The 70611-nt window shown below is 58.0% G+C and overlaps 2 protein-coding genes across 5 annotated transcripts in view; one reads left to right on the top strand and one right to left on the bottom strand.

Annotated features, from left to right (window-relative positions):
• Positions 1-21291, top strand: part of LOC144951930 (epidermal growth factor receptor kinase substrate 8-like) — a 61971-nt gene extending 40680 nt beyond the window's left edge. For 3 of the 4 annotated variants that reach the window (XM_078882291.1, XM_078882289.1, XM_078882288.1), the window contains 14 exons: positions 1567-1694; positions 2021-2100; positions 2620-2740; positions 3126-3214; positions 3723-3797; positions 4187-4335; positions 4613-4811; positions 6424-6518; positions 10146-10272; positions 10548-10712; positions 14398-14566; positions 14932-15085; positions 16307-16439; positions 17268-21291. In XM_078882291.1, coding sequence (XP_078738417.1) covers positions 1567-1694; positions 2021-2100; positions 2620-2740; positions 3126-3214; positions 3723-3797; positions 4187-4335; positions 4613-4811; positions 6424-6518; positions 10146-10272; positions 10548-10712; positions 14398-14566; positions 14932-15085; positions 16307-16439; positions 17268-17366 — 1783 coding nt within the window. In that variant the 3' untranslated portion in view covers positions 17367-21291. The remainder of the gene's footprint in view (positions 1-1566; positions 1695-2020; positions 2101-2619; positions 2741-3125; positions 3215-3722; positions 3798-4186; positions 4336-4612; positions 4812-6423; positions 6519-10145; positions 10273-10547; positions 10713-14397; positions 14567-14931; positions 15086-16306; positions 16440-17267) is intronic. The other variant, XM_078882290.1, reaches the window with a different exon arrangement.
• Positions 21292-39810: 18519 nt separating this feature from the next.
• LOC144951955 (lysosomal proton-coupled steroid conjugate and bile acid symporter SLC46A3-like) lies at positions 39811-68459 on the bottom strand. The gene is made up of 8 exons (XM_078882326.1): positions 68435-68459; positions 50588-50840; positions 48454-48747; positions 46931-47020; positions 45871-46474; positions 44500-44583; positions 43176-43332; positions 39811-42240 (listed from the first exon to the last, which is right to left on the bottom strand). The coding sequence occupies exons 2-8, from the start codon at positions 50810-50812 to the stop codon at positions 42147-42149; spliced, it is 1548 nt and encodes a 515-aa protein (XP_078738452.1). The 5' UTR covers positions 50813-50840; positions 68435-68459; the 3' UTR covers positions 39811-42146.
• Between the last annotated feature and the right edge of the window lie 2152 nt (positions 68460-70611).

The following is a 70611-nucleotide window of genomic DNA, read 5'->3' as shown; positions in this document are numbered from 1 at the left end:
ATACTTGTAGGTTGGAAATAGGAGGTAGTGATGGGTGGGTCACGTGGTGTGCAGGGCGGAGGTAGTGATGGGTGGGACACGTGGTGTGCAGGGCAGAGGAGGTAGTGATGGGTGGGACATGTGGTGTGCAGGGCAGAGGAGATAGTGATGGGAGGGACACGTGGTGAGCAGGGCGGAGGAGGTAGTGATGGGAGGGACACGTGGTGTGCAGGGCGGAGGAGGTAGTGATGGGTGGGTCACGTGGTGTGCAGGGGGGAGGAGGTAGTGATGGGTGGGACACGTGGTGTGCAGGGTGGAGAAAGTAGTGATGGGTGGGTCACGTGGTGTGGGGGGAGGAGGTAGTGATGGGTGGGACACGTGGTGTGCAGGATGTCATGTGTGCCACTGTGGCTTTACCCCAACCTTGCGGCGCGCCCGGTCCCGCGGCGTGTCCGCCGGTGATGTCGCGGCCATCCCACCGCCGCCACGGCGTTCGGGGTCTTTCTCTCTCCCCCTCCGCCCCTCCGACTCTGGCCGAGCGTCAGCGTCGATCGCGGAGATCCACCGCCCCCTGGTGGCTCCCCGAGCCGGGACACTCTGGAAGGAATCTTTTACCTTTGGCTCGACTCTTTTTACCTGAATACCACCCTGGTCCGGGCCCCCACTGAGCTATGTGATGTCGTTCCTGTTTGCGGAAGCAACCTGTCTGTCGCAAATGATAGCGCGACGGAAGTGGCGGCTCGTCGTCGTCGTCTGGATATTTATGGCAGCGGCCAAATCACTCTACAGGCGTGGTGACGTCCATTATTAAATGTGGAGGGGGGAGGAAAGCGGAGGACCCGGAGAAAAATCCACGCGACCACGGGGAGAGAGAGAGAGAGACACCGCGAAAAAATACAACGGGGTCAGTAACATCTCATAGCCACCGCGATGATGATGATGGGAGAGAGATGCAAACTTAAATTATACAGCAGCAGGCATCGTCAAGAAGTCGGGATCGAACCCACGACCTCCTGTACACCAGGCAAGGTAGTTAACATCTCCTAGCCACCGCGGTGATGATGATGAAAGAGAGCGAGACACAAGCTCCAAATATACAGCAGCAGCAGCAGGCGTCGTCAGGGTTGGGATCGAACCCACGACCTCCTGCACACCAAGCTGCAGCAGAAGCAGCAAGAGCTTTTTATCTGCCAGTCTCACTCAATCATTTTAATTTGCAAATGCGGCCGGGCTTGGCGCTGGCCAGCACCCACCCAGCTCCTTCCCTCGTGTGCCACCGTGCCGGCCTTCGTAGGCGCCGCCACTCGCTACTGACGGGCTTACATGGGGGGGTCTTTGTGTGTGGTGTGGTGTGTGGTGTGTGTGTGTGTGGTGTGTGTGTGGTGTGGTGTGTGTGGGGTGTGTGGGTGTGGTGTGTGGTGTGTGTGGGTGTGGTGTGTGGGGTGTGTGGGTGTGGTGTGTGGTGTGTGTGGGTGTGGTGTGTGGTGTGTGTGGGTGTGGTGTGGTGTGTGTGTGTGTGGTGTGTGTGTGTGGTGTGTGTGTGGTGTGTGTGTGTGCTGCGTGGTGGCGGTGGTGGCGGTGGTGCAGGTTCAACCAGGAGCGCATGAGGATGAGTCCGTCGCCGGCGCCGGGAGCGGCGAGCATCTACTCGGAGAGCCACTCGCCAGCTTCCAACCGCAGCCGCACGCCCAACGACTCGAGCACACTGGACAGAGGTACGGCGGAGGCCTCGCGCGTGCCGCTCGCGTGTTACACGCATGTCACACGCGTGTTACACGCGTGTCATTCACACGAGACTCGCACGGCGCTCTTGCCGCCGCGTGGAGACGTTCACAATCATCAGGCGCGAGTAGTTAGTGGGCGTGCGTAATCTGTGTGTGTGTGTGTCTCTGTGTGCGTGTCTCTCTGTGTGTGCGTGTCTCTGTGTGTGTCTCTGCGCGTGTCTCTGTGTGCGTGTCTCTGTGTGTGCGTGTCTGTGTGTGCGTGTCTCTGTGTGTCTCTGTGTGTGCGTGTCTGTGTGCGTCACCGTGTCGCTGCTCAGATTCGGACCGCTTCAGCGTCTACTCGCAGGATGCTGATGAGACTCCGGAGATGATGGCCAAGAGGGTGGACAGAGACGTGGTGAGGCCCCAGTACACGCACACCACACACACACCACACACCACACACACACACACACCACACACACACCACACACACACCACACACACCACACACACACACCGCACACAACCCTACCACACACACACCACACACACGCACACCACACACACACCACACACCACGCACCACACACTCACCACACACACACACCACACACACTCACCACACACACTCACCACACCACACACACACCACACACACACACCACACACACACACCACACAACACGCACACACCACATCACACACACGCACAACCCTACCACACACACACTCACCACACCACGCACACACCACACACCACACACCACACACCACACACACACCACACACCACACACCACACACCACACACACACCACACACCACACACACACCACACGCACCACACACACACTCACCACACCACGCACTCCACTCACCCTCCCCACGTGGTCAACCCCCCCTCCCCCTCCCCCATCTCCACCGAACGTTCGCAGCAAATCCTGAACCACCTGCTGGACGACATTGAGCTGTTCGTGGCGCGCCTGCAGAAGTCTGCGGAGGCCTACGGGGAGCTGAGCAAGCGCAAGAAGGAGAAGAAGGGGAAGCGGAAGGGCGGTGAGCAACGGGCGCGGTGCCGGGCGACGCGGCGTGTGACGGAGCTCCGTGCCGTGTGACGGAGCTCCCTGCCGTGTGACGGAGCTCCGTGCCGTGTGACGGAGCTCCGTGCCGTGTGACGGAGCTCCGTGCCGTGTGACGGCGCTCTGTGCTGTGTGACGTGGCGTGTGACGGCGCTCTGTGCTGTGTGACGCGGCATGTGACGGAGCTCCGTGCTGTGTGACGGAGCTCCGTGCCGTGTGACGGAGCTCCGTGCCACTCTGCTACCCATGTGACGGAGCTCTGTGCTGTGTGACGTGGCGTGACGGAGCTCCGTGCCGTGTGACGGAGCTCTGTGCGGTGTGACGCGGCGTGTGACGGAGCTCTGTGCTGTGCCCTGCCCCAGAGGGAGTGCTCACGCTGCGCTCCAAGCCACCACCTCCAGGAGAGTTCCGGGAAATCCTGCAGAAGTTCAAATACTGCTTCAATCTCCTGGTGCGTGCACTCCCCCACTCAGCTACCCACTCAGCTACCCACTCAGCTACCCACTCAGCTACCCACTCAGCTACCCACTCAGCTACCCACTCAGCTACCCACTCAGCTACCCACTCAGCTACCCACTCAGCTACCCACTCAGCTACCCACACTCATCCACCCAGCTACCCACTCTCACCCACTCAGCTACCCACCCAGCTACCCACACTCACCCACCCAGCTACCCACTCTCACCCACTCAGCTACCCACACTCACCCACTCAGCTACCCACTCTCACCCACTCAGCTACCCACACTCACCCACTCAGCTACCCACTTTCACCCACCCAGCTACCCACACTCCCCCACTCAGCTACCCACTCACCCACTCAGCTACCCACACTCACCCACTCAGCTACCCACACTCACCCACTCAGCTACCCACACTCTCACCCACTCAGCTACCCACCCAGCTACCCACACGTAGCTGAGTGCGCTGACTGGATGTGCCTCGTTTCGCTTTGTGCAGGCGCGGCTCAAAGGCCACATCCAGAACCCCGACTCCATTGAGCTCGTCCACTTCCTGTTCACGCCCCTCGAGATGGTGGGTGGACGCCTGCTCCGTTGGGGGCGGCGGGGGGGGTGCGAGTCTGAGTGTGTGGGTGAGTGTGAGGTGAGTGAGTGTGAGTGCGAGTCTGAGTGTGTGGGTGAGTGTGAGGTGAGTGAGTGTGCGTGCGAGGTGAGAGTGTGCGAGGTGAGTGAGAGTGTGCGAGCGAGGTGAGTGCGAGGTGAGTGAGTGTGCGTGCGAGTAATGAGTACCCGGTGCGGTGCGTAAACCTCGTCGCTGGGGAGACTAAGGCGGCCGGGCGTGGTGCTGGCCACCCACCCCCTCGTGCACCTTGCCGGCCTTCGTAGGCGCCGCTCGCGAAACAGCACTTGCCCCGACAGTCTGTTGAGGCTACACGGGGGATCTTTGTCTGTGCCCGTTCCCAGGTGGTGCAGAGCACGGGTGGGCCCGACCTGGCGCGCCTCATCACGAGCCCGCTGCTGACGCGCGACTGCATCGACATGCTGCACGGCTGCCTCGCCGCCAAGGAGAGGGAGCTGTGGAAGTCGTGCGGGGACGCGTGGAACAAGTCCAAGTGGGTCGCTCGCCCTCACTCACGCACGCACGCACTCGCTCACACGCTCAAGCACGCTCGCGCGCACACACTCGCTCGCACAAGCACACGCACCTGCTCGCACGCACGCACACGCACGCACGCAACGCGCGCGCATGCACACGCGCAGCCACGGGTGATTTATACCCCTGGACAGACGAGCGAATCGCCACGTAGCGCTCTCTGCCCGCGTGCCCTCCGCGTGCCGCACGTCTCACCGGTTGCCCCGTGCCCCCCCCCCCTCCTCCCCCCCCCCCAGGGCGGAGTGGCCCAGGGACCAGCACGTGCCGCCCTACGTGCCGCGCTTCCGCAGCGGCTGGGAGCCGCCGCTGCTGGACGTGCCGGTGCGCGAGCGCGAGCGGGAGCGCGCCCGCGAGCACGTGGCGGAGCTCGCCGACGGCAGGGGGGGGGCGCCCCCCGCCCACCACTACAACGAGCCCCCCTGGATGCACAGCGAGGTCGGTCGCTCGGGGGTTCCATCCCCGCACCGGGGCGAGTGGGGGGGGGGGGGGTGCCTGGTGTGTGTGTAGAGGTGGGTGTGTGTAGAGGTGTGTGTGTGTAGAGGTGTGTGTGCGCGCGTGTGCGTGTGCGCGTGTGTGTGCGTGCGGAGTCCGTCCCGTGTGTTCATTCGGCCCTGTTCTACAGTGTGGGGAGTGTTCGTCGTAGAGTTAGTCTGAGTGAATGATTGATTGTCAGTCTGCGTGAGTGTTGGTGCGAGTGACTGAGTGTTAGTGCGAGTGACTGAGTGTTAGTGCGAGTGACTGAGTGTCAGTCTGCGTGAGTGTTGGTGCGAGTGACTGAGTGTCAGTCTGAGTGAGTGTTGGTGCGAGTGAGTGTTAGTCTGAGTGTTAGTGCGAGCGAGGTGTCAGTGAGCGAGTAGAATTTGCGCGTTCATCTCTCCCCGATGACGATGAGCTCATCTCCCGCGTGTGAACAAACCCATTCATCGGTGGTTACCGTCGCTGGCAATAACACCAAATAGATTCCATTTGTAAAGTTCGCCTTTAGGCCCTAAAGCAGGCTGCCTCAGTTTAAACACCAATGCCCATATATTATAATGATTACTACGGGAGCAGTGTTTGTGTGTGTGCATGTTCACCACAAGTACTGACTGTGTGGTGGTTAATGCAGTCACTTGATTCCTTGCTAAACGTTCCCGTTTCGTGTTTGAACACCTGAACACAACTCCTCTTGTTTCCAGAAAGCGTGAACACATTATTATTTTAGTGTCAATTCTTTCTTAATATTTCTCTACCCACGTGACTTTACCGAAAGAACCAAAGAGTATGGATCCCTGCAGTCGCGAAAACTTCAAATCTCGATATTTTGATCCTGCCAATAAAAGGTCCCATTTGTGATCTGCACGTGGGGCCGGATTGGCCTCCGGATCCGAGCCGGTGGTAGCCCAGCGCGGGGGGGAGGGGGGAGGGGGGGACCGGCTTCACCGCGGTAAATAAAACGGCGCATCTTCTCTAGTTGGGTTGGCGCCACGGCGCCCGCCCCTGAGACTCAGAGCACTTTAGGTAATTGCCTGCGCCCGCTCGCGTAGCGCGGAGCCCCGGGAAGGCGGGAGCCGTCCTGTTTCCCGCAAGCGCCGCGCACCGCCGCGGAGAAGTGCGGCGCATCCACCGGGGAGCTCCAGAGTCTGCCAAAACGATCGCCGTTAATTCTGACAAAGAGCTTTGGCGGAATGGAGGAGACGAGCATGATTGAGGATGATTGATGATGATTGAGGATGATGAGGGGAGGAGGGAATTCCAAGGAGTGTAGCAGAGAGAGACGTGGTTGTGACCTGCAGCATAGTGAGTGGGTGGTGGCTGAGTGGGTGGTGGCTTGATGGGTGGCTGAGTGGGTTGGTGGGTGGCTGAGTGGGTTGGTGGGTGGCCTGAGTGGGTTGGTGGGTGGCTGAGTGGGTTGGTGGGTGGCTGAGTGGGTGGGTGGCTGAGTGGGTTGGTGGGTGGCTGAGTGGGTGGGTGGGTGGCTGAGTGGGTGGGTGGGTGGCTGAGTGGGTGGGTGGCTGAGTGGGTGGGTGGCTGGGTGGCTGAGTGTCGTTGTACCTCTGCCCCGCAGCCCGACGGTGCGGCCCACCTCCCCACCAACAACGGCTACGTCGCCTTCGGACAGCCGGACCCCTACCATCACGGCCTGCTCCCTCCCGGCGACCGGTGACCCACGACCCCTCCCTCCCCCTCCTCCCCCCCAGTCTCCCACCCCCCCCCCCACGTCTCTCTCACCCCCCACCCCCACGTCTCTCTCACCACCCCCCCCCCACGTCTCTCTCACCACCACCCCCCCCACGTCTCTCTCACCACCACCCCCCCCCACGTCTCTCTCACCACCCCCCCCCCCCACGTCTCTCTCACCACCCCCCCCGCACGTCTCTCTCACCACCCCCCCCCCACGTCTCTCTCACCACCCCCCCCCCACGTCTCTCTCACCACCCCCCCCCCACGTCTCTCTCACCACCCCCCCCCCACGTCTCTCTCACCACCCCCCCCCCCACGTCTCTCTCACCACCCCCCCCCCCCACGTCTCTCTCACCACCACCCCCCCCACGTCTCTCTCACCACCCCCCCCCCCCCCACGTCTCTCTCACCACCCCCCCCCCCACGTCTCTCTCACCACCCCCCCACGTCTCTCTCACCACCACCCCCCCCCACGTCTCTCTCACCACCCCCCCCCCACGTCTCTCCTCACCACCCCCCCCCCCCCCACGTCTCTCTCACCACCCCCCCCCACGTCTCTCTCACCACCACCCCCCCACGTCTCTCTCACCACCACCCCCCCCCACGTCTCTCTCACCACCCCCCCCCACGTCTCTCTCACCACCCCCCCCCCACGTCTCTCTCACCACCACCCCCCCCACGTCTCTCTCACCACCCCCCCCCACGTCTCTCTTACCACCCCCCCCCCCCCCACGTCTCTCTCACCACCCCCCCCCCCACGTCTCTCTCACCACCCCCCCCCCCACGTCTCTCTCACCACCACCCCCCCCCACGTCTCTCTCACCACCCCCCCCCCCCCCCACGTCTCTCTCACCACCCCCCCCCACGTCTCTCTCACCACCCCCCCCCACGTCTCTCTCACCACCCCCCCCCCCACGTCTCTCTCACCACCCCCCCCCCCCACGTCTCTCTCACCACCCCCCCCCCAACGTCTCTCTCACCACCCCCCCCCCAACGTCTCTCTCACCACCCCCCCCCACGTCTCTCTCACCACCCCCCCCCACGTCCCTCTCACCAACCCCCCCCCACGTCCCTCTCACCACCCCCCCCCCCCACGTCTCTCTCACCACCCCCCCCCCCACGTCTCTCTCACCACCCCCCCCCCCCACGTCTCTCTCACCACCCCCCCCCCCACGTCTCTCTCACCACCCCCCCCGCACGTCTCTCTCACCACCCCCCCCCACGTCTCTCTCACCACCCCCCCCCACGTCTCTCTCACCACCCCCCCCCCACGTCTCTCTCACCACCCCCCCCCACGTCTCTCTCACCACCCCCCCCCCCCCACGTCTCTCTCACCACCCCCCCCGCACGTCTCTCACCACCCCCCCCCCCACGTCTCTCTCACCACCCCCCCCCCCCCCACGTCTCTCTCACCACCCCCCCCCCCACGTCTCTCTCACCACCACCCCCCCCCACGTCTCTCTCACCACCACCCCCCCCCACGTCTCTCTCACCACCCCCCCCCCACGTCTCTCTCACCACCCCCCCCCACGTCTCTCTCACCACCCCCCCCCACGTCTCTCTCACCACCACCCCCCCACGTCTCTCTCACCACCCCCCCCCCCACGTCTCTCTCACACCCCCCCCCACGTCTCTCTCACCACCCCCCCCCCACGTCTCTCTCACCACCCCCCCCACGTCTCTCTCACCACCCCCCCCCCCACGTCTCTCTCACACCCCCCCCCCACGTCTCTCTCACCACCCCCCCCCCCCACGTCTCTCTCACCACCCCCCCCCAACGTCTCTCTCACCACCCCCCCCCCCACCCGTCTCTCTCACCACCCCCCCCCAACGTCTCTCTCACCACCCCCCCCCACGTCTCTCTCACCACCCCCCCCCCCACGTCTCTCTCACCACCCCCCCCGCACGTCCTCTCACCACCCCCCCCCCCACGTCTCTCTCACCACCCCCCCCCCCCACGTCTCTCTCACCACCCCCCCCCCCCACGTCTCTCTCACCACCACCCCCCCCACGTCTCTCTCACCACCACCCCCCCCACGTCTCTCTCACCACCACCCCCCCCCCCCACGTCTCTCTCCACCCACCCCCCCCACGTCTCTCTCACCACCCCCCCCACGTCTCTCTCACCACCACCCCCCCCACGTCTCTCTCACCACCACCCCCCCCACGTCTCTCTCACCACCCCCCCCCCCACGTCTCTCTCACCACCCCCCCCCACGTCTCTCTCACCACCCCCCCCCCCCCACGTCTCTCTCACCACCCCCCCCCACGTCTCTCTCACCACCCCCCCCCCCACGTCTCTCTCACCACCCCCCCCCCCACGTCTCTCTCACCACCCCCCCCCCCACGTCTCTCTCACCACCCCCCCCCACGTCTCTCTCACCACCCCCCCCCACGTCTCTCTCACCACCCCCCCCCACGTCTCTCTCACCACCCTCCCCCCCCCACGTCTCTCTCACCACCCCCCCCCCACGTCTCTCTCACCACCCCCCCCCCACGTCTCTCTCACCACCCCCCCCCCACGTCTCTCTCACCCCCCCCCGCCCGTCTCTCTCACCCCCCCCCCCCCACGTCTCTCTCACCACCCCCCCCCCACGTCTCTCTCACCACCCCCCCCCACGTCTCTCTCACCACCCCCCCCCCACGTCTCTCTCACCACCCCCCCCCACGTCTCTCTCACCACCCCCCCCCCACGTCTCTCTCACCACCCCCCCCCACGTCTCTCTCACCACCCCCCCCACGTCTCTCTCACCACCCCCCCCCACGTCTCTCTCACCACCCCCCCCCCCACGTCTCTCTCACCACCCCCCCCCACGTCTCTCTCACCACCCCCCCCCACGTCTCTCTCACCACCCCCCCCGCACGTCTCTCTCACCACCCCCCCCCCACGTCTCTCTCACCACCCCCCCCGCCCGTCTCTCTCACCACCCCCCCCCCACGTCTCTCTCACCACCCCCCCCCACGTCTCTCTCACCACCCCCCCCGCCCGTCTCTCTCACCACCCCCCCCCCACGTCTCTCTCACCACCCCCCCCCACGTCTCTCTCACCACCCCCCCCACGTCTCTCTCACCACCCCCCCCCACGTCTCTCTCACCACCCCCCCCCCCCACGTCTCTCTCACCACCACCCCCCCCCACGTCTCTCTCACCACCCCCCCCGCACGTCTCTCTCACCACCTCCCCCGCCCGTCTCTCTCACCACCCCCCCCCACGTCTCTCTCACCACCCCCCCCCACGTCTCTCTCACCACCCCCCCCACGTCTCTCTCACCACCCCCCCCCCACGTCTCTCTCACCACCACCCCCCCCCCACGTCTCTCTCACCACCACCCCCCCACGTCTCTCTCACCACCCCCCCCCCCCCACGTCTCTCTCACCACCACCCCCCCCACGTCTCTCTCACCACCCCCCCCCCCCACGTCTCTCTCACCACCACCCCCCCCACGTCTCTCTCACCACCCCCCCCCCCACGTCTCTCTCACCACCCCCCCCACGTCTCTCTCACCACCACCCCCCCCACGTCTCTCTCACCACCACCCCCCCACGTCTCTCACCACCCCCCCTCCCAGTCTCTCTCTAACCACCCCCCCCCCCCCGTCGCCTGCAGGGGCTTTGACGGCTCTGCCGCCCCCCCGCCGCGCTCCCCGCTGGGCCCCCAGACGGCCATCGTGCGCTACGACTTCATGGCGAGGAACAGCAACGAGCTGGCGGTGCGCAAGGACGACCTCGTGGAGGTGAAGCGGCGACGACGCGCGACACGGGGGGGGGGGGAGCACTCGGATTGCTAATCCGAGTGCCCGTCGCGAGTGAGTCCGTGAGCAGAGTTCGCGTGTTTCTGCCGCAGTTTCTGCTTCTGCTGCTGCAGCAGCAGTAGCTGCAGCTGTAGCTTGGTGCTGACCGCTCCATGCCAACGACGGCACCGACCGCCCCAGCGGCGCTCACTCCCCATGTCCCGCTCGGCTCGCGTTCTCCGGGCAAGTCCGTCGGTTTAACCGCCCCCCTCCCGCAGGTGATTGAGAACAGCAAGCAGTGGTGGAAGGTGCGCAGCGTGACGGGGCACGAGGGCTACGTGCCCAACAACATCCTGGACCTGCTCAAGGGCGGCGGCGATGCCGGCGGCATCGGCGGCGGCGGCGGCCTGCACGACGAGCCGCTGTACAGCCGGGCCCTGCAGGTGAACCTTGCGCCGTGCTCGCCTCGGGGGGGGGGGGGGGGGGGTTCTCATCAGTGAGCCCTCACGGTTCGCTAACCTCGGGCTCATCAGTGAGCCTACGGCTTACCTACTCGGGGCCTCATCAGTGAGCCTACGGCTTACCTACTCGGGGCCTCATCAGCGAGCCTACGGCTTACCGACTCGGGGCCTCATCAGTGAGCCTACGGCTTACCTACTCGGGGCCTCATCAGTGAGCCTACGGCTTACCGACTCGGGGCCTCATCAGTGAGCCTACGGCTTACCTACTCGGGGCCTCATCAGCGAGCCTACGGCTTACCGACTCGGGGCCTCATCAGTGAGCCTACGGCTTACCTACTCGGGGCCTCATCAGTGAGCCTACGGCTTACCTACTCGGGGCCTCATCAGCGAGCCCCCAAGGCTCACTAACCTCAGGGTCTCACAGTTGACCTACTCGCGGTCTCACGAGTGATAGGAATGTGGAATTTCCATTCACCACGCGTGGTAACGTGTCCCCTCTCCTGTCGCGTGGTAACGTGTCCCGTCACGTGGTAACGTGGTAATGTCTTCCGTCGCGTGTTAACGTGGTAACGTCTTCTGTCGCGTGGTAACGTGTCCCGTCACGTGGTAACGTGGTAATGTCTTCCGTCGCGTGGTAACGTGTCCCCTCTCCTGTCGCGACGCGTGGTAACGTGTCACGTGGTAACGTCTCCCGTCGCGTAACGTGTCCCATCTCCCGTCACGTGGTAACGTGTCCCGTCACCACGCGTGGTTAATGTCTCCCGTTGCGACGTGTCCCGTCACGTGGTAACGTGGTAACCTCTCCCGTTGCGACGTGTGGTAACGTGTCCCGTCTCCCGTCGCTAGCTCTATATGCCCAAGGAGGAGTTGCAGCGCTACAAGGTAACGTCGTCGTCGCCGCGTTGTTAACCGCGGCGCTTGCTGTGGTTTGTTTTGAACACTGACGTCCGAGCCACAGTATAAATGTTTTCGAGTACATGTGTCAACGTGTATCAGTGTTACACTCTTGCTGTGTTTGTCCCACCCCCCGGTGTGACACAGCAACGACGCGGCCACAGCGATGTGCGTCGTAGGAAAGCCCTCCGCCGCCCGACCGTCGCGAGCGGTGGGGTGGGGGGGGGGTAAGAAGAGCTTGGCGGCTTTTCGTATTTGCCGTGAGCTCTCGCTGAAGAGATTATCATTCTGAACGAAACATTTTTAATACCTATATAACCTGCGAAGAAGCCTCGAGGCACGATTTTGTTGTTGGCGGCGGTCGGATGGGGTGCCGGGCGCCAATGCGACGGGCCCCTCCGGGAGAGTGGGAATGTGAATCTCTTCATATCGTTGTACAGCTGTATTATTCATGATGGCAGAGCTTACGCAAGCACCAATGTGGCCTGGTCGTTGCTGTACGTGGCCTAACCACCCTAGATCAATTGTGCATCTTGAAATCGGCTACAAAAGCCTACGTAATACTACTACTTCCTAGTTACTACTTGCTACTAACCATTACTACTTGTTACTATTACTACTTACTAATTACTAAATACTGCGACTACTACTACTTGCTACTAACCATTACTACTTACTGCTATTACTACTTGCTACTAACCATTACGACTTGCCACGAGTGTGTGCCGTGTTGTTGCAGTTTCATTCGTGTGCACGTTGAGAGGTCTCCGGTTTAACCGTTACCGGTGGCTCCGTCTTTCCCCTCTTGAGTCTACAACGGGATGTCGCTGAGAGTGGCCTCACTGTGGCTATGAGACGTTAACTACCTCGCCCGGTACGCAGGAGGTCGTGGGTTCGATCCCGGCCCTAGCGACGCCTGCCGCTGTACATTTGGAGTCTGGGTGTCTCTCTCCCCGTGGTCACTGCGTGGATTTGTCTCCGGGTCCTCCGGGTTTTTCCCTCCACGTCTAGAAACATGCGTCGAGAGTATTTTGGCTGCTGCTGTACATTCCCACGTGATGACGATGAAGAGCCGCCACTTGGTTGAGCTGTCGGTTGTGGCCAGGTGGCTTTTGACAAACGAGCCACACAGTCTCTCTCTCTCACGAGGCAGGGGCCCACGGAGCTGAGTGCGATATTGGGTGAGCGAGTGGGTGGGTGGGTGGGCTAGTGGTTGGGTGGGTGGACTAGTGGTTGGGTGGGTGGGCTAGTGGTTGGGTGGGTGGGCTAGTGGTTGGGTGGGTGGGTGGGCTAGTGGTTGGGTGGGTGGGTGGGCTAGTGGTTGGGTGGGTGGGTGGGCTAGTGGTTGGGTGGGTGGGTGGGCTAGTGGTTGGGTGGGTGGGTGGGCTAGTGGTTGGGTGGGTGGGTGGGCTAGTGGTTGGGTGGGTGGGTGGGCTAGTGGTTGGGTGGGTGGGTGGGCTAGTGGGTGGGTGGGTGGGTGGGCTAGTGGGTGGGTGGGTGGGTGGGCTAGTGGGTGGGTGGGTGGGTGGGCTAGTGGGTGGGTGGGCTAGTGGGTGGGTTAGTGGGTGGGTGGGCTAGTGGTTGAGTGGGTGGGTGGGCTAGTGGGTGGGTGGGTTAGTGGGTGGGTTAGTGGGTGGGCTAGTGGTTGGGTGGGTGGGTGGGCGTGCGTCCGTGACCTGCGGTGTGTGTGGTGGTAGCTCGGCCTGGCAGGGACCGCCCGCTAAAGCGTACCGAGTAAGCTCCGTCCTTTTCCAGCCACGCAACGCTGGCGGAGCGCCGTGGGGTGCAGCGTTCAGGGAGCAGCCCCTGCAATTGCTTCCCCGTTGGCACTGCTGGTTTAAGGGGGAGGGCCCACTGCGCAAGGGGCGAGCGGACTCTTGAATTTGCCGTGCGCGTGCTGTGTGCATGTGCGTTTGAACTTCTTCCGCACCGTACGTAGCCAACCGCGCTAATCGGAGGTGCGTTGTAACGCAACGCCTCGTGGTGTGCGTCCGCTCTGTCCATTTCCCCCCCCCCGTGTGATTTTGCCGGAGCCAGCGGTTGGTGGGAGAACTGTCGGAGGTAAAACTTTGCCGAGTTTGTCATCTTGCTCGAGATTGCCGTGGCGACCGCTCGCGTTGGGGGAGAAGGGGGGGCGGTGTTTGCCGTGCGTGCTGTGAGTCTCACCTGGGGAGGGGGTGGAGCTGGTGATGGCTGGCGACCCTTGCCGCTGAATCTGCCCCAGTGGATCATGGCCTTGAGAGTGGCCACAGCGGCTTGCACAGCTCCCTGGTCGTGTTGTGTTCTTGTGTTGGTTTGTTGGTTTGTGTTGTTGTGTTGGTTTGTGTTGTTGTGTTGTTGTGTTGTTGTATTGGTTTGTGTTGTTGTGTTGGTTTGTGTTGTTGTGTTGTTGCATGGTGTGTTGTGTTTATTTGCCTGGGCAGTCCGTGGGCCACCCACGGGCCATAGTCGAGATGATTCCCGCTGCCTTGCTGCTCGCGAGAGTGTGTGAGGGAGTGTGAGCGTGGTACATGGTGCGTGTGAGTGTGTGTGTGCGCTTGTGCGGTCGCTCAAATGCAACGCGACGTTGTGTTTGCGTGTCAGGCGCGTTACGCTGACCCTAACCGGTCTCGCGCTCGTGTGCGTGCCTGGACGTTTGCATGGTGTGTCGCGTGTGCGTGCGTGTGCGCCCGTGTGTATGTGTGTGTGCGTGCGTGTGCGTGCGTGTGCGCCCGTGTGTATGTGTGTGTGCGTGTGTATGTGCGTGCCCGTGTGTATGTGCGTGCGTGTATAGAAACAGCGCACGGACAGTAGCAGCCACTACCCGGGCCCAGCGTCCCCAGGCCTCCCGTTGCCGCCCAACGGCCTCCAGCGGCAGGGCAGCGTGGACTCGGCGAACGCCGCGGGACCCGAACCGCCACGCGGCAACAACAACAACCAGCGAGACCCGGCCTCGCAGCATGGCGAGTGTGGGGTGGGGGGGCGGCGGTTGTGGCACTACTGCAGCGGTGGTGGTGGTGTTGGCACGGTGGTGGTGGTGGTGGTGTTGGCACGGCGGTGCTGGTGGTGTTGGCACGGTGGTGGTGTTGTTGGCACGGCGGTGGTACAGCGGTTGGTGGTGGTGTTGGCACGGCGGTGGCGGTGGTGGTGGTGGCACAGGCGTCCGCCAGTCACCCACTAAATTAAAAACGAGATCCCTCATTACCCGGGAAGTGGTCGGGACTAAGCAGCCAACTCCCAGTTGACGCCACTCACTTTGCGATGGCGCCCACGTCGTTACCACCGCACGGTCGTGAGAAGTCCGCCCGCTGCGTCTGTGCGTGCGCAGTGCAAGAAGAGCTGCTGAAGCGGCTGACCGGGCAGAACGTGAACAAGCGAAACTTCATGATCCCGCGCAGCAAGGGCACCGCCGTGGTGCTGAGCTTCGACTCGTCGCCAGACGACGTCAAGTCGTGGCTCGTGGCCAAGGGATTCAACAACCTGTGAGTCTCGATTTAAAGCTGCTTTCGTGACTGCAGGGATTCATCTTCTTGGTTCTTTCGGTCAAGTCACGTAGAAGGGAAATAATAAAATAATAAAAATTCAACATAATAAAACATTCTCACGACGTTTCGGCCACAACGCAAGCAGCCGTCCTCAGGTGAAGAACAAACAGGTCTGTCGGAAAGACAGCGTCTGAATGACGCAGTCTTTCCGACAGACCTGTTCTTCACACACACACACACATTGTTTTATTATTTCCCTTCTACGTGACTTTACCGAAAGAACCAAGAAGATGAATCCCTGTGAGTCGTCGCGGGCGGCTGCGGCGCGCTGCGGGAGATGTTCGGCGGGCGCCCATCTCGTGCCCCCTCGTCCGCCCGGCTGTTTCACCGCCGGTTTGAACGTTGGGGGCGCGGCGGCGCTGGTGGCAGCGGTTCGACTGCGGTTGCGATATCGGCCGGGGCGGCTGGGCTTGACGGGATCGTCGGTCTAATAAATTAAGTAGAATAGTCGACTTGTAAATGCAGCCGCCGCATGGGCAGCCAGTCGCTCTCGGAGAGAGAGAGGAGATGGCTCAGAGAGAGAGGGAGGCGCGAAAGAAGTTCAGCACACACACACGCACACACTTGCGTGTGTTCGGGGTCTCATGGGCAGTTTGTTTGTGTTGAGCCCCAAGCTGCTGAAATGTGTGCACTCGTACAACGCCGCGCAGCTGATGGGATGTGTAGAGATAATTTATGTTTGGAGGGAAGGAGCCATATTCCTGCTCCTTCGTCTTGATAATTGGTTTTTTACCCTTTTATCTGGCAACAAAACTGACACCTTTTTTACGAGGAGTCATGTTTGCATAGACCACAATACCTGCAGTCATAATGCAAACAAAAAACACAACTCTGATAATGTGCACTGTCCTTGAAGTTGATTGGTCCACACCCGAGACAGCTTTCCTTAGAGCCTAGTCTCACATAGGTTGGACCAGATGACGCCAAAAGGCTTGCTTGCGTACTCATGTACCCTCTCTCTCTCGTGTACGCTCTCTCTCCCTCTCTCGTGTACTCTCCCGCGTACTTTCTCCCGTGTACTTTCTCCCGCGTACTTTCTCCCGTGTACTTTCTCCCGTGTACTCTCTCTCTCGTGTACTCTTTCTCCCGTGTACTCGCCGCACGACGGGGCCGCTGTAACGTGGCTGTGGCTGTGGTGTTGTTGTTGTTGTTGTTCAGGACCGTGGACAGCCTGGGGGTTCTGACCGGGGCTCAGATCTTCTCCCTCAACAAGGAGGAGCTGAAGGCCGTTTGTCCGGACGAGGGGGCCAGGGTCTACAGCCAGATCACTGTGCAGAAGAGCGCCCTCGAGGTACGCACGCACACACACACAGATAAAGATCCCCCCCACCCACCCCTCTGTAGCCTTCACAGGCTCTAGGGGCAAGTGCTGTTTATGAGCCGCAGCAGCGATGAAGGCTACCGGCACCGTGGCACGCGAGGGGGGGGGGGTGGGTGGCCAGCAACCACGCCCAGCCGCCTTTGTCTCCCCAGATGCTTGCTACACACCACACACAGTACACATCTGAGGCTGAGTCGACCTAGGGGTGGCGGTAGTGTGTAGCTAACCGCTACAAAGACAAAGATCCTCCACATAGCCTTCACAGACTATTGGGGCAAGTGCTGTTAGCGAGCACCTACGAAGGCCGGCACGGCACACGAGGGGGTTGGTGGCCAGCACCACGCCCGACCGCCTTTGTCTCCCCCAGTGGCGATGTTTACACACCGCACCAGGTACTCATTTGAGGCCGAGTCGACCTAGGGGAGGCCCAGGACCGGTTCAAATAATCGTCACCGGTGTTGGCCGTGAGCGGGAATCGAACTCGGGTCGCCGGGTTCATAGCGCAGCGCGCTAACCACTAGACCGCCGGTCCCCACATAGACACACACACACACACAAATATACACACAAATATACACACAGGCACACACATACACACATAGGCACACACAGGCACACAGACACACGAGCCTCTGAGAAAGCTTCACCCCACCCCCGTTGCTTTGTACCATCGGTGACGATTGCTGCGATTCTGCCCGTTCAGCCCGGGGGTGGCCTCGCAGAGTCTCGACGACTCCCCTTGACGACCACGCCTGACGCTGTGCCCCCCACTGCTCCCCACTGCCCCCCACCCCTCAGAGCGCACGTGGAACATCGGAGCTGGAGGAGATCATGAAGAAACGGAAAGAGAAGATCAGCTCGGTGGACAAGAACGGCAGCGAAAACGTCACCGCCTAGCCCCCCGCTCCCCTCGCTCGCCAAAGGCCCATCAACACCCCCACCCCTGCCCCCCACAGCCCCCCACTTACTGCCACTTTAACAGCCGTTGCCCAGCTTATTCTAACGTTCGACACATCCGGCCATTTTATTCCCGTCGTCCCAGAGCGAGAGAGGGGGTGACGCTAGTTTAGGGTCACGGTCGGCCATCGCCTCCGTAGCGCTGCAACAGCGTTGGGGGGAGGGGGGGGGTTCTTTTTGTGAGCCGGTGGGCGTCAGCGACTCCTCGCCCAACTCCGTGCGGTCACGGACACGTGGACACGGAGCGGTCTGGCGCCGGGCGTTTACTCTGCATTAGCTGAGCGGGGTTTACTCTGCATTAGCGGAGCGGAGCGGGGTTTACTCTGCATTAGCTGAGCGGGGTTTACTCTGCATTAGCTGAGCGGAGCGGGGTTTACTCTGCATTAGCTGAGCGGGGTTTACTCTGCATTAGCGGAGCGGAGCGGGGTTTACTCTGCATTAGCTGAGCGGGGTTTACTCTGCATTAGCTGAGCGGAGCGGGGTTTACTCTGCATTAGCGGAGCGGAGCGGGGTTTACTCTGCATTAGCTGAGCGGAGCGGGGTTTACTCTGCATTAGCTGAGCGGAGCGGGGTTTACTCTGCATTAGCTGAGCGGGGTTTACTCTGCATTAGCTGAGCGGAGCGGGGTTTACTCTGCATTAGCTGAGCTGGGTTTACTCTGCTTTGCCCTCAAGGTAGACGCTTGGCCGCTAAATGTACGTCCACATTGAACTTCTTCCGCATAACAACAACCACAAGAAGTAGTTCTGAAGTAATTAGTTTTCAACCGAGATGATTTTAAAAGTGCATAGCTGCTCCAGCGGCATAGTTCCGAATATGGTTCGTGAGGATTGCTGTGCGGAGGTTAACTCGGTCATTGGGGGGTTAACTCGGTCGCCGCCGGCGCGCCGTTAACCGGGACGCGGAGGGGTTCTTGACGCCACGCGTTGTTGTCAGATCGTTACCCTGGAGGCCCAAACCCACCCCACCCCACCCCAAAGCAATATCTATTATCAAAATGTATACGCGTAAAAGAATAACCAGACCAAACCTAAAATAACACGACCGTCACCGGTACGGCATTGTAATTGGTTTGTCCCTGTATCGTGGCGATTCTTACGGCTTGGAGCTATTCCATATATGCCGTGGCCGACTGCCAGCGGCGAGGACACACACAGACACACACAGACAGACACAGACACGTGGACACACACTGCAGCCCGCATCGCGAGCCGCGTGTTGTACAAGTTGCGCCGTGCGTCGAACTTCTCCGGCGTACCGTGCGCGGCGAGGGCGGCGTGCTCGGCGGAGGTGCGGGCGGTGGGGGGGGAATGAAGATAAACTGAACGCGACACAAAGCAGAGAGGGGGGGAAATCCGTGACCAAACGACGCAGTTTAACGAGGCTCCATCTTTGTTTTAAGTCGGTGGTGGTGAATGAGAGAGAGAGAGGGGGCATTACGAGCGCGTACCCACGGAGCGCGTACATTTTAGAATCAACGTGCGTTCATATATAGAGTATTTGGCTGCTATACATTTCCATGTGATGATAAGCCACTTCGGTGAGAGAGAAGCACTCGTACTCCAAATATATAGCAGCAGGCATCGTCAGGGTCGTGATCGAACCCACGACCTCCTGTATACCAGGCGAGGGAGTTAACATCTCCTGGCTACCATCTAGCCGGGCCCGTGCCTTAGGCCTGTCCCCTGTAACGTCAGAGCTGATGGGAGGTAGAAGCAGCAGCAGCAGCATTAGCGCGCCTCCGATTAGCGCGGTTGGCTACGTATGGTGCGAAAGAAGTTTGTGTGTGCGTGGACCGCACGGTCAGTGTCCTGTGATGACGAAGTTCATCGCAGCGACCGAGGCGTCCCAAATCGGCTCCTGCTGCCACCCGGCGCGCACACACAGATGCCACTTCCTTGACTGTCTAAATTAAACTTTACTCGAAAAGCATTTTTTTTTTATATATTACCAGGTAAAGGTCCCACTGAGCTACGTAGCGCTTAGAAGCTACCTGGCGAGCACAAATGATAGCTCAACGAAGTGGCTCATCGTCATCATCGTCGTCGTGTGTAATTTTATAGCAGCAGCCACAACACTCCAAATATGTGACGTCGATTCTGAATGTGGAGGGAAAAACCGGAGGACCCGGAGAAAAATCCACGCGACCACTGGGAGAAGAGAGAGACACGAAGATTCCAAATATACAGCAGCAGCAGCAGGCGTCAGGGTGGAGATCGAACCCACGACCTCCTGCATACCAGGCGAGGTAGTTAACATCTCATAGCCACCGTGGAACTCGGGGCAGGTGGCCACCCCTCGTTGCACACCTGTGGTGCTGCGTGGGAGGATGTTGGTGATGTTTGTGGTGGTGCACAAGGCCGCTGTGAGCTGCCGCCACGGGAGGAGAGTCGAGTTCCACAGATCTCCCTCGACCCGCACGATCGCCGGAAAACGTATCCACGGGTCCAGGAAGGGTTTGGGATCCCACTGCTTTAGAGATTTGCATAGTCTAGAGACACAATTGTACGCACGCGTGTCTGTGTGTGTCTGTGTGTATACTGGAGGAGCGGTGGTGCAGCGGTTAGCGCTACGAACCCGGCGGCCCGAGTTCGATTCCCGCTCACGGCCAACAACCAGGGGACGAATATCTGAACCTGTTCCGGGCCTCCCCTAGGTCGACTCAGCCTCCGAGTGCCTGGTGCGGTGTGTAGTAAACATCGCCACTGGGGGAGACAAAGGCGGCCGGGCGTGGTGCTGGCCACCCACCCCCCTCGTGTGCCGTGCCGGCCTCCATAGGTGGTGCTTGCTAACAGCACTTGCCCCAACAGTCCGTTAAGGCTATACGGGGGTAGGGGGGGCAGGAATCTTTGTCTCTACTTTTATATATACTGTATATAATAATTTGGGAGGTGAGTTTACCCATTGTCGCAGCGTTTGGGGCTTAAGATCATTTCCGTAATTCTAATAAGCGTCCGTGGGAGTCAGCGCTCCGCACGGATAATCGTTTGCATTTTCGCGACGGATATATACATACATATACACACATACATACATATACACACATATACATACATATACACACATATACACACATATACACACATACAAACATATCCATATATACATAGGCAACTCGATTGACAAATCACCGCTTTGCTTTCCGTATATTAAACAAAAAATGTTTTAAGTATTTTTTTTCACACATTCCATCAGCTCTTCCAGAGAAGTGGCTCGTTTCGACAGCATCGGCTATGACTCGGTCAATCTCTGGAGCGGTTTCGGCATGCACAGTCTCATCAGCAGTAGCAGCAATAGCGTCAGGCTCGCATAAAACCCATGCCAGCGAACTGCCCAGACGTTGCTAGCGAGGGATCGCACATCCCCTGTAAGATACGATGCCGAGTTCGACGATAAAAACCAGACAGTATGTAACGCAATAATCAGTCGTGTCCGTTGTAGAGAATATTAATGAAATCGGCAGACGATTTGCCTCTTGTCCCCATTCCCTCTGGACGGGGAGGTGTGTCACCTGCCCTGCTATTGTCTGCCGTGGGGGCCACGTACGATGCATCCACACACACACGCACACCTAAGAGACAATTAGGCGTGAGACTCGTATAGTTCAAGCATTGACTGTGGATGCGCTGATATTAAAGGTCTCCGTCGAGGCCTGCGCGTCTGCCAGTGTTGTTAGCCGCCTCCACTCGGCAGCAAGTCCTGGAGACGCCGACTACGACACACACACACTCACGTGTTTTTAAGACGTTAAGCTATTTTACGTGAACACGATTCCACGATAAGCAGCACACGTGATGTGACTCCCTGTATATAATGATGATGATGATTCTCGAGGTAGACACGTATCGCGTGGCTGGTCACAAGTGTCGTGGACCAGCAATAATAAAACGCACGGATGCACGTTCACAGCGTCACGCCGCCATGTGCCGATGCCTCCACTTCTTTATCCCCCTCCCCTCCCCCACCTCCGATTAGCACGGTTCGGCTACGTACGGTGCGAAGGAAGTTCAACATACAACAAACCTGCTAACCCCTTATCAGTGTCCCCTTACCTGATTAGACAAATTCAGACCGTGTTGGTCACCCCGTGCCCCCTTGTACATCTCAACGTTCATCCCACAATGTCCCATCACAAGGGAGAAACACCATTTGTGTTGCCCGCATTGAAACGGCTGTATGCCATATGAGCCTGAAAACTCAATTTCCCTGCACTAGAATACGGGGTAAACCGTGTGGGTTGACAGCCGTGCATACATTGATGATGGTGGTGGTGATCTGCATGGTGAGGACGTGGGGGATGGTGGTGATGTTGATGTCGATGATCACGGTTGACATTTGTAAGCCGCGTGCCACCCATGGATCCCAATGTCGCCCAGCAGGGGAATGAGACGGAGCCAGCGGCGGCAAGTGGCCAAGACTCGGGGGGGGGGGGGGGTAACGGAGCGTCCTTTAGGGACGCGCTTTAGCCGGTTTAGGTTGATACCCGCAACCCTCCCGAGCACCACCCGCTATCCACGTTGTGGTGGGGCCCCTACGGGCCGTGTGCAGAATGTAACCAAAACCACTGCCGGCATATTCCAAATGTTTCGGGTCTATTTAGAGGTCAATCCTCTACACAAACATTACATTGTCAAAGGGCAAGAGGCTAGCGACTTCCCCGGAGGAGTGCACGGATCACAAGCCACTATAGCAACCCACAATGATCATCGCAACAACACACAACAACCACCAACACCGTCACACCACGAACGCTGGTGGAGGAAACAGAAACCTCAGTGGATCAGTCCCCTTTCCCCTCGAGCCGGATCAGTAGCGGAATAAAATCCCACCAGCCTCAGTCTCCATCTCTAGCACAACAGCCGCCCTGAACAAGCCGAGGAGCAGAATGACCCCCCCCCCCACCCCCTCCCTTGATTGCCTGTGACGGGGCCTTTGATTGAGTCACCCCCTGGGGCCCTTCCCCCACGTGATGCTCACGGCGTGCCCACGAGGCAATCCCACCCCACGCACCTGCAGCCGCCCTCGCGCACAGCCACCCGCGCGAGTCTCTCGCTTCTCCCCTATCAAATAAACACCCTGCCCCCCCCCTGCCCCCCCTGCCCCCCCTGCCCCCCCAACCCCCCCCCCCCCGCCCCCCAAAGCCATCACTCCGACTGCCGCAGGGGGGAGACCACTTGTACGAGAGGCGAGTTTTCAGGGCGAGTTGTAAATGGCTCTACAGACTCTGAATTATAACAAGAGGTTCGACCCATTCTGGCAATAAAACAGCTGCGTTCAGATGTTACAACGCGAAAGAGAATCCTTTTTCAAGGAATCCTGTCCGCATTAACCACACACACACAATCACGCTCTGATCATTAATATTATGCCATTGTCTTTGAAACTGATTGATTGGTCGCCACCATTGTTGTCTCGAGGCCAAGGCGTCCCGTGGTGTTGGAGCTGCGCGATCGCACATATAGACTCACACAGAGACCCACAGACTCACACAAAGACCCATAGACTCGCAGAGAGACCCACAGACTCGCACAGAGACCCACAGACTCACACAGAGACCCATAGACTCACACAGAGACCCACAGACTCACACAGAGACCCACAGACTCGCAGAGAGACCCATAGACTCGCAGAGAGACCCATAGACTCACACAGAGACCCACAGACTCACACAGAGACCCACAGACTCACACAGAGACCCATAGACTCGCAGAGAGACCCACAGACTCACACAGAGACCCATAGACTCGCAGAGAGACCCACAGACTCACACAGAGACCCATAGACTCGCAGAGAGACCCATAGACTCGCACAGAGACCCACAGACTCACACAGAGACCCATAGACTCACACAGAGACCCACAGACTCACACAGAGACCCACAGACTCGCAGAGAGACCCATAGACTCACACAGAGACCCATAGACCCACAGAGACGCAAAGACTCACACAGAGACCCATAGACTCACACAGAGACCCAGAGACTCATAGACTCACACAGAGACCCATAGACCCACAGAGACCCATAGACTCACACAGAGAACCATAGACTCACGAAGACACCCATAGAGGTAAAGTTAGCTAACAGCAGAGGGCGCTGTACCACCACTTGTCCCGTATGTGTCCCATATCGCATCGCACACCTCCTGTGGAACCACCACCACCAACCACCACCACCAACCACCATCAACCACCACCACCACCATCGACCACCACCACCAACCACCACCACCAACCACCATCGACCACCACCACCATCAACCACCAAGCACCACCAATGAATGAAAGACACAGCCAGGGCAGTGCGGCTGTGGCCATGCAACCCACAGCGCCTCAGAGATACACAGAGACTCATAGAGATACACACAGAGACCCACTGAGACACCACTATACCCACAGAGACTCATAGAGATACACACAGAGATACAAACAGAGACCCACTGAGACACCACTATGTACATAGAGACTCATCGAGATGCATTACAGACACAATCCACAGCAGTGAGCGTGGCCGTGCCACCCAGGCTGGGACTGCATAGTGAACACGACACAAACTCGCTCTCCCCTCTCTCTTTGTTTTACGATCAGAGGAAACAAGAAGATGCTCGGTGTAGTCGGCACTTTGCTTCGTTCATCATTTAGTTTTTTTATGCTTCGCTTTATGTAACCCCCCCCCCCTTTTTTTTAAATGAAATATTTCACAAAATATTTCTCGTTCTGCTCTCCTTACCAGTCCCTCCAGAAAAACGCGGAGTTTTTTGGTGATTGTTGCGGGCAAAAATCGTTGATTATGCGGCACGTTTTCTAAAAAAATGCGATGGAATATGCGGGATATTTATGCAATTTTATGCGATTAAATTGCGGGAACTTGCAAAAATTGCGGGAACTTGCAAAAACTGCGGTTTGATGAAAAAGAGAAAAAAAAGTGATTCCCCCAACACCCTATTCACTAGGCTACTACTTTAATGTAAAGAGTCATTTCTTATTACTTCCTATGATAAGCAAGCATACTACATCACAGAAAGTGCTGGGAATATTTAAGTTCTCATCTTGTTTTATTTCAGACCTTAACAAACAGATGGCTCAAACTTACAAAACATTGAGTCGAACAAGTTCTGTAGCTTTACAAAATGAATATGCTACAACTTCTGTAAAAATGAATAAATAAAATATTAAAAAATAAAATGTGTGCTTCCTGTTTTACAGAGGTAGCTATGCAAAATAATTTGCCCCCACTGTCATGTAACACACTGGAGAACTGCTTTGCGCGGTCTTTTGCGCTTATGTTTGTTGGCAAATGAGAAAGATTTGCGGGCTTCATCATGGTTTCATTGGCATCGCGGGGTTTGCAGCTTTTCAATGATGTCGCGTAATGAGTGACGTCACTTCATAACGTTCCCATGGCAACAGGGGAAATGGCTGCGCTTGTGTGAAGTAAACGCAACATTTTTCAACTTTCTGCTAAGATATATGTGACTTTTTGCAACGAAAATGCGGGGATTATGAAATCATGCAAGCCCGCATATTTTGCGCGCGGAAATCTGCAATTTATGCGGCGAAAGTGCGGCGTATATGAAAAAACGCGCCCCCCGCATAAATATGCGGACTTTGGCTGATTTTGCGTGAAATCTTGCGATCGCATAATCGCGTTTTTCTGGAGAGACTGCCTTACCCCTCCACTCTCTCTCTACCCCCTCTCTGCCCCCCTGTCTCTCTACCCCCTCTCTCCCTACTCCATGTCGCTCTCTCTCGTTCTCTCAATTTTTTTTAACTACAAGTGCTGCATCTGCACGCAGCCCTTCTCGCAGTCCAACAGCATCCGACGGGTAGCTCACAACTGCACGCAGAGCTCCCCGTCATCTGCCACCGAGCACACGGCCTCCTCCATCGCCCACCGCTCCCTGAAGGCCGGCACGGCGTGGGTCAGTGTAGCGAGCAGAGTGCACAAAGCGGCATGGGGAGATATTGGAATGGCAGGAGGGGGGGACGCACGGACTGCGGAATCAATAGATCTGGTTTAGACTCAGCCAGCAGCAGCGGCTATATCGCGGCTGGGGGTGGCAGCCAGAGGTCGCAACCAGGTACCCGATACCCGTACCCTACCCGATACCCGGCTACCCGTACCCGGGCGGGTACGTGTACCCGTTTGCGACCCTGGTGCGGCCGGGTACGGGTAAGGAATCAAACCCCGTTTGCGACCTCTGGTGGCAGCTATCCCACACGCCCCGCTGCTGCGGCGAGGCGCGGATTCTATTTATAGGATCGCGCCGCCGAGGCCCCCACGTGATCTCTGGAAATCCCCTTTTGTCGCTATCGGAAAATCCGAGGCAGCTTCATTGAGGGTGTCGGAAACACACAACAGTAATCATTATTAATTAATGAGATAATGCAGTGCACGTTCAAGGAGTGAAACGTGGGTGGGTGAGTGCACTGGTGAGTTGGTGAGGACGTTTTTTTCGTTGTGAGAGAGTGCGTCAGTGAGCGAACGTGTGAGAGAGAGGGTGAGTGTCGCTATGATTGGGGTGAGTAAAAGTTTGGTGAGTGGGGGGTGAGTCAGTGGAGTGAGTGGTGTCCTCAAGTGACTGAGGGTTGGTGAGTTGAGGGTTATGAGGGCAGGAGGTGAGTGTCGGAGTGGGTGAGTGACTCTGTGAGTGAGTCATAGCGTGGGTGAGTAGGTGGGTGAGTGGGTGAGTAGGTGGGTGAGTAGGTGGGTGAGTTGGTGGAGTGAGTGGTGTGCTGAAACTGAGGGTGGGTGAGTGGGTGAGTTGCGCGTTATGAGAGAGGGGAGGTAAGTATTGGAGTGGGTGAGTGGCACTTTGAGTGAGTTTAAGAGTGGGTGAGTAGGTCGGTGTGATGTGGTACAGGAGGATGTGGAGCTGAGTGGACTTGCCAATGACTGGTACCAGCGGTGTCAAGATCGGCCTCTGTGGAGGAGGCTCGTGAAGGACGCTACTGGGCAGTTGGAGGCAGTCGCCCTCCAACAACAACGGAGGGCGGAGGAGCGACGCTCACAACAACGAGCGGAGCGCCGGGTGGATAAAACACAGCAAGTTGGCACAATAGGGGGCATCGGTGGTGCATCGGCCACTCATCTTAATCAGGCAACTCGTGGCACCTGGGTCTCCCCCGTGACCTACCAGCGGGCGTTCGAAACTTCACGTGGCCTCAACGTGCACCTAGCCTGGCACAAGCGCCGTGGTGACGTCACCGCAACTTTGTGACGAATGGCGGTTTTCATTGGTGAGCGGTGGCGCAACAGTTAGCGCGATGCACTACGAACCCAGCAATGCAAGTTTGATTCCAGCTCACGGCCAACATCAGGTGACGAACATCCTGAACCGGTAATGGGCCTCACCTAGACCGACTCAGCCTCAAATGAAAAAAACTACCTGGTGCGGTGTAGTAAACATCGCCACTGGGGAGACAAAGGCGGCCGGGCGTGGTGCTGGCCACCCACCCACTCGTGTGTCACAGTGCCTGCCTTCGTAGGTGCTGCTACTCGCTAACAGCACTTGCCCCTACAGTCTGTTGAGGCTACACGGGGGATCTTTGTCTTTGTGTGATATTGAGATAAACGCTCTGAGAAGCGTGGAATCTGATGGAGGGGCCACGTGGTCTCTGGAAAGCCCCTTTTGTCGACGGGAGGCAAATTAGAAATCTGCCGCAGCTCCAAAACTCGGGGTGATTGTTAGCAGAGGGAAATCTGCGGCGGCCCCAAAACTCGGGGTCAATGTTAGCACAGGGAAATCTGCGGCAGCTCCAAAACTCGGGGTCAGTTAGCAGAGGGAAATCTGTGGCAACTCCAAAACCCGGGGTCAATGTTATCAGGGAAATATGCGGCAACTCCAAAACCCGGGGTCAATGTTATCAGAGAGAAATCTGCGGCAGCTCCAAAACCCGGGGTCAGTGTTATCAGAGGTAAATCTGCGGCACACTTTCATTCGGGACATAAATTAAGGGCACAACGCGGGTGAGTGAGTGTACGTTGGTGGGTGAGCGGGTGATTGTGTGGGTGAATTTGGGTGAGTATGGATGAGAGGGGATCAGTGGTACCAGAGGAGGCTCGTGAAGGACGCAGCTGCTACTGGGCAGTTGGAGGCAGTCGCCCTCCAACAACAACGAAGGGCAGAGGAGCGACGCTCACAACAACGAGCGGAGCGCCGGGCGGATAAAATACAGCGAGTTGGCACAATAGGGGTCACAGCTGGTGCATCGGCCCACCATCTCAGTAAGTCAACCCGTGGCACCTGCTGGGTTTGTCCCGTGACCTCGTGTCAACGAGCCTTCGACACTTCACGTGGCCTCAACGTGCACCTAGCCTGGCACAAGCGCCGTGACGGCACCGTCACTTCGTGGCGAATGGCGCTGGGTATTGGTGTTGGAGCATCGGTGAGCGAGTGAGTGGCCGAGATAGAATAAAGTGTACGAGTGACTTTTGAGTTGGTGAGTGTGTCATGCGATGGGTGAGTGGGTTGGTTGGTGAGCAGGTGAGTGGGGTGGGCACTTGGTGAGTGGGTGTGGTGCGTGTGGGGTGGGTGAGTGGGGTGCGTGTGGGGTGTGTGTGGGGTGGGCACTTGGTGAGTGGAATGGTGAGCGGGGTGGTGGGTCCATAGTGCATGCACCTCGCATTCCCACAATTCTCTGCGCGACTTTATTGTCCTCAGAGTGGTGACGCGCGATGTTGAAAGCCACGGACAGCACACACAGAGAGATGACAACACCGGTGACGATTATCTAAACCGGTCCCGGGCTTCCCCTAGGTCGACTGAGCCTCAAATGAGTACCTGGTGCGGTGTGTAAACATCGCCACTGGAGAGACAAAGGCGGCCGGGCGTAGCGCTAATCCCACCCACCCAGCCGTGTGCCGTGCCGGCCTTCATAGTGCTGCACCTCGCGAACAGCACTTGCCCCGATAGCCTGCCGAGGCTACACGGGGGATCTTTGCTGGCGGAGGCTGCCGCTGGGATGTTGGAGGCAGAGCCACGCTCACAACAACGAGCGGAGCGCCGGGCGGATAAAACGCAACTCGTTGGCACAGTAGGCGGTACAGGTGGTGCATCGGCCACTCATCTCAGTCAGTCGACCCATGGCACCTGCTGGGGTCTGTCCCGTGACCTATTGCTAGCAGTGGAGCATTTGCACACTTCACCTGGCCTCAAGATGCACCTAGCCTGGCACAAGCGCCATGTGTGTGTGACGGCTGTAGTTGTTGCTGTTGGGGAGTAAACCCAAATTGTGTTGTGGGTTCACTCTCCAACACACAACCGGTTAGTACTGAACCAGTAACCGATTGGCACGTTCTCTTCACGTCTCAGCCCTTACTAATTGGCTGTGTCGGGTGGTGTCGGGTTTAACGACACAATTATAATTACGCGACCTGACCCAACAATACCTCTATGATGGTATAGATGGTGGCAGGACCTACATGAACTGTACACATGGCAGTCAACCCACGTGGTTTAGCCCGCGTTCTGGTGCAGGGAAACTGAGTTTGCAGGTCCAGACGGCGCACAGACATTTCAATGCGGCACAACAACAAAGTTCGTCTGCGTGTGTCTCTCGCTCGTGATGGGGCTTTGTGGGATGAACGTTGACATGTATGAGGGGCACGAGCTGACCAATAAGGTCTGAATTGGTCTGTAATAAGGTACTGATAAGGGATTGACAGGTTTATAGTGGTGAGTGTACTAGTGGTGAGTGTACTAGTGGTGAGTGTAGTGGTGAGTGTAGTAGTGGTGAGTGTACTAGTGGTGAGTGTAGTGGTGAGTGTACTAGTGGTGAGTGTAGTGGTGGTGAGTGTGCTAGTGGTGAGTGTGCTAGTGGTGAGTGTGCTAGTGGTGAGTGTAGTGGTGGTGAGTGTGCTAGTGGTGAGTGTACTAGTGGTGAGTGTGCTAGTGGTGAGTGTACTAGTGGTGAGTGTAGTAGTGGTGAGTGTACTAGTGGTGAGTGTACTAGTGGTGAGTGTGCTAGTGGTGAGTGTAGTGGTGAGTGTGCTAGTGGTGAGTGTACTAGTGGTGAGTGTAGTGGTGAGTGTACTAGTGGTGAGTGTACTAGTGGTGAGTGTAGTGGTGAGTGTGCTAGTGGTGAGTGTACTAGTGGTGAGTGTAGTGGTGAGTGTGCTAGTGGTGAGTGTAGTGGTGAGTGTACTAGTGGTGAGTGTACTAGTGGTGAGTGTAGTGGTGAGTGTACTAGTGGTGAGTGTACTAGTGGTGAGTGTGCTAGTGGTGAGTGTACTAGTGGTGAGTGTGCTAGTGGTGAGTGTGCTAGTGGTGAGTGTAGTAGTGGTGAGTGTAGTGGTGGTGAGTGTACTAGTGGTGAGTGTACTAGTGGTGAGTGTACTAGTGGTGAGTGTAGTGGTGAGTGTACTAGTGGTGAGTGTACTAGTGGTGAGTGTACTAGTGGTGAGTGTAGTGGTGAGTGTACTAGTGGTGAGTGTACTAGTGGTGAGTGTACTAGTGGTGGTGAGTGTACTAGTGGTGAGTGTCTATTTGTGTCTCTCGCTTGTGATGGGGCTGTAGGATGAACGGTGAGATTTCTCAGGGTGCGCTGTGGCCAGCCAGGTCTGAATTGCTCCGCAACAAGCTAGGGCATCGATAAGGGATCGACATCTGTGTGTGTGTCTGTGTGTCTGTGTGTGTGTGTCTGTGTGTGTGTCTGTGTGTGTGTGTCTGTGTGTGTGTCTGTGTGTGTGTGTGTGTGTCTGTGTGTGTGTGTCTGTGTGTGTGTGTGTCTGTGTGTGTGTACGCGTGTTGACCTTCTTTCGCACCGTACACAGCCAACCGCGCTGATCGGAGGTGCGGGGGAAAGACAACAGCAAACTAAACACAACAACAACAGCAGCAGTCAGGAAGAAGCGAGTTTGTCAATCTGGATGATGACGATGATGATGATGTGAACGTGCACAGTTAGGCCTCGGCAAGGTAATTTACCCTGAGCAGAGCAGCCAGCACTTGCACCTCCTGGCGGTCCCCACAGCGCCCCGGCTCCCGCACGATGCCGTGACGCAGTCACTGTGAGTCTGTCCATGGTGGGCGGTGGGGCAGGCGACTCATCCCGACTCGAGCTGTGCACTACGATGACGCACCACCACCACGTGGTGTACACGACATGCACCACCACCACCACCACGTGGTGTACACGCGATGCACCACCACCACGTGGTGTACACACGATGCACCACCACCACGTGGTGTACACACGATGCACCACCACCACGTGGTGTACACACGACGCACCACCACCACGTGGTGTAAACACGATGCACCACCACCACGTGGTGTACACGATCCACCACCACCACGTGGTGTACACGATCCACCATCACCACGTGGTGTTAACACGATGCACCACCACCACGTGGTGTTAACACGATGCACCACGTGGTGTACACGATCCACCATCACCACGTGGTGTTAACACGATCCACCACCACCACGTGGTGTACACGATCCACCATCACCACGTGGTGTTAACACGATGCACCACGTGGTGTACACACGATGCACCACCACCACGTGGTGTACACACGATCCACCACCACCACGTGGTGTTAACACGACGCACCACGTGGTGCGTGCGAACGTTCAGGGTCTCGGCGCCATCGTCGTCCTCGCTGCGTGTCGACACAGCGGTGTGTGGCACCAGCGACGTCGCACCGATTGCTACCCCAGTCGCGGAGTGAACTACACCCCTGGCACACAAAATACATGTCCCACCAATAACACATTTAATTGCCTCGCCCAGTCTTTCTATTATTTGTGACCCCGAGCGCCAGGTCGCTCCTGACAGAAGAGCCACACATCCCAGTGGGCCATGACACCTGGTGGAATACAGACGCGTTGTGCGTCTCGTCTCACGTTTGCCCTCAGCAGAGGTTCCTCATTCAGCAGAGACAGTCCTTTAGCCAACCTCGCAGAGAACTCGCGAGATACAAATCACATTGGCTATGACAATGGGGTGACTTGTTAACCTCGCCTGTACATTGCACACCATGTCACGTGTGTGTCTATTGTGTGTGTCTGTTGTGTTCGTCTATTGCGTTCGTCTATTGTGTTTGTCTATTGTGTTCGTCTATTGTGTTTTGTGTTTGTCTATTGTGTTTGTCTACTGTGTGTGTCTATTGTGTTTGTCTATTGTTTGTCTATTGTGTTTGTCTATTGTGTTTGTCTACTATTGTGTTTGTGTTTTGTGTTCGTCGTTGTAATGTTCTGAGCCCGTGTCCCTACCGTAACAAAGAGCTTCACGGCTCATCGGATTCCTCCAGGACAAATACATTTGATAATTCTGATACGAAGACACGACGCCGTCGGTACTTGAAACCCGGTGCTTCCGCGGGGGTTTGATGGCACTGCCTGCCCCACTGTGCCACCCACTCCTCCACCCTACCACCTGATTTGGAACGCAATGCCGCCAAACCGGTTTGAATATTTGCCAGGGCACCGCGATCACAATAACACAGACGCCGCTTTGCTCGCCACAAGTCAGGGCACCCCGAGCGAGAACTCGAAACCCTCGTGCGAGTCAGCCGTGGGTGAGCATTAGAGCCCAACACGATATACCTAGTAACCTCCACTCACATCTACTACACTGACCACTAGTACACTCACCACTAGTACACTCACCACTAGTACACTCACCACCACTAGTACACTCACCACCACTACACTCACCACTACACTCACCACTAGCACTCACCACCACTACACTCACCACTACACTCACCACTAGTACACTCACCACTAGTACACTCACCACCACTAGTACACTCACCACCACTACACTCACCACTACACTCACCACTACACTCACCACCACTACACTCACCACTACACTCACCACTAGTACACTCACCACTACACTCACCACTAGTACACTCACCACTAGTACACTCATCACTAGTACACTCACCACTAGTACACTCACCACCACTACACTCACCACTAGTACACTCACCACCACTAGTACACTCACCACCACTACACTCACCACCAGTACACTCACCACCACTAGTACACTCACCACTACACTCACCACTAGTACACTCACCACTACATTCACCACCACTACACTCACCACTAGTACACTCACCACCACTACACTCACCACCAGTACACTCACCACCACTAGTACACTCACCACTACACTCACCACTAGTACACTCACCACTACACTCACCACCACTACACTCACCACTAGTACACTCACCACCACTACACTCACCACCAGTACACTCACCACCACTAGTACACTCACCACTACACTCACCACTAGTACACTCACCACTACACTCACCACCACTACACTCACCACTAGTACACTCACCACCACTAGTACACTCACCACCACTACACTCACCACCAGTACACTCACCACCACTAGTACACTCACCACTACACTCACCACTAGTACACTCACCACTACACTCACCACCACTACACTCACCACCAGTACACTCACCACCAGTACACTCACCACTACACTCACCACTACTACACTCACCACCAGTACACTCACCACCAGTACACTCACCACTACTACACTCACCACTACTACACTCACCACTAGTACACTCACCACCAGTACACTCACCACCACTACACTCACCACTAGTACACTCAACACCACTACACTCACCACCACTACACTCACCACTAGTACACTCACCAGTACACTCACCACCACTACGCTCATCACCAGTACACTCACCACCCGTACACTCAACACCAGTACACTCACCACCAGTACACTCACCACCAGTACACTCACCACTACGCTCACCACTATATACCTGTCAACCCCTTATCAGTGCCCTACCTTGTTACAGACTCATTTAGACCTTACTGGTCACCCCGTGCCCTTTATAAATCTCAACGTTCACCCTACAAAGCCCCATCACGAGGGAGAAACACAAACATTTGTTTTACTCAATTCCCCTGCACAAGAATAGGGGCAAGCCGCATGGCTTCACAGCGATGAGCTGCGTCGCAGCGCGGGCAGCAATCAGCAGTTGTTCGGCTGCCTCGGCGTGGCCTCGTCGTCGTCGTCACCACACGGGGCATTGGGATGCTGCTGGATCCTTCTAGACGCTACCCACGCGGCTCGCTCTGTGGCTGGGCCTGCGTGGCTGGGCCTGCGTGGCTGGGCCTGCGTGGCTGGGCCTGCGTGGCTGGGCCTGCGTGGCTGGGCCTGCGTGGCTGGGCCTGCGTGGCTGGGCCTGCGTGGCTGGGCCTGCGTGGCTGGGCCTGCGTGGCTGGGCCTGCGTGGCTGGGCCTGCGTGGCTGGGCCTGCGTGGCTGGGCCTGCGTGGCTGGGCCTGCGTGGCTGGGCCTGCGTGGCTGGGCCTGCGTGGCTGGGCCTGCGTGGCTGGGCCTGCGTGGCTGGGCCTGCGTGGCTGGGCCTGCGTGGCTGGGCCTGCGTGGCTGGGCCTGCGTGGCTGGGCCTGCGTGGCTGGGCCTGCGTGGCTGGGCCTGCGTGGCTGGGCCTGCGTGGCTGGGCCTGCGTGGCTGGGCCTGCGTGGCTGGGCCTGCGTGGCTGGGCCTGCGTGGCTGGGCCTGCGTGGCTGGGCCTGCGTGGCCACCTCGCGGCGTCACCGCGGACTGCGCTCCAACCGCTGTATTTTGTTCGATTCTAAGGCGACGCTTCCAGCTCGTGGTGCCCTTCGCGAACGCAACTTACAACAGCGCAGCGTCACAACTTGATTCAAATTCGGAGTAAATTGGGGAAAGCGGAAAGACGGAGCGTGGTGGTTGGTAGTGGTGGTGGTGGTGGTTGGTGGTGGTGGTGGTTGGTGGTGATCGTGGTTGGTGGTGGTTGGTGGTGGTGGTGAAGCCTTCAATAGCTGTATGGGAGGAATTTCCATCTGGTACAGATACAATGGGAGGCTGATCGATGCCCGGGTGTGGTCAAAAGATGGCTCCCTATTGCTCAACCACGTAATATATGCCGATGATCTGGTGATAGCTGCTCACTCAGAGTAGGAGTTGGAGGCGCTGCTGCTGAACCGGTAGCTTTCCACTAAGAGGTGGGGCCTTGCCATCAGCCCCACCAAAACTAAGCACCTTCCTGGGTATTTTGTACCATCGGACACTCCACCCCCACAACTCCAAATTGGTGATAGGGCAGTTGTGGAGAGAGTGGAGAGTTTCCCATACCTGGGCAGTGTGCTCATGACCGGCTCCGGTTTTAGAGCAGAGGTCTCACTCCGAATTGTCGAGCGGCAATATCTTTTCATCGGTTGCGTAACGCTGTGTGGAAGCTACCTGGTCTGTCGCGCCGCACGAAGCTTCAGGTCTTCTCAGCCACGGTCATTCCCTCCCTTCTCTACGCTTGCGAAACGTGGACCCCCCTAATGGAGCATCTTCGCTGTTAGAAATATTTAGGCTGGCCTGCCTACGATCCATCCTGGGTTTAACCAGGTTGGATTGTGTGAGGAGCTCACAAATCCTTGAAAGATCTGGGCAAAGTCCCATTGGTGAGCTCCTCCGGCAGACAAGGCTGCGTTGGCTGGACTATGTAGCCCGCAGGAGGAGGTGGTGGAGGAAGTGGAGGAGGAGGTGGGGGAGGAGGTGGAGGAGGTGGAGGAGGAGGTGGTGGAGGAGGTGGAGGAGGAGGTGGAGGAGGAGGTGGGGGAGGAGGAGGTGGAGGAGGAGGTGGTGGAGGAGGTGGAGGAGGAGGTGGAGGAGGAGGTGGGGGAGGAGGAGGTGGTGGAGGAGGTGGAGGAGGAGGTGGAGGAGGAGGTGGTGGAGGAGGTGGAGGAGGAGGTGGAGGAGGAGGTGGGGGAGGAGGAGGTGGAGGAGGAGGTGGTGGAGGAGGTGGAGGAGGAGGTGGAGGAGGAGGTGGGGGAGGAGGAGGTGGTGGAGGAGGTGGAGGAGGAGGTGGAGGAGGAGGTGGTGGAGGAGGTGGAGGAGGAGGTGGAGGAGGAGGTGGGGGAGGAGGAGGTGGAGGAGGAGGTGGTGGAGGAGGTGGAGGAGGAGGTGGAGGAGGAGGTGGGGGAGGAGGAGGTGGTGGAGGAGGTGGAGGAGGAGGTGGAGGAGGAGGTGGAGGAGGAGGTGGGGGAGGAGGAGGTGGAGGAGGAGGAGGTGGAGGAGGAGGTGGAGGAGGAGGTGGGGGAGGAGGAGGTGGAGGAGGAGGTGGGGGAGGAGGTGGAGGAGGAGGAGGTGGAGGAGGAGGTGGTGGAGGAGGTGGAGGAGGAGGTGGAGGAGGAGGTGGGGGAGGAGGAGGAGGTGGAGGAGGAGGTGGAGGAGGAGGTGGGGGAGGAGGAGGTGGAGGAGGAGGTGGGGGAGGAGGAGGTGGAGGAGGAGGTGGAGGAGGAGGTGGAGGAGGAGGTGGAGGAGGAGGAGGTGGAGGAGGAGGTGGAGGAGGAGGTGGGGGAGGAGGAGGTGGAGGAGGAGGTGGGGGAGGAGGAGGTGGGGGAGGAGGTGGAGGAGGAGGTGGAGGAGGAGGTGGAGGAGGAGGTGGGGGAGGAGGAGGTGGAGGTGGGGGAGGAGGTGGTGGAGGAGGTGGAGGAGGAGGTGGAGGAGGAGGTGGGGGAGGAGGAGGTGGAGGAGGAGGTGGAGGAGGAGGTGGAGGAGGAGGTGGTGGAGGAGGTGGAGGAGGTGGAGGAGGAGGTGGGGGAGGAGGAGGTGGGGGAGGAGGTGGAGGAGGAGGTGGAGGAGGAGGTGGAGGAGGAGGAGGTGGAGGAGGAGGTGGAGGAGGAGGTGGGGGAGGAGGTGGTGGAGGAGGAGGTGGAGGAGGAGGTGGAGGAGGTGGGGGAGGAGGAGGTGGGGGAGGAGGTGGAAGTGGAGGAGGAGGTGGTGGAGGAGGTGGAGGAGGAGGTGGAGGAGGAGGTGGGGGAGGAGGAGGTGGGGGAGGAGGTGGAGGAGGAGGTGGAGGAGGAGGTGGAGGAGGAGGTGGGGGAGGAGGTGGGGGAGGAGGAGGTGGAGGAGGAGGTGGAGGAGGAGGTGGTGGAGGAGGAGGTGGAGGAGGAGGTGGGGGAGGAGGAGGTGGAGGAGGAGGTGGTGGAGGAGGAGGTGGAGGAGGAGGTGGAGGAGGTGGAGGAGGAGGTGGAGGAGGTGGAGGTGGGGGAGGTGGTGGGGGAGGAGGTGGTGGAGGAGGAGGTGGAGGAGGAGGTGGTGAAGGAGGAGGTGGAGGAGGAGGTGGAGGAGGAGGTGGAGGAGGAGGTGGGGGAGGAGGAGGTGGAGGAGGAGGTGGAGGAGGAGGTGGTGGAGGAGGAGGTGGAGGAGGAGGTGGAGGAGGAGGTGGAGGAGGAGGTAGGGGAGGAGGAGGTGGAGGAGGAGGTGGTGGAGGAGGAGGTGGAGGAGGAGGTGGAGGAGGAGGTGGGAGAGGAGGAGGTGGAGGAGGAGGAGGTGGAGGAGGAGGTGGTGGAGGAGGAGGTGGAGGAGGAGGTGGAGGAGGAGGTGGGGGAGGAGGAGGTGGAGGAGGAGGTGGAGGAGGAGGTGGTGGAGGAGGAGGTGGAGGAGGAGGTGGAGGAGGAGGTGGAGGAGGAGGTGGAGGAGGTGGAGGTGGGGGAGGTGGTGGGGGAGGAGGTGGTGGAGGAGGAGGTGGAGGAGGAGGTGGAGGAGGAGGTGGTGAAGGAGGAGGTGGAGGAGGAGGTGGAGGAGGAGGTGGAGGAGGAGGTGGGGGAGGAGGAGGTGGAGGAGGAGGTGGAGGAGGAGGTGGTGGAGGATGAGGTGGAGGAGAAGGTGGAGGAGGAGGTGGAGGAGGAGGTGGAGGAGGAGGTAGGGGAGGAGGAGGTGGAGGAGGAGGTGGTGGAGGAGGAGGTGGAGGAGGAGGTGGAGGAGGTGGGGGAGGAGGAGGTGGAGGAGGAGGTGGAGGAGGAGGTGGTGGAGGAGGAGGTGGAGGAGGAGGTGGAGGAGGAGGTGGAGGAGGTGGAGGTGGGGGAGGTGGTGGGGGAGGAGGTGGTGGAGGAGGAGGTGGAGGAGGAGGTGGAGGAGAAGGTGGTGAAGGAGGAGGTGGAGGAGGAGGTGGAGGAGGAGGTGGGGGAGGAGGAGGTGGAGGAGGAGGTGGAGGAGGAGGTGGTGGAGGATGAGGTGGAGGAGGAGGTGGAGGAGGAGGTGGAGGAGGAGGTAGGGGAGGAGGAGGTGGAGGAGGAGGAGGTGGAGGAGGAGGTGGTGGAGGAGGAGGTGGAGGAGGAGGTGGAGGATGAGGAGATGGGGGAGGAGGTGGAGAAGGTGGAGGAGGAGGTGGAGGTGGGGGAGGTGGAGGTGGAGGAGGAGGTGGAGGTGGGGGAGGTGGAGGTGGAGGAAGAGGAGGTGGAGGAGGAGGTGGAGGTGGGGGAGGTGGAGGAAGAGGAGGTGGAGGTGGGGGAGGAAGAGGAGGTGGAGGAGGTGGGGGAGGTGGTGGGGGAGGTGGTGGGGGAGGTGGAGGGGGAGGAGGAGGTGGAGGAGGTGGAGGAGGAACGAGCAGAGAGAGGCAGCGCGGCTGCTTCGTCACTCAACCTCCTCACCACTCCGACTCTGTCACGTGACCTCCTCCCAGCCGAGCGCCTTGAGCCCCCCCCCACACGCCTCGAGTGCCGTGAGCCCCCCCCCCACACGCCACCGCACCCTCGCCCCGACATTCCCTGAAGGCCCTGACTCAGTGTGTGTGCGGTGTCTTCGTTTAATACCCTTCGTGGGCAATCATTAACGTCCATCCGCTACGCCAGGTGAACTCAATCAACACCCCGTCACAACGACCTCGCCTCGGGCCCACGACAACCTTGACGATTGAACCTCGGACCTTTACGAGCAAACCGAACGCGATCAAACCACCCCCTGCTCCCCCCCCCACTCAAACCTCGTTCGCCGATTTGTTTTGTGGGGTGCAGCAGCTCGCGAGAAGACCGCTCGCTCGCTGTCTCCCGCACTCAACATCGCTTCATAGTGGTGGTGGGCGGTGGTGGGGGGTGAAGAGGAAAACATCTTCGGCATCAACTCTCGAAGAATCTCTTCATCTCTCCACAGCCAACGCAGCAGCCGCAGCAGCAGCAGCAGCCCGCAGTCGTCACAATGAAGAGGTGGGACCACCCCGGCTCGGAATGATGGACGGGGGGTGGTGGTGTGCCCGATGTTGACCCGTGAGACACGCCATCGTTGGGCACTCCGCCTTGGTCACTGCGAGCGTGGTGGCTACGTCCAAAAAAAATATGAATCGTAAAAAATAAGTTGTGCTGGAATCCCCCGTAAATAAACAAAATCTAGGGATTCATCTTCTTGGTTCTTTCGGTAAAGTCACGTAGAAGGGAAATAATAAAATAATAAAAATATAAAACAATAAAAATTCTCACGACTTTTTTCAAAATTTCTTGCTGTGAATTTCACACCTGATGACGATTGCTTGTGTTGCAGTCGAAACGTCGTGAGAATGTGTATTTATTTTATTATTTCCCTTCTACGTGACTTTACCGAAAGAACCAAGAAGATGAATCCCTGCAGTCACGAAAGCTTTAAAGCAAAAATCTACGGAGTCGAAGAGACGTTGGCGTTCCGATGTCTCCCAAGCCTCGCGGCATGTCCGTCCTTCTCGCTGCGCTGATGGAACTCCCACGGCCAACCCAACACCACGTGGGTAGCCGCAGCATCCCCGACGACGTCATCCACATTCAAGCTCACACCCAGTCCAGGCTCACAGCTGGTTCAGTCTCTCACCTGGTTCAGTCTCTCACCTGTCCAGACTATCACCTGTTCAGTCTCTTACCTGGTTCAGGATCTCACCTGGTTGAGTCTCTTACCTGTTTCAGGATCTCACCTGGTTCAGACTCTCACCGGTTCAGACTCTCACCTGGTTCAGACTCTCACCTGGTTCAGTCTCTCACCTGGTTCAGTCTCTCACCTGGTTCAGTCTCTCACCTGTTCAGATTCTCACCTGGTTCAGACTCTCACCTAGTTCAGGCCCTCACCTGGTTCAGTCTCTCACTTGGTTCAGACTCTCACCTGGTTCAGTCTCTTACCTGGTTCAGTCTCTCACCTGGTCCAGACTCTCACCTGGTTCAGCCTCTCACCTGGTTCAGTCTCTCACCTGGTTCAGACTCTCACCTGGTTCAGTCCCTCACCTGGTTCAGACTCTCACCTGGTTCAGTCTCTCTCTCTCTCACCTGGTTCAGTCTCTCACCTGTTCAGTCTCTCACCTGGCTCAGACTCTCACCTGGTTCAGACTCTCACCTGGTTCAGTCTCTCACCTGGTTCAGACTCTCACCTGGTTCAGACTCTCACCTGGTTCAGACTCTCACCTGGTTCCTAGCTTCACGCCTCCGAGTTTTCGATGGAAAATTGCATCAAATTTGCGAAATATAAATCATTATTTTTTTTGATAATTTTATGAGCGTTTGAGTTTATTTTTACGATCGTGTGTCTATGCAGAACACAGATGCTGAAGAATAATGAGACTAACAGTAATGTATATTTCCCAAGACATATTTATTCATTTCTTTTTTTTAAAGCGCTCAAGGTCAAAAGGTCATCACCACCATCATCACCACCATCACCAAACACAAATATCTCCCCGTACAGCCTTAAGAGACTGTTGGGGCAAGTGTAGTTAAGCGAGCACCTATGAAGGCCGACACTGTGGCACACAAGGGGGTGGGTGGCCAGCGCCACGCCTCTGTCTTCCCAGTGGCGATGTTTACACATCGCACCAGGTACCCATTCGAGGGCTGAGTCGACCTAGGGGAGGCCCAGGACCGGTTCAGATAATCGTCACCGGTGTTGGTGGCCGTGAGCGGGAAACGGAACCGGGTTGGCGGGTTTGTGGCGCAGCGTAGCGCTAACCGCTGCACCACCGCTCCCCACCACCGCCACTACCACCGACTTCACCATCAGCCATTTTGTTTTTGTGACGTCCAAACTGTTCAGCGAGCGGTCGTGCAACCAGTTGGCTCGCCGGTATTGCGCAACTCAATCTCCCGTGCAACTGCTTTGTCCACATCCGAGCGGGCGGTGGTTACGCCGCATGAAGAATCAAAATGGCGTCTGCGGATCGAAGCCTCCAGTCACAGTGGCCCAAAGTGCGTCGCTCCAAAGCGCCGCCGCAAATCGTCGGTCGAAAATTTTGACGCCTGAAAAGTCGCGTATCCGCTCAGGTGTGGATCCGACTGTAGCAAGAGATGATTTAAAAGAAGATTGACAAGCGCGGCAACACAACCCAGTTGATACGAACCGCGTGGCAATGCAAGACTCGTGGAAGCTATCTACAACAACGATTGCGTTTAGAGTCTCTATTTTGATAACGTTTTACAAATATATACAAAGACAAACACCCCCCCCCACCACCTCGTATAGCCTTCAAGCGCTGTTAGCGAGTAGCAGCAGCACCGCTACTGTGGCACACGAGGGGGTTGGGTGGCCAGCACCACCCCCGGCCGCCTTTGTCTCCCCAGTGACGATGTTTACTACACCACACCAAGTAGATCAAACCGAGCAGAGGCCCAGGACCGGTTCAGTTCAATGTCACTGTTGTTGGTCGTAAGCGGGAATCGAACTCAGGTGCCTGGGTTAGTAGAACAGCACGTTAACCAACTGCGCCACCGCTCCCCATCTATATACAAAGACAAAAGTCCCCCGTGAAAGCATGATTTTTGGGCAAGTGCTATTTACACGTACGTACAGACTCACACGCGATTCAACATCGAAGTTTGGGTCGGGCCACGTTCAAGGCTCGTGCGGGGGGGTTTGTCGGGGTCTTTGGCCAATTTTTTTTCGTCGTCACGAAGCCTTCCACCACCCGACGTGGCCATAGGCGTTGTGCCAGCTCGCCGGCATGCTGGGTAGCAGCTCTCGGAACCAAATGACAGCGGCAATTAAACGCGACCTGCAGCATTGGATGCACGACCCGAGCGTGCGTTAATCGGTTGCGACACATTGTAGCACCACGCCCGACCGCCTTTGTCTCCCCAGTGGCGATGTTTACAGCCACTCCTTTGAGGCCGAGTCCACCTATCCGAATGAAACTAAAACTTGCGAGAACGTTTGACGCGGGTCGCGGGCTCAGCGTGGCGGTACTGAAGCGGGTCGCGGGGTCAGGGGTCAGACAGTGACGGGGTCGCGGGGTCACCAAGATGACCGCCACCCCCAGCCACGGGCTATCCACTGCTCGATGAATCTAAACCATAAACGATGTTTTTTTATTTTATTTTACCAGGTAAAGGCTCCACTGAGCTGCAGAGCACTCTTTCAGAAGCGACCTGGTCATCACAAATGACAGCCCAACGAAGAAGTGGCTTATCATCATCATCATCACGTAGCACTTTTACAGCGGCAGCCAACAACTTTAAACGCGTGACGTCGGCTCTAAATGTGGATGGGAAAAACTGGAAGACCCGGAGACAATTCCACGCGACCACGGGGAGAGAGAGAGAGACGCGCATACTTCACATCTACAGCAGCAGGTGTCAGGGTGGGGCTCGAACCCACGACCTCCTGCAGACCAGGCGAGGGAGTCAACATCTCCCAGCCGCCGCGGGTCAAAAAATCCCGACAGCCCTTGGGGTGTAACAGCTGAGACTCACAGAACCAGACTACAGCTCCACGGGGTTGAGCGTGAATGACCGAGGCTCACGTAGCCAGACCGATGCCCGTTCAAGTTCATTCCCGTTCAGTGTTCACGACTCGGGGTCAGGTGGCCACCTGGGGTCACATCCCGGGATGAGGACGACTCTGGAGGGGAGGAGCCAAATATCTGGTGGGGGGGGGCGGTGGGCGGAGCCATGGAGCTCGTGGGCGGAGCCAGGTAGGAGGAGGAGGCGGGGCTACTGGATGCTGCCGTAGGCTGGGCTCGCGTCTCCGTTGTCGGTGGGGACTCGCGTGTAGTGGGGCTGGGGGTCCCTCGTGCAGCGCACCACCCTGGGGAGAGGGACACGGGGGGGGGGTAGTGGGAGACACGGGGGGGGGGTAGTGGGGGACACGGGGAGATAGCGGGAGACACGGGGGGGGGTAGTGGGAGACGCGGGGAGATTGTGGGGGACACGGGGGGGGGTGGGGAGATTGTGGGAGGCACGGGGAGATAGCGGGAGACACGGGGGGGGGGGGTAGTGGGAGACACGGGGGGGGGTAGTGGGAGACACGGGGGGGGGGTAGTGGGAGACACGGGGGGGGGGGGGGGGTAGTGGGAGACACGGGGAGAGAGTGGGAGACACGGGGAGGGGGTGGGGAGATTGTGGGAGGCACGGGGAGATAGCGGGAGACACGGGGGGGGGGGGTAGTGGGAGACGCGGGGAGATTGTGGGGGACACGGGGGGGGGGGCACGGAGACATAATTTGGAGACAGGGATTGTCATGGAGAGACGTAGATTGGGGAGACGTGGGGGTATAGTGGGAGACACAGAGAGACACAGGGATACACGGGGAGACACGGGGAGACACAGGGAGACACGGGGAGACACAGGGAGACACGGGGAGAGACAACAAATTATTGCCAAGTTTAATTAAGATTTAAACATCTTCACGAGAATTATAATAAAATCCCGTTACACAAAGACTCATGGAGGGGGGGTTGGAGGGAGGGGGGGGGCGGAGGGAGGGGGGGGGTGGAGGGAGGGGGGGGTGGAGGGAGGGGGGGGTGGAGGGAGGGGGGGGTGGGGGGAGGGGGGGGGTGGAGGGAGGGGGGGGTGGAGGGAGGGGGGGGGTGGAGGGAGGGGGGGGGTGGAGGGAGGGGGGGGTGGAGGGAGGGGGGGGGTGGAGGGAGGGGGGGGGTGGAGGGAGGGGGGGGGTGGAGGGAGGGGGGGTGGAGGGAGGGGGGGGTGGAGGGAGGGGGGGGGTGGAGGGAGGGGGGGGCTCACCCTACGAGCGCCATGGGGATGAGCATGAAGGCTGCGGCGAGCAGGAAGCTGAAGCCGGGGAACCAGGCGACGGTGGCCGTGTAGACGCTGTTGAAGATGAGCGTGGAGACCAGGGCGCTCACCATCTCCACGCACGCCACGGCCGCGAACACCGCCCCTGCAACAGCAGCAGCAGCAGCACAGCACACAAAGATCTCCCCGTGTCGCCTTGCACAGCCTGTCGGGCAGTGCCGGATTATCATCGTAGTAAAAGTAGCTAATACATGTGTAGCAGCTACACATGTAGCAGCTACACATGTATTAGCTACTACATGTGTAGCAGCTACACATGTAGCTACTACATGTGTAGCAGCTACACATGTACTTACTACATGTGTAGCAGCTACACATGTATTAGCTACTACATATGTAGCAGCTACACATGTATTAGCTACTACATGTGTAGCAGCTACACATGTATTAGCTACTACATGTGTAACAGCTACACATGTATTAGCTACTACATGTGTAGCAGCTACACATGTAGCTACTACATGTGTAGCAACTACACATGTATTAGCTACTACATATGTAGCAGCTACACATGTATTAGCTACTACATGTGTAGCAGCTACACATGTATTAGCTACTACATATGTAGCAGCTACACATGTATTAGCTACTACATGTGTAGCAGCTACACATGTAGCTACTACATGTGTAGCAACTACACATGTATTAGCTACTACATATGTAGCAGCTACACATGTATTAGCTACTACATGTGTAGCAGCTACACATGTATTAGCTACTACATGTGTAGCAGCTACACATGTAGCTACTACATGTGTAGCAGCTACACATGTATTAGCTACTACACATGTAGCAGCTACACATGTATTAGCTACTACATGTGTAGCAGCTACACATGTAGCTACTACATGTGTAGCAGCTACACATGTACTTACTACATGTGTAGCAGCTACACATGTATTAGCTACTACATATGTAGCAGCTACACATGTATTAGCTACTACAGTTGCTTGTCGTCGACCTGATTTATTACATGAATGCACGCACACGGGCAACACACGCACACACACACACACGCACGCACACACGCACACGTGCACACACACACACTGGTGCACACGCGCACACACACGCACACACACACGCACGCACACACGCACGCACACACACAGGTGCACACACGCACACACACACGCACACACACACACGCACGCACACACACACATACACACGCGCGCACACACACACACAGGTGCACACGCGCACACACGCGAGCTGGGTTCCCATTCATCACCGGGTGTGGGGCTCTCACCTTGCTCGCTGGGCTGCACGGCCTTGGACAGCATGGAGCGGATGACGGGTGCCGGCATGACGGTGAACATGAGAGGGATGTTCGCTACGGGGGGGGACAGACGGAGGGATGGAGGGGGGTGGTTAGCGGGAGGGGGGAGGGACCTTCCGGTCGCCAGAGTCGGCAGCGGAAAGATTCACGCGCCCTGCGTGAATCACGCTCCCCTCGCTATCACGCAGAACGCGAACACCCTCGTTATACCGCGGACCCACGGACTACTCACACAGAGACCCGTAGACTCACACAGAGACCCGTGGACTCACACAGAGACCCGTGGACTCACACAGAGACCCGTAGACTCACACGGATACCCGCAGCCACACAGAGACCCGTAGACTCACGCAGAGACCCGTAGACTCACGCAGAGACCCGTAGACTCACACAGAGACCCGTAGACTCACACGGATACCCGCAGCCACACAGAGACCCGTAGACTCACGCAGAGACCCGTAGACTCACACAGAGACCCGTAGACTCACACAGAGACCCGTGGACTCACACAGAGACCCGTAGACTCACACGGATACCCGCAGCCACACAGAGACCCGTAGACTCACGCAGAGACCCGTAGACTCACACAGAGACCCGTAGACTCACACAGAGACCCGTAGACTCACACAGAGACCCGTGGACTCACACGGATACCCGCAGCCACACAGAGACCCGTAGACTCACACAGAGACCCGTAGACTCACACAGAGACCCGTAGACTCACACAGAAAACCGTAGACTCACACAGAGACCCATAGACTCACACAGAGACCCATAGACTCACACAGAGACCCACAGACTCACACAGAGACCCGTAGACTCACACAGAGACCCGTAGACTCACACAGAGACCCGTAGACTCACACAGACCCGTAGACTCACACAGAGACCCGTAGACTCATACGGAGACCCATAGACTCACACAGAGACCCATAGACTCACACAGAGACCCATAGACTCACACAGAGACCCATAGACTCACACAGAGACCCGTCGACTCACACAGAGACACGTAGACTCACACAGAGACCCGTAGACTCACACAGAGACCCGTAGACTCATACAGAGACCCATAGACTCACACAGAGACCCATAGACTCATACAGAGACCCGTCGACTCACACAGAGACCCGTAGACTCATACAGAGACCCATAGACTCACACAGAGACCCATAGACTCACACAGAGACCCGTCGACTCACACAGAGACACGTAGACTCACACAGAGACCCGTAGACTCACACAGAGACCCGTAGACTCATACAGAGACCCGTAGACTCACACAGAGACCCGTAGACTCACACAGAGACCCATAGACTAACACAGAGACCCGCGCCTCACCGAGGAACATGGCGAGCGAGGTCCTGGCGAACGCCGTGGTGACCATGCCGGCGGCGAACGACGCCATCCCCGCCAGGGCGATGGCGCCGTCGGGCACGCGGCAGCGCGACGCCAGCGTCACGCCGATGAACGAGGTGACGTAGACGCAGCAGAAGAACGCCTGCCCGTAGCCCACCATGACGGCGCCCCAGCAGAGCGGCGGGCCCTGCTGGTAGAGGGTGAGGAGGCCCGAGCCGCCGAAGAACGCCAGCGCCACCGTGGCGAAGGTGCCCAGCAGCAGCAGCAGGCGGCGGCGCCTCGCCGGGTCGCCGCCGGCGCGGACCAGCAGCACGAAGCCCCGCACGGTCTCGCGCGCGTAGTCGCCCACGGTCTTGCGGCGCCCCTCCTGCTGCTGCTGCTGCCCCTGCTGCTGCTGCCCCTGCTGCACCTGCTGCCCCTGCTGGTGGCGGTCGCTGGGAGCGTGCTGGGGATCGGCGAGGAGCGGCGGTCCCCCGCCGGCGCCCACGGTCTCGTGCAGAAAGAAGGCGGCGTAGAAGAAGCACACCACGTCGGCGCCCACCTCGAAGTAGAACGGCGCCAGGAGGCCATTGATGCCCTTGGCCACCTGCGGGGGTTGAGGGGAGGGGTGAGGGTCGATCACGTGTCGACGCGGAGGTTCGCACAGAGACGACCCCCCAGGAGGACTCGGGCAGAGACCCCCACGCGGACTTGGCCATAGAGGCCAGCTCGGGGAGCGTACGCACGTGCGTGTGTGCGTGTGTGCGTGTGTGTGTGTGTGCGTGCGTGCGTGTGTGTGTGTGTGCGTGTGTGTGTGTGTGCGCGCATGTGTGTGTGTGTGCGTGCGTGTGTGTGTGTGCGCGTGTGTGTGCGCGTGTGAGTGTGTGTGCGCGTGTGTGTGTGTGTGTGCGCGTGTGTGCGAGTGTGTGTGTGTGTGTGTGCGCGTGTGTGTGTGTGCGTGTGTGTGTGCGTGTGTGCGCATGTGTGTGTGCGTGTGTGTGCGTGTGTGTGCGTGCGTGTGTGTGCGTGTGTGTGTGTGTGGCGGCACCGGGCCCTGCGTTACCCTCATGAAGTGTCCCGACGCGAAGGAGGCGCCGATCCCCACGGCTCCCAGCGCCATCTCCAGCAGCGCCACGCGCCAGTTGCGGTTCATCTACGAGAGGTGGTTCAGGATTTGTTAGCGGCGCAACCCGGCGAGCGGTGTCCTCGTCCCGAGCCCTGGGGGCACCCCCAGCAGGAGCCGTCCCTGCTGCCGGCAGAGGGGGAGCCGCAGCTTTTCATTGCAGCGTCACGCCCCCCCCCCCCGCCCCCCCCCCCTCCGTTGCGTAGTTTGAAACCCATCCAATAGCGGTTATGCAACCTCATTTGACTGAAGACTCGCACACACTCGTAGAGGGCTGTACAGGGACTCCTCTAATTATAAACATTCGACTAACAAACTTTCAGAGATAGAAACAAACCCGGGTCTAGTTGCCTGTTTGGACCGAGAGTCGTAAATTCAATCGTCGCGCAATAGATGGCGGTGGTGACATCTACATCTGCAAAAGGTGAAGAACCAGTGGCATCTAGATCTACAAGACATGGAGAACCAGTGGCATCTACATCTACAGAACGTGAAGAACCAGTGGCATCTACATCTACAGAACGTGAAGAACCAGTGGCATCTAGATCTACAGAACATGGAGAACCAGTGGCATCTACATCTACAGAACGTGAAGAACCAGTGGCATCTACATCTACAGAACGTGAAGAACCAGTGGCATCTACATCTGCAGAACGTGAAGAACCAGTGGCATCTAGATCTGCAGAACGTGAAGAACCAATGGCATCTACATCTACAGAAGGTGAAGAACCAGTGGCATCTACATCTGCAGAACGTGAATAACTAATGACATCTACATCTGCAGAACGTGAAGAGCCAGTGGCATCTACATCTACAAACCGTGAGGAACCAGTGGCATCAACATCTACATAAGATTATACAACTTTTAAAGCAAATCCCCGTGTTCAGTGTACACGCCGTTAAGCATGTTTGGAATCGACAGGAGTAAAGTTGGGGCTTACGATCAAATCGACTTACGAACAGACCTCTAGAACCTAACTCGTTTGTAAGTAGAGGAGTCCCTGTACTCGGGCTTGACCCGCTCTTTTTACGACGCATGATCCGGCTAATCCGTGGCTCCGTTCGTAGAAATCCTGAGCCATGGCTGGGACCATTGATTAGGGTCTGGCTCAAGTTAAGCGTGGCTCTCCCTCGGGCCACGGCTCTCTCGAGCCAGAGGTAACCCTGAGCCAGAGGTAACCCTGAGCCAGAGGTAACCCTGAACCGAGCCGTAAAGATGCATTGCAGTTTAGCGCCCCGCTGTGTTGCTTTGAAACGCACCCAATTCAGTTCCGCAACTTCATTTGTCTAAATCACACTTCTGAGAATTTGGATTAATATTGGGGGGTCGGGGTGGACGGGGGAGGGGGCGGGGGGATCATTTACAACAACGACAAATTGCTGAGCACAAAAAAAGAAAATAAAACGTAAAAAATGAAACCGACCCCACCGCGTCCGACGAGAGCGCGAGGCAAGCGAGTCACCTTGGTGGTCGTGTCGGCCACGTAGGCGAAGCTGATGCCCAGCAGCGTGGTGGTGCCCCCCAGGAAGCTGGTGAGCACGTTGGAGACGTAGAGGACCCAGAGGGGCAGCTCGAAGTGCACGATCAGGATGAAGATGACGGTGGAGAGGATGTCGCCCACGAGGGGCAGCATCAGCGCCACGCGGCGTCCGTGGTTGTCGCTGAGCGCTCCCAGCGCCAGCCCGGCCGCCATGATGGGCACGAAGCCCGACAGGGAGAGGTAGAGGTAGAACTGGGACGTCTGCTCCTGCGCCTCCTGCAGGGGCGGCAGCGGCAATGGCGAGATACGAGATCACACCCCTGGTTACCGAGATACGAGATCACACCTCTGGTTACCGAGATACGAGATCACACCTCTGGCTACCGAGATACGAGATCACACCTCTGGCTACCGAGATCACACCCCTGGTTACCGAGATACGAGATCACGCCCCTGGTTACCAAGATACGAGATCACACCCCTGGTTACCGAGATACGAGATCACGCCCCTGGTTACCGAAATACGAGATCACACCCCTGGCTACCGAGATACGAGATCACACCCCTGGCTACCGAGATACGAGATCACACCCCTGGTTACCGAGATACGAGATCACACCCCTGGCTACCGAGATACGAGATCACACCCCTGGCTACCGAGATACGAGATCACACCCCTGGTTACCGAGATACGAGATCACACCCCTGGTTACCGAGATACGAGATCAGACCCCTGGTTACCGAGATACGAGATCACACCTCTGGTTACCGAGATACGAGATCACACCCCTGGTTACCGAGATACGAGATCACACCCCTGGTTTCCGAGATACGAGATCACACCTCTGGCTACCGAGATACGAGATCACACCCCTGGCTACCGAGATACGAGATCACACCCCTGGCTACCGAGATACGAGATCACACCCCTGGCTACCGAGATACGAGATCACACCCCTGGCTACCGAGATACGAGATCACACCCCTGGCTACCGAGATACGAGATCACACCCCTGGCTACCGAGATACGAGATCACACCTCTGGTTACCGAGATACGAGATCACACCCCTGGCTACCGAGATACGAGATCACACCCCTGGCTACTGCCACCCTCTACGCGGGTGCCACACTGAGCCATCACTTGCGATAGGCGGCTCGCTTCTGATACGGAGCCACACAACAACTCGGAGGGGCCTTGCCTGGCAAAATAATAAATGATCATCAATTAATATCTCCCCTGAACATATCGACATACAGACAACTCCTATGTCTCTTCTGAATGCATCGTCCATCTCCTGACCACCCCTCCTGTATCTCCTGAACACACCTCCTGTATCTCCTGAACACACCTCCTGTATCTCCTGAACACACCTCCTGTATCTCCTGAACACACCTCCTGTATCTCCTGAACACCTCCTGTATCTCCTGAACACACCTCCTGTATCTCCTGAACACACCTCCTGTATCTCCTGAACACACCTCCTGTATCTCCTGAACACACCTCCTGTATCTCCTGAACACCTCCTGTATCTCCTGAACACACCTCCTGTATCTCCTGAACACACCTCCTGTATCTCCTGAACACACCTCCTGTATCTCCTGAACACACCTCCTGTATCTCCTGAACACACCTCCTGTATCTCCTGAACACACCTCCTGTATCTCCTGAACACACCTCCTGTATCTCCTGAACACACCTCCTGTATCTCCTGAACACACCTCCTGTATCTCCTGAACACACCTCCTGTATCTCCTGAACACACCTCCTGTATCTCCTGAACACACCTCCTGTATCTCCTGAACACCTCCTGTATCTCCTGAACACACCTCCTGTATCTCCTGAACACACCTCCTGTATCTCCTGAACACACCTCCTGTATCTCCTGAACACACCTCCTGTATCTCCTGAACACCTCCTGTATCTCCTGAACACCTCCTGTATCTCCTGAACACACCTCCTGTATCTCCTGAACACACCTCCTGTATCTCCTGAACACCTCCTGTATCTCCTGAACACACCTCCTGTATCTCCTGAACACACCTCCTGTATCTCCTGAACACCTCCTGTATCTCCTGAATCTCCCCCCCACCATATCCCACAGGCCCCTCGTTCACCTCCTCCGCCTTGGAGCTGTCATCGGAGGCGTTGGACCCTCCACAGCTCTCGTGCGAGCCATTGGTGTGTGAGCCATTGGCGGACCCGCCGGCGCTCCGCGAGCCGTTCCCGATCTCGTGCAGGATGCGGTTGTAGATGTAGACGCTGCTCGGAGGGCCCGACAGGGTCTGGCCGAACAGGTAGAGGATGACCAGCGGCTCGACGAAGTGAAATCGATAGCCCATCGTGGTGCGTGACTCGCACAGCGCACACCTGGGGAGGGCGGGAGGGCGGGTGGATGTCACAACGATATAACTGGCTCCATAATACAGGTTTGGTGTTTTTGGGTGAGATCGCGTAAATATATCAATGTGTCGTTAAAACCCGCCACCACCCGACACGGCCAACTAGTGAGGGTTGTCACGTAAACAGAACGTGGCCAATTCGTCACTAGTACAGCACTAGTGTGTAGTAGTGTATTGTATAGTGTAGTGTATAGTGTAGTGTTTAGTAGTGTAGTGTGTAGTGTATAGCATAGTGTATAGTGTAGTGTTTAGTAGTGTATAGTGTAGTGTATAGTAGTGTAGTGTATAGTAGTGTAGTGTGTAGTGTAGTGTATAGTGTAGTGTTTAGTAGTGTATAGTGTAGTGTATAGTGTAGTGTATAGTGTAGTGTATAGTGTAGTATACTAGTACAGCACTAACCGGTTGTGTGTTGGAGAGCCAAGCAACAACATTTACGATCTGAGCACCGTGACGTTAACCAGTAATCATAACCAGCTTCGTCAGGCGACAGCCAGAGTTGTGGGGAAGTCCTCCACCTGCTTGGTCCCTTCACCACAGCCGTGGATGTGACGACGTCACTTGGTGCCCCCCTCTGGTTGATGGGGAGGTCGGTGGTGGCGGTGGTGGGGAGCGGTGGCGCAGCAGTTAGCGCTGCGCTGCGCCACGAACCCGGCGATTCCCGGTGACGATTATCTGAACCGGACCTGCGCCTCCCCTAGGTCGACTCGGCCTTAAATGAGTACCCGGTGCGATGTGTAAACATCGCCACCGGGGAGACAAAGGCGGCCGGGCGTGGCACTGGCCACCCACCCCTCGTGTGCCGCGGTGCCGGCTTTCGTAGGTGCCACTACTCGCTAACAGCACTTTCCCCGACAGTCTGTTAGAGGTTACACGTCGGGGGAATCTTTGTCTTTGCCTTGGCTGGGTGGGTGGGTGGATGGAGAGAGGGGGGAGGGGAGGGGGGCCACAGTGGCACGGAGACGTCGCGGGGACCGTGGGGGGGCGCCACACGCTGCAAGCCATTGCTGGGGGTTCACAGCGGCACGACGATGATGATGGGGGATGATGGGGGATGATGATGGGGGAAGATGATGATGATGGGGGAAGATGATGATGATGATGATGGGGGTGATGATGATGGGGGAAGATGGGGGATGATGATGGGGGGTGATGATGGGGGTGATGATGATGGGGGATGATGATGATGATGGGGGATGATGATAGAGGATGATGATGGGGGTGATTATGGGGGTGATGATGATGGGGGTGGTGATGATGGGGGTGGTGATGATGGGGGTGGTGATGATGGGGGGTGATGATGATGATGGTGGGTGATGATGATGATGAAGGATGATGATGATGGGGGAAGATGGGGGATGATGATGGGGGGTGATGATGGGGGTGATGATGATGGGGGATGATGATGATGATGATGGAGGAAGATGGGGGATGATGATAGAGGATGATGATGGGGGTGATTATGGGGGTGATGATGATGATGGGGGTGGTGATGGGAGATGATGATGATGATGATGGGGGAAGATGGGGGATGATGATGGCGGGTGATGATGGGGGTGATGATGATGGGGGATGATGATGATAATGATGATGGAGGAAGATGGGGGATGATGATAGAGGATGATGATGGGGGTGATTATGGGGGTGATGATGAAGATGGGGGTGGTGATGATGGGGGTGGTGATGATGGGGGTGGTGATGATGGGGGGTGATGATGATGATGGTGGGTGATGATGATGATGGAGGATGATGATGATGGGTGATGATGATGATGGGGGGTGATGATGATGATGATGGGGGTGGTGATGATGGGGGTGGTGATGATGGGGGGTGATGATGATGATGGTGGATGATGATGGAGGATGATGATGATGGGGGATGATGATGATGGGGGGTGATGATGATGATGATGGAGGATGATTATGGGGGATGATGATGATGGGGGTGATGATGATGGGGGTGGTGATGATGGGGGTGGTGATGATGGGGGTGGTGATGATGGGGGTGATGATGATGGGGGTGGTGATGATGGGGGATGATGATGATGATGATGGAGGATGATGATGATGATGGGGGATGTTTTCACTGTTTGTGGATTACCAGAGGCCACGCTGAATGGCACCAGGGGCCGTCAGGGGCCCGCGGGCCTCGCGGGGGAGATGAGCGCAGTGGGCCACGTGGAGCTGCCTAGGGGGGCGACTGAGTCCGAGGAGGGTGTGTGGGACGATCATGCATCGGGGGCGGGGGGCATCGGGGAGGGGGGGCATCGGGGGGGGGGGGGGGGCATCGGGGGGGGGGCTGCAGGACATTTGTGAAGAGGCAAAGTGGAGAGAGAGTGGAGCCACAGGCAGCGCCACGGAGGAGGAGGAGTCTGGACAGCTGCTGGACGAGGCGTGGGAAGAGTGGAAGAGGGGAAGCCCCCAACTCTCCCCCCCCCACTCCCCCCCCACTCCCCCCCCCCTCACTCCCCCCACCCCCCCCACTCCCCCCCCACTCCCCCCCCACTCCCCCCCCCACTCCCCCCCCCACTCCCCCCCCGGGGGAGGGGCTCGCAGCCAGTGGAGAGAGCAGTGGGAGAGCGGTGGGGTTGGTGGGTGGCGTGAGAGAAACGACCTCGTGGGGACGAGCGAGAGAGAGGCAGGAGGAGGGGGAGGAGAGTCTGGCCCTGGCTTAGCGGAGTTGGAGTCTGGACTGCCCTGCTGCGATTGACCCCACGGTGGCATTGAAAGTCAAACTGCACAATAAACCCACTCTGCCCTGTGCCCCCCTTATAGGACGACTCAATCTGGGTTCTTTCGGTAAAGTCAACGTCGTTTTTTTCTTGCTGCGGTTGTCCCACCTGATGACGATTGCTTGCGTTGCGATCGAAACGTCGTGATCGATTATTTTTCCACCGACGGTGACTTTACCGAAAGAACCAAAGAGTTAGGACGACTCAACCTTTGTAAAGTGTTTCAGTCGGTGAGCGACCTGGCCATGATAGCTCAGCCAAGCCGCTCATCATCATCATGTGTAATGCGGGCGAAAGCGACCTTCCGGATGTGACGTCACGAGGAGGCGGAGCCAGGTGACGTGGGTGAAAGGTAGGGGGTCCTTAATCGGGTAAACCGGAAGGAGAAGGCAGTCGGGGTGTGAATGGAAAGGTGTGGGGCCACGCGGGCGTACGAGCCGAGGGGGCACCGTCAGAAGCGGGAGCCAACCCTGGGAACAGTAGGGAGCTACTGGGAGGTGTAAAGCTGCAGATAGAGATAGGCAGTAAGGTTGTGTGTGAGGAGCAGCGGAGTGGCTGCCAGGAGTCGCAGGAGCGACGAGAAGGCGAGACAGCACGAGGCCGTGAGAGCTGCAGCAGGAACAGCCAAGGGAGCTGTGTGAGAGTACAGCAGCGGAGCTGCTGTGGGGCTGCAAGAGCGACAAGAACAGCAGCGGGGCTGCTGATGTGGACTGGAGTGACATCGGAACCAGCACAGAGAGAATAAGAGAGACAGCCGTGTGGGGACGCAGTACGGACCGAATAAAGGACACTGAGCCAGATATCGTGGTCAAGTCTTTTATTACACTGGGGTCAGAAGTGAAACGGCATGTCTAAGCAAGTAAGGAAGAAAATTCCCCCGGCGCCAGCATCGGCTTCTTCGTCCGACGACGACGAATTCCCTCCGACCACGGATTTTGCTGGGGTGGTGGAGGAGAGCCCTGCTGAGGCGAGCACGGGGACGGGCGTGGAAGATGTCGGCGCGATGGTGGGTCCGTCAACAACATCGGACGCTGAGCAAAGATGGCAACAGGTGGCAGAACAACTGGAGACACTCAAGGATGTCCTGGCGCATCTGTGTCATCTCGTTACGCCAAGGACGACGATGGAACGAGAAGGTGCTCCACGGGCCGCCACGTTGCCTGCCCTGCCGCCGCCATTGGCCACGCGGCAAGAAGACGCCATCTTGCGCGCTCCGCGGCGCCAAACCGCCATCTTGGCCACACCGCGGGCCGACGCCATTTTGAATTTACCTCCACAACAACCATCATTGGAAGACGGCGTGAAGAGGAGTAGGAGTCGCCACCTTACTACGGTTAAGGAATTCTCTATCGGGGGCGATTGGAGCGCTTTCGCCTGCCGATTTTTGGCGGCGGTTCGTTCAGCAAGATGGACCGATGCGGAGGCCTTGGAAGTGTTGCCGACTCTACTGGACGACGAATCTGTGCGATTTTTCCGTTCCATAACGGCCGATAAGAAGAAGACGTTATGTGGAGTTTTTGAGGAAATGGCCGACGCCTATGAGCCACCTGACGACGCGCATCGGCGATTCGCTCAACGACAACGAGCACCCGAAGAATCGCCCGTGGCGTTCAGGGGTGCGGTGTTGGAGCTGGCCATGGCGGCATATCCTGACACGCCACAGGATCTGCTCGAGCCCCTCATATTGGGAAAAATGCTGGAGCTGTCTCGGGATCTGGGGATCCCCATGCCTGTGTGTGGGCATGAGAAGCTCACGTCCCGGGCGGCAGCAAAGTGTCTGGACGCGCAGTTTAATCTCCGTCACTGGAAGCAAGTGGCGGCATGGACGGGTGGGCCCGTCAAGGAAGGAGGCGCGATGGGGTGGGACCCCACAAAGGCGATCTATGTGCCGGATGAGCGGGGATCACAGGAGCTGACGGCTGCCTCCTCTCCATGGCCGGGACGCGGAAGGCCGGGGCCGCGCGCTACGCCATCGGGACGGGGCCGCCGGGACGCAGGACCTGCGCTTCGGCGCAACGAGGCCGATTGCTTCCGCTGCGGCCGTAGGGGCCATTACGCCAGAGATTGCTGGGCCCGCTTCCCGGGTCCGCCGCAGCAGGAGCCCACAACACCGGACAAGCCGACCAAGGAACCTCCGAAACAGGCATGTCGGCACGCACCAGACACTCGGCAAGGCTTTACACCTCACCCACCACCTGTGTTGCGCGATCCTATTGTTGTTGTTAAAGAAAGGCCATCGACGGGGCCTTGTCATTCAGTTACGCAGTGGCGCAAATTGGCACGGAGAGTTGTCGCGGCCGCTACGGGTTCGTCCACTGTACCGGGGTCCATACAAGGTGTGGACGTGCGCATTTTGGTCGACTCGGGAGCGTCTGCGACTATTATATCGGATGTCATTTTCCATCTGTTGGGCATTCCGCCGGGGGCTGTGCGTCCGGTTTATGGGTCTTGCGTCGCTGCAAACGGGGGTAGTATGGGGATTGTGGGCCAGGTGGATGCTAAGATATCTATAGGGGATGTGTCGGCTTCGGGCGTTGTGTTAATATCGAGATCTTTGGCGGTTCCTTGCTTACTAGGCACGGATTTTTTGGCTAAGATGCCCATTTTGATTAAAATCAATAAGAATTGTATTGAATTGCCGGGGGGCCGTCGAATCTCGTTTCTGCCGTCGCCCTGGGGGCGACCTGCTTCGGCCGTACAGGTGCAGGCGCTGTCCGTCGCATCTGTGGACATCCCACCTGGTTCACAGATGCTTATACCCTTGCGGTATCGGAAGCCCCTGCCCGATCGGCTAGGAGCATTAGGGGTCTTGTTGTCACCATCCGCCACGATAACAACGGGATTGGCGTTAGTTGGGGCACAGACCATCGTCCGGCCGGATCAATTACCGGTTTTACAGGTGCTTAATGCGGGGGTGGAAAACATCCGTGTTCCGGCCGGTACGGTTGTGGCACATGCCACTACGACGTTTGCGACGCACGATTGTCTGCATCGCCGAGGAGTGGTCGCTGGTGTTTCCGAGCCAAGGAGTTCGGACAATCGTTGGATCGCTACCTTATGTGACGAAAATTCTTCCCTGTCCGTGGGGCAACGTGATGCGCTGCGTAAATTGTTGCTGACGTATTCGGATGTATTCAGCTCCGACGATTTGGATTTGGGACGCACATCCTTGCTTTCCCATCACATTGAGACGGGCGACGCTGCCCCTATTCGGTTAAATTCGCATCGGATGAGTCCAGCGGAGCGAGAACACGTTCGGGGGGCGGTGGAAGACATGTTGGCTGCGGACATTATATCGCCATCTAACAGCCCATGGGGCGCTCCTGTGGTCTTGGTTAAGAAAAAGGATGGCAACTTGAGATTTTGTGTCGATTTCCGGAAATTGAATAAGATATCGGTGGCAGATGCGTACCCCCTGCCGCGTATGGACGACTCCCTTGACGCATTGTCGGGGGCTAAGTTCTTTTCCACACTGGACCTCTCTTCGGGATTTTGGCAGCTTCCCCTTGACGAGTCCTCACGGGAGAAAACCGCATTCCGTACGCCGCAGGGGTTATTTCAATTCAACTGCCTCCCAATGGGATTGAATGCGGCCCCTGCTACGTTTCAAAGATTGATGGAGCTCGTTTTGACGGGGTTGCAGTGGGAGACGTGTCTTATATATTTGGACGATATTATTGTGTTCAGCCGCACATTTGAGGAACATTTAACGCGGCTGGAGACAGTGTTCACGAGGATGCGCTCTGCCAATTTGAAATTCAAACCAAAGAAATGCCACCTACTGCAACGGTCCGTCCGTTATTTGGGGCACATTGTGAGTGCCGAGGGGGTGTCCACGGATCCGGAAAAGACGGCGTGTGTCCGGGATTGGCCGACTCCGGCCTCTGTGGGGGATGTTCGACGGTTTTTGGGATTTGCCTCGTATTACCGAAGATTTGTGCCGGGGTTTGCGACGATTGCGAGGCCCTTGCATCTCCTTACGGGTAAAGGACGGAAATTTGTTTGGGGAGAGCCGGAAGAGGCGGCCTTTCGGAGTCTGCGCGATCTATTGGCTACGGCCCCGACATTGGATTATCCCGATTTTGATCGCCCTTTCATTCTAGATACGGATGCGAGTGACACAGGTATTGGGGCGGTATTATCACAGTCTAAAGGGGGCGTAGAGCGCGTCGTGGCGTATGGTAGCCGAGTCTTGTCGCCTGCGGAAACACGCTACTGTGTCACTCGTAGAGAACTTTTGGCGGTTGTTTTTTTCCTGCGGCAATTTCGACCGTACCTTTACGGTCGTTCTTTTATTGTGCGTACGGATCATGCGGCCTTGCAATATGCACTTAAAATGGACCAGCCATCGGGACAGTGGGCACGTTGGTTGGACACGCTGCAGGAGTTTTCCTTCCAAATTCAACATCGGAAGGGAGTGCGCCATGCGAACGCTGACGCACTTTCCAGATTACCAGGGCGCGCCCCTTGTAAATGTGCGTCGGGGACGCATAGGTGTTCGCCGATTCTCAACCCCTCTCAGCCGCTCACGTTGGCCGTCGGGAAGTCGGATACTCCGATGGAACCGGGACCGACTGATGGGGTTTTGAATCTGCCGCGGTCTGTCTGGATTCGGGAACAGATGATGGACGAGTCGTTGTTGTCCATGCGGAAGCGGTCTATGAGGGACAAGGGGAGTCCGAGTTCGGCTGTGGGGCCGCGAACCGCTCTCCGAGATGGTCTGCTTATGTGGCAAGAAAGGTTCCAGGAAAGCTGGCGTGTGGTGGTACCAACGTCCTTGCGATTTGAGTTGATTAGAACTCTCCATTGTGACACACTATTGCATTTAGGGGTGCAGAAGACCTTGTTGACGTTACAACGTCATTATTTTTGGCACGGCATGGCGACAGATGTCGTAGGGCACGTGCGCGCGTGCCCTGAATGCGCCCGGCGTAAGCCGCCTAAACATCCTTACGTGCCGCCTCTCCAGTCGATTCAGGTGTCTCGAGTCAATGAATTGGTGGCACTGGACATATTGGGACCCTTCCCACCATCGGCGAGGGGAAATAAATATTTGCTGGTAGGGGTCGAGTATCTCTCCCGTTGGCCGATGGCCTGGCCGTTGCCCGATCAGTCGGCCGCGGCCATCACCGACGCCTTTTTGTTTGGGTACATTATGGACAAGGGGGCGCCGGAGAGACTCCTCACGGACCAGGGCCGAAATTTCTCTTCTAAATTGTTGGCTGAAGTGTGCGCAGGCCTTGGGACTAAGAAGATACGGACATCTCCATACCATCCGCAGACGGATGGTATGGTTGAGCGGCTGAACAGGACATTGTCTGCCATGCTTTGCCATACTGTGAGTGAGCAGCAATCGGATTGGGATCTGCACATCCCTGGAGTGCTTTCGGCGTACAGGATGACGCCCCATGCGGCTACAGGGTATTCGCCGTTTTACCTTATGTATGGTCGGGAAAACGTGCCTCCGGTGGATGTGCAATTGGGTACTGGGGTGAAGGGACCTCGTAAACCACTCCCTGAATACATTCAGGACACGGTTCGCCGGGTTACGGAGGCGCGGGAAAACGCCCGCGTGGCTACGGCCAAAGCCCAGGCCCGGAACGAGCGGTATGCTCGGCGGTCTGAGGGGGAGTGCCCCTGGAAGGTGGGAGACCTGGCCTGGCTCCATTGCCCGCAGGTGCGGCCGGGGACCTCTCCTAAATTGCACAAACCTTGGCATGGTCCTGTGCGCCTCATTGAGGTTCCCAATCCACAGTCGGCGCGTGTTCAGTTTGGTTCTCGCCGTTGGTTTGTTCATACGTCGCGGTTGAAACCATATGTTGCTCCCCTACGTGATGCGTCATCTCCCAATGTTGCCTTGCCGGGGTCTGTTGCTGCTGACTCTGACTCTTCCCCGCCTGCGTCCATTGATCTTGCTAGAGCGCCTGTCGTACCTGTTCCAGACAGGCCGACCGTGACACCGCGGGGGAGGAGTGGGCCTGCTCGGAGGGCGCCTGCCAAGGCTGCGGGACCTTCAAGCCCGGCGACCCTTCCGACCCCGCTGCAGGCGCATTCGCCGAATATGACCAAGACTGATTCGTCAGGGACACAAGATGTCGGTGGACTTCCAATCGCAGCAGGGGAATTACCCCCTGTCATTTCTCGTGTTCCATCGCGTCCCCGTTCTACAAGTGGGCCGCCGACCGTCCGGGACGGGCCGGCGACCCGCACTCGTTCCAAATCGCTTACGTTTCGTTGATTGTATGTTGTTATTGTTCTTGTTCTTGCCGTCGTATTTATCGCATGCTTTCGTACGTTCGTCGATGTTACTTGTGTGTTGTTCTTGTTGTTATATTGCATGCTTAGTGTCCTTTAAGGGGGAAGGTCGGTTCACCGCATTACGCTTTGGTATTGTTCAGCCGAGGTCGGCTGGGTTTTTTCTATGGGGGAGGGTGGTGTAATGCGGGCGAAAGCGACCTTCCGGATGTGACGTCACGAGGAGGCGGAGCCAGGTGACGTGGGTGAAAGGTAGGGGGTCCTTAAGCGGGTAAACCGGAAGGAGAAGGCAGTCGGGGTGTGAATGGAAAGGTGTGGGGCCACGCGGGCGTACGAGCCGAGGGGGCACCGTCAGAAGCGGGAGCCAACCCTGGGAACAGTAGGGAGCTACTGGGAGGTGTAAAGCTGCAGATAGAGATAGGCAGTAAGGTTGTGTGTGAGGAGCAGCGGAGTGGCTGCCAGGAGTCGCAGGAGCGACGAGAAGGCGAGACAGCACGAGGCCGTGAGAGCTGCAGCAGGAACAGCCAAGGGAGCTGTGTGAGAGTACAGCAGCGGAGCTGCTGTGGGGCTGCAAGAGCGACAAGAACAGCAGCGGGGCTGCTGATGTGGACTGGAGTGACATCGGAACCAGCACAGAGAGAATAAGAGAGACAGCCGTGTGGGGACGCAGTACGGACCGAATAAAGGACACTGAGCCAGATATCGTGGTCAAGTCTTTTATTACACATGTATTAGCAGCAGCTGAATTACTGTAAACGCGTGGTGATGTTGATTCTAAACGTGGAGGGGAAATCCGGAGGAGGAACCAGAGAAAAATCCACGCGACCACGGGGAGAGAGAGAGACGCAAACTCCAAGTATACAGCAGCAGGCGTCAGGGTCGGGACCGAACCCACGACCTCCTGCCTACCAGGCGAGGTAGTTAACATCTCTTAGCCATTGCGATGATGAGAGAGAGAGACGCAAACTTCAAATATACAGCAGCAGACGTCAGGGTCGGGACCGAACCCACGACCTCCTGCCTACCAGGCGAGGTAGTTAACATCTCTTAGCCATTGCAATGATGAGAGAAAGAGACGCAAACTTCAAATATACAGCAGCAGGCGTCAGGGTCGGGACCGAACCCACGACCTCCTGCACCCCAGGCGAGGTAGTTAACATCTCCTAGCCGTGGCTATTACGGTATTTGTCATTTCTGAGAAAGATCCACATTGCTCAGTAGGGGGGCCTTACCTGGTCAATTAAAAACGTGTTTTGAGTGTGAGTATCAATCACCCTGCCCGATTTGACGATGCACGGGGACATACCCTGTGGTGCCGTTCCCAAGGACTCGCCCACTTTGTGCCAAACTTAAAAATGTATTTTTTAAAATATACACAGCAGCAGCAGAACCACCACCATCATCATCAGCACCACCACCACCAGCACCATCACCAGCACCACCAGTAAGAGATAACAAACAAAATTACCTCTTGAAATTTTAGATACTTTGATTCTATAACAGTATAGGTCCCGTAGATACAACACGCAACACACACAGCATACAACACACACACACAGCACACAACATACAGCACACACACAGCACACAGCACACAACACACACACACAGCACACAACATACAGCACACACACACAACACATACACAACACACAGCACACAACACACAGCACACAACACACAGCATACACACACAGCATACATCATACAGCAAACAACACACACAAACAACACACACACAGCATACAACAAACACACAGCATACAACATACAGCACACACACACACAGCACACAACACACACATAGAGTGTCGGATCTGACTGGCACACTCCTGCTGCTACTACTACTGCTGCTACTGCTGCTGCTGCAGCTGCTGCTACTGCTGCAGCTGCTGCTGGAGTGATCCGCACGCGAATCCTGACGGGGCCGGTTCGACTCCACGTGCTGCCGGATTGGAACCCGTCCCAGCATCCTCTGCGCCTCCACCGACCTGCGGTTGCAGCTGCTTCCGTCTAACTTCCTTCGCACCGTACCTAGCCAAGCGCGCTCATCGGGGCTGCGGGGGGAAGGGCCCCAAACTAAACACGTCAAGCGGGTTGTAAAGAAGCGAGTTTGGCAACGTAGATTATGATGATGGTGGTTTAAAAGTACGTAGATCTCAGTGGCTTCCTAATGTCTGAAGGGAAGAGCGTTCCAGACGGCCGCAGAAGCAGCGGCTGTCTGCTCAGCCTAAAGTGTAGTGTATAGTGTAGTGTATAGTGTAGTGTGTAGTCTAATGTGTAGTGTAGTGTGTAGTGTGTAGTTTAGTCTGTAGTGTATAGTGTAGTCTGTAGTGTATAGTGTAGTGTATAGTAGTATAGTGTTTAGTGTAGTGTATAGTGTAGTGTATAGTGTAGTGTATAGTGTAGTGTGTAGTCTAGTGTGTAGTGTAGTGTGTAGTGTATAGAATAGTGTATAGTGTAGTCTGTAGTGTATAGTGTAGTGTATTGTATAGTGTATAGTGCAGTGTGTAGTGTGTCGTGTATAGTGTAGCGTTTACTATACAGCATCTGAAATCGCCGCGCGATGTGGCGACCGTCGTTGTGGGATGTCTAAGCCGTGGTGAGGGTGAGTGGCACGGCGTGGTGGTGATGGTGAGTGGCGTGGTGGTGATGGTGATGGTGAGTGGCACGGCGTGGTGGTGATGGTGAGTGGCGTGGTGGTGATGGTGAGTAGCACGGCGTGGTGGTGATGGTGAGTGGCACGGCGTGGTGGTGATGGTGAGTGGCGTGGTGGTGATGGTGAGTGGCGTGGTGGTGAGGGTGAGTGGCACGGCGTGGTGGTGATGGTGAGTGGCACGGCGTGGTGGTGATGGTGAGTGGCGTGGTGGTGATGGTGAGTGGCGTGGTGGTGATGGTGAGTGGCGTGGTGGTGATGGTGAGTGGCGTGGTGGTGAGGGTGAGTGGCACGGCGTGGTGGTGAGGGTGAGTGGCGTGGTGGTGATGGTGAGTGGCGTGGTGGTGATGGTGAGTGGCGTGGTGGTGATGGTGAGTGGCACGGCGTGGTGGTGATGGTGAGTGGCGTGGTGGTGATGGTGAGTGGCACGGCGTGGTGGTGATGGTGAGTGGCACGGCGTGGTGGTGATGGTGAGTGGCGTGGTGGTGATGGTGAGTGGCACGGTGTGGTGGTGATGGTGAGTGGCACGGCGTGGTGGTGATGGTGAGTGGCACGGTGTGGTGGTGAGGGTGAGTGGCGTGGTGGTGATGGTGAGTGGCGTGGTGGTGATGGTGAGCGGCGTGGTGGTGATGGTGATGGTGAGTGGCACGGCGTGGTGGTGATGGTGAGTGGCACGGCGTGGTGGTGATGGTGAGTGGCGTGGTGGTGATGGTGAGTGGCACGGTGTGGTGGTGATGGTGAGTGGCGTGGTGGTGATGGTGAGTGGCACGGTGTGGTGGTGATGGTGAGTGGCACGGCGTGGTGGTGATGGTGAGTGGCGTGGTGGTGATGGTGAGTGGCGTGGTGGTGATGGTGATGGTGAGTGGCACGGTGTGGTGGTGAGGGTGAGTGGCGTGGTGGTGATGGTGATGGTGAGTGGCACGGTGTGGTGGTGATGGTGAGTGGCACGGTGTGGTGGTGATGGTGAGTGGCGTGGTGGTGAGGGTGAGTGGCACGGCGTGGTGGTGATGGTGAGTGGCGTGGTGGTGAGGGTGAGTGGCACGGCGTGGTGGTGATGGTGAGTGGCGTGGTGGTGAGGGTGAGTGGCACGGCGTGGTGGTGATGGTGAGTGGCGTGGTGGTGAGGGTGAGTGGCACGGCGTGGTGGTGATGGTGAGTGGCGTGGTGGTGAGGGTGAGTGGCACGGCGTGGTGGTGATGGTGAGTGGCACGGCGTGGTGGTGATGGTGAGTGGCGTGGTGGTGAGGGTGAGTGGCACGGCGTGGTGGTGATGGTGAGTGGCGTGGTGGTGAGGGTGAGTGGCACGGCGTGGTGGTGATGGTGAGTGGCGTGGTGGTGAGGGTGAGTGGCACGGCGTGGTGGTGATGGTGAGTGGCGTGGTGGTGAGGGTGAGTGGCACGGCGTGGTGGTGATGGTGAGTGGCGTGGTGGTGAGGGTGAGTGGCACGGCGTGGTGGTGAGGGTGAGTGGCACGGCGTGGTGGTGATGGTGAGTGGCGTGGTGGTGATGGTGAGTGGCACGGTGTGGTGATGAGGGTGAGTGGCACGGCGTGGTGGTGATGGTGAATGGCGTGGTGGTGATGATGAGTGGCACGGCGTGGTGGTGATGATGAGTGGCGTGGTGGTGATGGTGAGTGGCGTGGTGGTGAGGGTGAGTGGCGTGGTGGTGATGGTGAGTGGCACGGCGTGGTGGTGATGATGAGTGGCGTGGTGGTGATGGTGAGTGGCGTGGTGGTGATGGTGAGTGGCGTGGTGGTGAGGGTGAGTGGCACGGCGTGGTGGTGATGATGAGTGGCGTGGTGGTGATGGTGAGTGGCGTGGTGGTGATGGTGAGTGGCGTGGTGGTGATGGTGAGTGGCACGGCGTGGTGGTGATGGTGAGTGGCGTGGTGGTGATGGTGAGTGGCACGGCGTGGTGGTGATGGTGAGTGGCGTGGTGGTGATGGTGAGTGGCGTGGTGGTGATGGTGAGTGGCGTGGTGGTGATGGTGAGCGGCACGGCGTGGTGGTGATGGTGAGTGGCGTGGTGGTAATGGTGATGGTGAGTGGCACGGTGTGGTGGTGATGGTGAGTGGCGTGGTGGTAATGGTGATGGTGAGTGGCACGGCGTGGTGGTGATGGTGAGTGGCACGGTGTGGTGGTGATGGTGAGTGGCGTGGTGGTAATGGTGATGGTGAGTGGCACGGCGTGGTGGTGATGGTGAGGGTGAGTGGCACGGTGTGGTGGTGATGGTGAGTGGCACGGTGTGGTGGTGATGGTGAGTGGCGTGGTGGTAATGGTGATGGTGAGTGGCAGGGTGTGGTGGTGATGGTGAGTGGCACGGTGTGGTGGTGATGGTGAGTGGCGTGGTGGTAATGGTGATGGTGAGTGGCACGGCGTGGTGGTGATGGTGAGTGGCACGGCGTGGTGGTGATGGTGAGTGGCACGGCGTGGTGGTGATGGTGAGTGGCGTGGTGGTGATGGTGAGTGGCGTGGTGGTGATGGTGAGGGTGAGTGGCACGGTGTGGTGGTGATGGTGAGTGGCGTGGTGGTGAGGGTGAGTGGCACGGCGTGGTGGTGATGGTGAGTGGCACGGTGTGGTGGTGATGGTGAGTGGCACGGCGTGGTGGTGATGGTGAGTGGCGTGGTGGTGATGGTGAGTGGCACGGCGTGGTGGTGATGGTGAGTGGCGTGGTGGTGATGGTGAGGGTGAGTGGCACGGTGTGGTGGTGATGGTGAGTGGCGTGGTGGTGATGGTGAGTGGCACGGCGTGGTGGTGATGGTGAGTGGCACGGCGTGGTGGTGATGGTGAGTGGTGTGGTGGTGAGGGTGAGTGGCGTGGTGGTGAGGGTGAGTGGCACGGCGTGGTGGTGAGGGTGAGTGGCGTGGTGGTGATGGTGAGTGGCACGGCGTGGTGGTGATGGTGAGTGGCGTGGTGGTGATGGTGAGTGGCGTGGTGGTGATGGTGAGTGGCACGGCGTGGTGGTGATGGTGAGTGGCGTGGTGGTGATGGTGAGTGGCGTGGTGATGATGGTGAGTGGCACGGTGTGGTGGTGATGGTGAGTGGCGTGGTGGTGATGGTGATGGTGAGTGGCACGGTGTGGTGGTGATGGTGAGTGGCACGGTGTGGTGGTGATGGTGAGTGGCGTGGTGGTGATGGTGATGGTGAGTGGCACGGTGTGGTGGTGATGGTGAGTGGCGTGGTGGTGATGGTGAGTGGCACGGCGTGGTGGTGATGGTGAGTGGCGTGGTGGTGATGGTGAGGGTGAGTGGCACGGTGTGGTGGTGATGGTGAGTGGCGTGGTGGTGATGGTGAGTGGCACGGCGTGGTGGTGATGGTGAGTGGCACGGCGTGGTGGTGATGGTGAGTGGTGTGGTGGTGAGGGTGAGTGGCGTGGTGGTGAGGGTGAGTGGCACGGCGTGGTGGTGAGGGTGAGTGGCGTGGTGGTGATGGTGAGTGGCACGGCGTGGTGGTGATGGTGAGTGGCGTGGTGGTGATGGTGAGTGGCGTGGTGGTGATGGTGAGTGGCACGGCGTGGTGGTGATGGTGAGTGGCGTGGTGGTGATGGTGAGTGGCGTGGTGATGATGGTGAGTGGCACGGTGTGGTGGTGATGGTGAGTGGCGTGGTGGTGATGGTGATGGTGAGTGGCACGGTGTGGTGGTGATGGTGAGTGGCACGGTGTGGTGGTGATGGTGAGTGGCGTGGTGGTGATGGTGATGGTGAGTGGCACGGTGTGGTGGTGATGGTGAGTGGCGTGGTGGTGATGGTGAGTGGCGTGGTGGTGAGGGTGAGTGGCACGGCGTGGTGGTGAGGGTGAGTGGCGTGGTGGTGATGGTGAGTGGCGTGGTGGTGATGGTGAGTGGCGTGGTGGTGATGGTGAGTGGCACGGTGTGGTGGTGAGGGTGAGTGGCGTGGTGGTGATGGTGAGTGGCGTGGTGGTGATGGTGAGTGGCGTGGTGGTGAGGGTGAGTGGCACGGTGTGGTGGTGATGGTGAGTGGCGTGGTGGTGATGGTGAGTGGCGTGGTGGTGAGGGTGAGTGGCACGGCGTGGTGGTGATGATGAGTGGCGTGGTGGTGAGGGTGAGTGGCATGGTGGTGAGGGTGAGTGGCGTGGTGGTGAGGGTGAGTGGCACGGCGTGGTGGTGATGGTGAGTGGCGTGGTGGTGATGGTGAGTGGCACGGTGTGGTGGTGAGGGTGAGTGGCGTGGTGGTGATGGTGAGTGGCGTGGTGGTGATGGTGAGTGGCGTGGTGGTGAGGGTGAGTGGCACGGCGTGGTGGTGAGGGTGAGTGGCGTGGTGGTGATGGTGAGTGGCGTGGTGGTGATGGTGAGTGGCGTGGTGGTGAGGGTGAGTGGCGTGGTGGTGATGGTGAGTGGCACGGTGTGGTGGTGAGGGTGAGTGGCACGGCGTGGTGGTGAGGGTGAGTGGCGTGGTGGTGATGGTGAGTGGCGTGGTGGTGATGGTGAGTGGCGTGGTGGTGAGGGTGAGTGGCGTGGTGGTGAGGGTGAGTGGCACGGCGTGGTGGTGATGGTGAGTGGCGTGGTGGTGATGGTGAGTGGCGTGGTGGTGAGGGTGAGTGGCGTGGTGGTGAGGGTGAGTGGCACGGCGTGGTGGTGATGGTGAGTGGCGTGGTGGTGATGGTGAGTGGCGTGGTGGTGAGGGTGAGTGGCGTGGTGGTGATGGTGAGTGGCGTGGTGGTGATGGTGAGTGGCACGGTGTGGTGGTGAGGGTGAGTGGCGTGGTGGTGAGGGTGAGTGGCGTGGTGGTGATGGTGAGTGGCGTGGTGGTGAGGGTGAGTGGCGTGGTGGTGAGGGTGAGTGGCGTGGTGGTTATGGTGAGTGGCACGGTGTGGTGGTGATGGTGAGTGGCACGGCGTGGTGGTGATGGTGAGTGGCGTGGTGGTGAGGGTGAGTGGCGTGGTGGTGATGGTGAGCGGCGTGGTGGTGATGGTGAGCGGCACGGCGTGGTGATGATGGTGAATCTCACTTCGGCAGCAGGGGCGGAAACGCGCAATTGCGGAGCTGCGCCTCTAGCTTTGTTTCCTTTAAAACCAAACTCGTATTAGTATTTTACTTTGCCAGGTAAGGGCCACCGAGCTGCCGTGTAACTCGTTTTGTCTTCCACGAATGACGGCTGCCCCACGAAGTGGCCCATCGTCGTCATCGTGATGCGTGCATTGACAGCAGCCAAACAACCCTCAAGGCGCGGCGACGTTGATTCAAAAATGCGGAGGGGAATTCCCGGAGGACCCGGAGAAAAATCCACGCGACCACGGCGAGAGAGAGAGACACGGGGAGAGAGACACGGGGAGAGAGGCACGGGGAGAAAGACACGGGGAGACACGGGGAGAGAGACACGGGGAGAGAGAGACACGGGGAGAGAGACACGGGGAGAGAGACACGGCGAGAGAGAGAGACGGAGAGAGATATACACGGGGAGAGAGACACGGGGAGAGAGACACGGGGAGAGACACGGGGAGAGAGAGACACGGGGAGACAGAGACACGGGGAGACAGAGACACGGGGAGAGACACGGGGGAGACACGGAGACAGAGAGGGACACGGAGACACGGGGAAGAGACAGAGAGAGACACGGGGAGAGACACGGGGAGAGAGACACGGGGGAGAGAGACACGGGAAGTGAGATACAGAGAGACACGGGGATACAGAGAGACACGGGGAGAGAAAGACACGGGGAAAGACACGGGGAGACACGGAGACAGAGAGAGACATGGAGACACAGGGAGACAGAGAGAGACACGGAGACACAGGGAGATACGGGGGAGAGACAGAGAGAGACACGGGGAGACAGAGAGAGACACGGGGAGACAGAGACACGGGGACAGAGAGACACGGAAAAACACGGGGGAGAGACAGAGAGAGACACGGGGAGACAGAGAGACGCAGGGAGACAGAGAGAGACACGCAGACAGAGACACGGGGACTCACTATTTCTCGACCTCCTCCACCTCTGTCACTCTCCAAGGTCTCTCCACTCGGAGTTTATAGACAGGCGGGGAGTGGGGGGCGGGGCTAGGGAGGAAGTGGGGGGGGAGTCTCCGATCAGACCGCGCCCAAGCAGCAGCCAGGGTCTCTCCACTGCTCCATGAACGAATGAACGCGTCATCAGCCAGGGTCTCTCCACTGCTCCATGAGCGAATGAACGCGTCATCAGACAGGGTCTCTCCACTGCTCCATGAACGAATGAACGCGTCATCAGACAGGGTCTCTCCACTGCTCCATGAGCGAATGAACGCGTCATCAGACAGGGTCTCTCCACTGCTCCATGAACGAATGAACGCGTCATCAGACAGGGTCTCTCCACTGCTCCATGAACGAATGAACGCGTCATCAGCCAGGGTCTCTCCACTGCTCCATGAGCGAATGAACGCGTCATCAGACAGGGTCTCTCCACTGCTCCATGAACGAATGAACGCGTCATCAGACAGGGTCTCTCCACTGCTCCATGAAGGCCACTCCAAGCCGCCCCTTCAAGCCATCGGCGTGTCCGCCATTCACGAGCTCACTTCAATCGTCTGAGCACTTTGGACGATGCCACCAACGAGTCGTCTCAGCCACTCGTCGTCTCAGCCACTCGTCGTCTCAGCCACTCGTCGTCTCAGCCGCGTGCTCCTCCCCCACCTCTTCATCGTCTCTCAAACTTTAATTACAAGCGCGCCATCTTCTTCAGCAGTCGTCGTTGTTGTTGTTGTTGTCGTTGTTGTTGTTGTCGTTGTTGTTGTTGTTGTCGTTGTTGTTGTTGTTGTTGTCGTTGTTGTTGTCGTTGTTGTCGTTGTCGTTGTTGTCGTTGTTGTTGTTGTTGTCGTTGTTGTTGTTGTTGTCACCACGAGCAAGCAGCCTCCCCGCGCACAACGTTTTGTTGTCACGTGACCGTCCGTTCCTCCCTCCCTCCCTCCGTCCAGGCAGCCAGCCAGGCAGCCAGCGAGCCTGTCAAACTTGTATCATTCTCCTGCCCTGTACCGTGAACCCCCCGCCCCGCCCCCTCTCCTACGTCACAATGCCCAGGCCGCCCCCCGCTCCCCACAAGCCCCTCCCCCCTACCGGGGCATTGGCCTCCATCCAATCAGAACGCGCGCTGGGCGGCCAGCCAGCGACACTTGCTCTTCTCCAGAATACTGCATAGTGACGTGTAATCATCATGATCACCATCATCACGATCATCATCACGATCACCATCATCACAATCACCATCACGATCATCATCACGATCATCATCACGATCACCATCATCACAATCATCATCACGATCATCATCATCACGATCATCATCACGATCACCATCACGATCATCATCACGATCATCATCACGATCATCATCAGGATCATCATCACGATCATAATCATCATCACCATCATCATCACTAGAATCACCAACATAGCAATGTTGTCTACAGCATTGGCATGAAGCCCCCGTCATCGGAATGTGGAATTTCCCCCGAGACGCCGCCCATCAGAGTGGGTGGCGTGTTGACATGTCCTGCTCTGACCCCGTGTATCCTACACGGACTGTTGGGGCTGAGCGGTGTTAGCGAGCACCTATTAAGGTCAACACACACACAGCGCGCAATGGGTGGGGTTCGTAGCGCAGCGCGTTCACCACTGCGACACCAAAAGACAACAAAGATCCCCCTTGTAGCCTCAATAGACTATAGGGGCAAGTGCTGTTAGCGAGCACCTATGAAGGCCGGCACAGCACACGAGGGGGTGGGTGGCCAGCACCACGCCCGACCGCCTTTGTCTCCCCAGTGGCGATATTTACACACCGCACCAGCTACTCATTTGAGGCCGAGTCGACCTAGGGGGGGGGCCTGGGACCGGTTCAGACAATCGTCACCGGTGTTGAACCGTGAGCGGGAATCAAACTCAGGTGGAACAGCGCAGCGCAGCGCGCTAACCACTGCGCCCACCGCTCCTCCTACAGACTCGCTCGCCACGCGGCTCTGCCCACGGCTCGGAAAGTCCCGACGAGGTCGGCAGGAAGCCGCCGCCCCCTCGTGCAGCGAGCGAGGCGTGGACTGCGCGCACAGGCGACAGACCACGTGGTAAGCCCATAGAGACCCGTAGAGGATGCACAGAGACACATGGAGATGCATAGAGTCGTAGAG

This window comes from Lampetra fluviatilis, chromosome 64 (assembly GCF_964198595.1).
Source record: "Lampetra fluviatilis chromosome 64, kcLamFluv1.1, whole genome shotgun sequence".
In the NCBI taxonomy this organism is placed as follows: domain Eukaryota; kingdom Metazoa; phylum Chordata; class Hyperoartia; order Petromyzontiformes; family Petromyzontidae; genus Lampetra; species Lampetra fluviatilis.
Note: the sequence above shows the minus strand (reverse complement) of the source record. Positions and strands in the feature narration are given on the sequence as shown.

What these genes read in the sequence shown, in the direction of transcription:
- LOC144951955 (XM_078882326.1), bottom strand. Translation starts at nt 50,812, where the DNA reads ATGGGCTATCGATTTCACTTCGTCGAGCCGCTGGTCATCCTCTACCTG. An exon ending in CGTCGGGACACTTCATGAGG is followed by an intron (nt 46,475 to 46,930) that starts GTAACGCAGGGC and finishes CAACCCCCGCAG; the next exon opens with GTGGCCAAGGGCATCAATGG. An exon ending in CTCGCTCGCCATGTTCCTCG is followed by an intron (nt 44,584 to 45,870) that starts GTGAGGCGCGGG and finishes CCCCCCCCGTAG; the next exon opens with CGAACATCCCTCTCATGTTC.